General features: G+C 36.2%; 2 protein-coding genes and 1 long non-coding RNA gene across 6 annotated transcripts; 2 read left to right on the forward strand and 1 right to left on the reverse strand.

The window, feature by feature from the left end:
• The first annotated feature begins 4,296 nt into the window (after nucleotides 1-4,296).
• LOC106072247 (mediator of RNA polymerase II transcription subunit 6-like) lies at nucleotides 4,297-26,328 on the forward strand. 2 transcript variants are annotated; one of them, XR_008777026.1, is made up of 9 exons: nucleotides 4,297-4,844; nucleotides 14,357-14,516; nucleotides 16,355-16,446; nucleotides 17,079-17,161; nucleotides 20,800-20,839; nucleotides 20,948-21,016; nucleotides 21,219-21,365; nucleotides 21,795-21,870; nucleotides 25,741-26,328. XR_008777026.1 is itself a non-coding variant. In XM_013232591.2 (8 exons), the coding sequence occupies exons 1-8, from the start codon at nucleotides 4,829-4,831 to the stop codon at nucleotides 25,851-25,853; spliced, it is 720 nt and encodes a 239-aa protein (XP_013088045.2). In that variant the 5' UTR covers nucleotides 4,300-4,828; the 3' UTR covers nucleotides 25,854-26,328. The 2 variants fall into 2 exon arrangements, 1 of the variants encoding a protein (XP_013088045.2); XM_013232591.2 differs by lacking the exon at nucleotides 21,795-21,870 and having other exon boundaries at nucleotides 4,300-4,844.
• Nucleotides 26,329-26,336: 8 nt separating this feature from the next.
• LOC106052077 (dynein axonemal assembly factor 10-like) lies at nucleotides 26,337-53,516 on the reverse strand. 3 transcript variants are annotated; one of them, XM_056024445.1, is made up of 9 exons: nucleotides 53,397-53,516; nucleotides 51,731-51,960; nucleotides 44,591-44,691; nucleotides 43,090-43,220; nucleotides 42,275-42,376; nucleotides 36,624-36,739; nucleotides 28,500-28,634; nucleotides 26,797-26,894; nucleotides 26,337-26,637 (listed from the first exon to the last, which is right to left on the reverse strand). In XM_056024445.1, the coding sequence occupies exons 2-9, from the start codon at nucleotides 51,911-51,913 to the stop codon at nucleotides 26,430-26,432; spliced, it is 1,074 nt and encodes a 357-aa protein (XP_055880420.1). In that variant the 5' UTR covers nucleotides 51,914-51,960; nucleotides 53,397-53,516; the 3' UTR covers nucleotides 26,337-26,429. The 3 variants fall into 3 exon arrangements, with proteins under 3 accessions (XP_055880420.1, XP_055880421.1, XP_055880422.1); XM_056024446.1 differs by having other exon boundaries at nucleotides 53,314-53,397; XM_056024447.1 differs by lacking the exon at nucleotides 53,397-53,516 and adding an exon at nucleotides 52,634-52,736.
• A 4,917-nt stretch (nucleotides 53,517-58,433) lies between these two features.
• Nucleotides 58,434-60,283, forward strand: LOC129925314 (uncharacterized). The gene is made up of 2 exons (XR_008777115.1): nucleotides 58,434-58,706; nucleotides 60,013-60,283. It is a non-coding gene; the product is annotated as an uncharacterized LOC129925314 (long non-coding RNA).
• The last annotated feature ends 11,806 nt before the right edge of the window (nucleotides 60,284-72,089 follow it).

The raw sequence follows: 72,089 nt of genomic DNA on the forward strand, positions 1-72,089 counted from the left end.
TCTAGGTCTAGGGTAGTAGATGTAGAGATTTAGTTAGATAGTTGGTTTGGTTAGTTTGTTAGTGTTTGTAGTGGTGTAGATTTAGAGGGTTTTAGTTAGTTGATGGGTCCAGTAGTAGTGATTAGTCAAGTTAGTGTATATATTATATTTTATTATTGATTTATTTTTGTATGTAAATAAAGTTTCTTTTTGTTTTATTTATCGTAAACTAAAGTTTGTTATCTTGTTTTCATTTAGTTAAGTTAGTATAGTTAGTTGTCTGGTTACTTAGGTGACTCTAGCCCCTTGGTCACCATACCGAGGTGCACAGATTGAGCCCACCCAGTAGCGCTAACATCTGCCTACTTTTAGGTAAATTTTAATGTTGAGCAGCAGATAATAGGTCTCTCCCACTCGCGCCTGCCTGACCTGCTCACACTAAATCAATTTTTATACTATTAGATCTATAATTAACGGCAAACTTATGCTTAGTATGAAGTCATTAATGATGAAAATTATTACAATCATTACAATAATTTATATAGCGCTGTCACATCTGATATTTAATGAAAGGAGATTTATATTTTAAATAATGGGTCATGGTATATTCCTATACAAATCGCGTTTATGAGAATGTACTAGGAGGAAGCAAGAGCTTTTCACATTAAGTGTCTCTCTAACCGTTCTGCTTTCTCTTATCTTTTAATGGAATGTGTTGCCTGAGTCAGCCAGGAAAACCAATGATTTAGCAATGATGCACAGATCAACATGCATGACTAGATTGACACAAGAAATGCGTAAGACGTAACAATCTTATTTTTTGAAGAAACGTCTGTAATCTATAAATAATATCAAAAAGCTTCAAACTCATTAGGCTGCTATTGTATTGTTTATAGTTTTCAGACTACATACATGTATAAATAGAATACATTATGTAATCCTACGAATGCATACATCCAGTTTTCGATGCGTTATCAAACTTTATATATTTGTAGAGAATTAGGCTTACACCTATAATATAACACATGGGAGTAGCCGGGAGGGGAGGGTCTTCAAACCATCACTTGCCTCAGACCTCATTGTCTGAAAGGGAACCTTTACTTACTGCCCCAGTGCAGCTAACTTAAGCAAACTACAGTCACCAAATTTCAGGAGCGTAGCCAAAAGGAGTTTTGTGGTTTCCCTTCCCCCTCCAATACAAAATCTAGAGCATTTTACCTTTTTCTACAGGTCGCTGGACTCCAGTGAATAGCAGCTTTGGTTTTTGAATTTTTTTTTAAGCGGAAGAGTAGCAAGCTAATTGCACTGGTAGATACCTCAGAATATGCATTTTTAAAGCTTAAAATAACGGAAATAATGCTTGGCTTCGCCCCGGACCCCACAGGAGGGAGCTCACAGCGCTCCCCCGGACTCCATAGCTGCCCTTTGCTGGTGTGTACTGTCTTTCCACTAATTATAGGAAGAGAGTATTCTAGGGTAGAAAAAACGTTTGAAAGAATGAAAGATCAGAAAGTGATGAAGATTAATTACATATACACACACATATATATATATATTTATATATATAAATTGCGGAGTGGGGTAAAAATCCCCCCCCCCCCAATATATGACATGCCATTTGTGGGCCGGTTTTTTTTTTTATGGTAATGCCCGGGCCGATTTTGATACCCAGTCCGCCCCTGGGGACCATATTGAAAACATAAAAAGAAAATCTGATTACAGACCAACAGAGCTCAAGGAAATAGTGAACTGTTTTCTACATACCAATTATCCTAGCAATCAGTGGATCAGAGTTTACACGTATGGCTCATCCCATAAAGGCACCACAAATGGAGGAGCTGGAATATTTATCGAATGGCCAGATGCAGGAAAACTAGAAAAATCCATTGCTACTGGAGAGCTCTCTGACAGTCACAGAGCAGAAAGGGAAGCACTAGCACTAGCTGCTACCATGCTAGCAAATCATCCAAGTTCCCCACACAGTCAGATTGTTTTTCTAACCGATGCGAAAACAACCCTCCAAAGCTTGCAAAACTCTGATTCCTCTTATATTAAAAACCTCAGAACAGCACTTACAAAGCTCAACAACAACAGCAAAAAAACTGTTATTCAATGGATCCCAGCTCATATAGAACTAGAAGGAAATGAGAAGGCTGACACACTCGCCAAGAGTGGGAGAACTAACTCACTAATAAACTCTGCACTCTATCCAGAAGAATTGAAGAAATTAATTGTAAATAAAATAAATGAGAAATGGACGAGCTCCTATCCAAATCACAAGAAAGATGACGCTTACTATAAGCTATCCCGACCAAGGCCGGTCTTAGGCCACTGCAACCTATGCGGCCGCAGTGGGCCCCGCACTTTCATAGGCCCCACGCGATGCGAATTCTAGGTGTAAATTATTAAATTAAACCATTTTAACTGGAATTTTCCTGAAATTATAAAATATAAGAAAAAGCCATAAAAATATTAAAACACAATTGCATTTCGGGGTATCATTCAATATGGAAAACGGCAATCCTACCTGCGATAAAAAAAAAACGGCATTGTCAGCTTCCATTTAATAAAAATGTAATAAAATGCCGAATTTTAACCAAAACAAGAAGTTCAAATAGTTTATTTACTTTAGTAGTCACTGGCATACAAATATTGATCTAAATCAATCTAGACCTCTTAGAAAAAAAAAAAAAAAAGAAAAAAAAAGCAATATTTTGCTAGTCGAAAGTAGGCATAAATCTAAAAGGCAGATCGGAATGTTTATCTTCTTTTTGTTGGAAAACAACTATCTACTGTAGATGGCTCGTAAAGTTAATTTGACAGTGATTTTGTACTTAGAAAAGTATAAATAAAATGCAAAGACGAATTTATTTTCTAATACAAATTCACTTATTATCCTTATCACAACCCAAATTAGGCCCCGCGCAATCCGTTTCGCATAGGGCCCCGCAACCTTTAGGACCGGCCCTGATCCCGACAAGACCAATGTCTAATCTTTCGACTCAGGACCGGACACAACAGAATGCTACAACACATGTACCGGAAGCTCAAAATTGGAACCAGTGAAATCTGCCCATGTGGAGTATCACCAGAGAATGCCGACCACGTCCTCCAAAACTGCTCTCTTGACCAAGAGGCCCGTATAATACATTGGCCCCAAATCACCCCAATAGAAAGAAAACTATATGGAGAGCTCCCTGATTTGGAAACCACTGCGCAGTTCATCTCATGTATTGGTCTAGTCATCTGAACACTCCAACATAACAACGAGAACGAAGAAGAAGAAATTAATTACCAGTAGTCAATAGACTAATCTGTATTTTTTTATATTGATACACGTATTGTCAATACCAATGAATAGTTTGTGCAAAGTTTAACTTGATCCGAGAATGCCTGGGTGTGGGAGAAATTACATTTACAAACTTTTTACCAGACAGATAGATAGACAAATAGGCCTATAAGCTTTGTAAAAATAAAATAGATATAGATTTTGATTAATTTCCGAATTGAATAAATAATGTATCTTCTAACTGTGTTAATAAAACAATTTAGTGTTAAAGCAAACTTTTTCTCCTTTTTAGGCGTGAGGCTAGAAACCTGATCATTAAAAAAAATATATAAAAAAAATACAATGCTACAGAAATCGCAACAGCACAAAGTCAAATAAAAGACTTAAATTTAGTCATGGGGAATTCTCTTAAGAAGAGTTCAATACTCACACCATTGAAATCCCATGGGAAGCTGGTGTGCCGACTAATCTAAAACAAAAGCAGAAGGGACTTGGACTATAAGTTAAAACCCTATAGTGAAAGAAGAAAAGCCGCAAAGGAGATATAAGGTGCTTGGATGGTAGTGGACATATATCAGACTGGAGATGGCCGGGTTACAATTAATATATGATGGGCCCCTTCTTGTAAGTTGAGTGTGACATAAATCGAATCAAGTCATACAGTATGTTTCAATGCATGTTTCAATGCCATTACATTTACTTTACTTTTACAAATAATGGGTCCATTACAACATCTCGTGTTCATAACCAACACATTTGTAAACAAGCATTTTCGGCATTTTCTTAGTGCTCGAATTAAGCTTACATTTAAAAAATATGAGAACTGTTAAACATAAACAAAAATCTAAATCTAGTTATTTCTTTGCCCTTGCATGGTAGTAGACTCTAGTATTGTTGAAAGTAACTGTCATTATAAGATAGCTCAAGATCTTTTTTTTTTTTTTTTTTTAAATTCTTTCGTTTTGTTTTAAGTACACGTTTTTATAGATTTTTAACTGCTGTTTACTTCTTTATGTGCTTTTTTCACATTATTAGTGCAACTTCGTATAGATCTACCTAGATTGTACAATTGTAGATCTAGTCCTACTCGGTATAGATCTAGATCTATGATATAGACCTCTAGTAGTAGTATGATGTCTGTTAATTAGAGCTAGACCTAGATTAGGCTAGATATCTAAATCTATTTCTAGATAATTAGATCTAGTCTAGACATAGTGACAGTCATCTAGTCTAGATTGACTAGAATAGATTCTTGATAACAATCAGTGAAATGACATAAACTTTAATTAAATTTAAATAATTTAAAGTAATAGAATAGAATAGATCTAAATAATTATAACTTATTATAAAATTAAATGACTTAGATCTAAATAATTAATAATAATATTATATATAATAATATATAGACATAGAGTCAGAGGTCTATAAAGTATATTTACTAGACTAGTGACTAGATCTAGATCTAGAATAATCTCTAGAGATCTAAATAAAACTTATACTTAATTGAGTTGACTTAAGTGAATACTAGTCTACTCGTCAGTAGTCTAGCTTTTTTAGACGATGGATCACAAAACAGGTATGAATATGACTATGATTAAGTATGAATGAGTGTAATTGAGTCTAGATTTAGGACCAGACCACTAGAGTAGTTAATGCTATTCGAACACCTATGACCTAGTTATAGGCCAAAATTTTAAAGTTTGACTTTGATATCTCATTATATGACAATGGTTTGACATATAGTACTCACAACTTTGGGAATCAGTGTTTTAGATCTTAGATCTCTAGACTCTAGATCTAGTCTATTCTATAAAACCTTCGTTGTGATAATTTTAAATGATTTTTATAGACTAATTAATTTTTTTATTAGAATAGTTCATAGATGTACTCACTATGTAACTAATATAGACATAGATCTAGAGTCTCCAGATTAGAATCTTAGACTTACAGAATCTAGATTATTCTATATTACTTATAGTTATACTAGATCAGGGGTCGGCAACCTTTTGAGTCGGAAGAGTCAAAAATGACAATTTATAAAATTTCAAAGTTTTTAAAGAGCCACAAAGTTTTTTCTTGCCAACTATAAATAGTACTGACACACTTTTTTTTTTCGGAAAAACACTAAACTATTTATTCATATATGTCACAATCATCAATATTGTTAAGATAGATGTCACGTTGAAGGTTATCTTGATCTAAATAGCACAACCAATGATCGTGATCACCGAGGATTTAGAAATCGTCAGTTGATAAGATGATCATTTAGAAGTTGCCAGTTGATAAGAGGATCATCTAGAAGTTGCTAGTTGATAAGAGGATCATCTAGAAGTCGCTAGTCAATAAGACGATCTAAGTATGTTATTATTAAATTCAATGAAGAAACTTCTCTTCGTCTAAAACAAATACTTTAATTCAGAACTTGGAAAAGCTATTCACAAATAATTACAATGATATACTGTGATAGAATAAAACTCATATTAAATCTCTACAAGTTTAAACGATCTACACAATAATATAAACATGTCATCTTTCTTTGAGTTCCAACACAAGACTTTAGTACATCTTATCTCTAACATGTTTGGCACAACACTGCCAGCAATCTAGAATCTTCCCGGGCTCTAGAGCGTTACCACGTGACTAACATCTCTCCTTCGCATGGCCAACCATAAATGCAGCTCAATGTACAATAATTAATATTTATAACCAATCACATTCACTCCAAAACATAAGTTTGTTGCGTGATAGAAATTTCCCAAGGTAGTTGAAATTCTGCCGACAATCTTGGGCTAAATATAGATACAGTATACGTGACAATATATAAGTAGTGTTTTTCACAACAAATTAGATTATATATATTGCATCATTAGATAGTTATTTTTTTATTTTGGTAACAACTAAAGCAGTTAAACATTTAATTACAACACTTATTAAATGGGAGCTTTGGCTTTGCATGGTTTTAAAAAGTTTGGATACATTCGGCTCATAACTTATTTTAGTTTCAAACACGACTTTAAATTTTCAATTGCTAGTAGGCTTCTTACTTTACTTTTAATTATATTCATGCAAGAGAATGCCTTCTAGAACTAACATGTCAATCCAAAGATAATCAGCACTCTAAATGCCAACTTCTTCACCTCTCTGTAGCAATCTGAAAGATTATACCATGCACCGAATCAACTCGCGGCATTCCTTTTAAAGCTGTCCGCTTTTGTTGCGTTATGTACATACATTTCTGGACTTCCAACACTTATAACTTGATTTTTAACTTTGTAAATTATCCACTCCACAAAGCTTTACTTTTTAAATCGATCAATTTCATTTCTAGAGATCCGGTATCAATTCCAAATGGATCAATATGGATTTCGTTACTATTTGTGTTGAAAGGAATTACTAGGAATGCTGAATGTTTTTTAGGGGGGTTTTAAACTGCTCAACTCTGTCAAGAATTGTATCTTTGATTTTTTTTCTAACTGTGCTGAAGTAATTCGTGTCAAAAGTTGCACTGATTTTATGGTGATACTGCATTAAACATTCAAAACGAAGTAACTTACAGCTCTGAATATCTTCTGCTAAAAGAATTCATTTTTCTTCAAAACAAATTCTTCTACCAAACCATAGGATGGGTTTCCCTTTCCTTGCAGTTTTAGATTCAGCTCATTTAATTTCATTGTTATATCCACCATAAAGTAAAATGCTTGCAACCATTTGTCGTTCTCTAATTCAGAGTGATAAATGCATTTGTTTTTATTTAGGAATGTATTTATTTCTTTCAAGCACAAAGCAAAACGTTTCAACCTTTGGAAAGCCATCGCCTTTGTTGGGAAGAAGGAGGTCGGAATACTGAGTCTTCATTTCGTTTAAGAAGTCTTTAAACTGACGATGGTAGAGTACTTTTGACAAGATGATATTAAAAATCTTGATTACCAAATTTATGACCTCAACTATTTCGGTCTCGTTTTAGGCCTAAAGCACTTCCGATTTATCCAGGGAAACGTATTATGGTTTATTTAGCTCTGAAAAATCGTTGTTGCCCCTATATTTTTTCCTGTCATTTCTGGCACCACCAGTTGCTATTTAAACGATTTTATTTATTATTTAAATCAATCTTATTGTTTTCAAGGTATTTTTGCATGTCATTCGCTACATCTCCTCTAGTTTGTCACGTGACAAGTTCTTCTTTTGGACCCTGGGAAGACATTTACAGCATTTCACTGCATTGGGCGGCAAGCTGTCTCCACAAAGATCTGTCACTGACAATGTCTGAAACCTCTTCCCACCTGGTATTCACTGCTCCATGAATGTGTGGTGCTAAGTTATACCAGGATGTACCTGTTTACAAACCTCAAGGGACACTCAGTCACAAACTCATTAGGTGTTCGACTCCCAGTTTGGCATAGGATTTCTTTGTTTGAGACCTGATCTCCATAACTGACTCCTAAAATTCATCTTAACCATTTTTGTTAAGCCACGTTTATTCTTTTCTCAATTTTGACAGATGATTTCCATGTCTTGCATTCATAGGTTGCTGTTGGAATGATGATTGTGTTAAGTAGGTGTATTTTTGTCTCAAGTCCAATAGCTTGGCTTGTTCAAGTAGCCTTTAGAAAATTCTCCCTGCCTTTCCTTTTTGGCCAGCTATTTCCAGCTATATCCCTATTGTTTGATATGATGCTGCCTAATTATGTGAACTTGTCAAACTCTTTAAGCTCTCTCTGGTCAAGTCTGCCTTATATCCCACTAGCACAATTTGAGTCTAATCCCTGTCTCACTTCTGTCTTGATGCTAAAGAACTTGGTTGTTTCTTCTTTTGTTTTATTGCAGCTACAAGATTGACTCTATAGGTGTTGTAGTATCTGGAAGAATTTTACTGGGATGCCATATTCTTTAACTATTTGCCATTTTGATTCTTGAACACTCTCAAATGCTTTCTTTGAAACTGATTGTTAGCCGTTGTTGGTATTCGAGACTTTGTTCTATGATATTTCTTAGAACAAAGATCTGCTCCACACATGATCTGCCTCTTTGGAAACCTTCTTGCTCTTCTCTGAACTTCTTGTCAATAGACTGTTGAAGCCGTCTCAACAGATCAATGGCTGAAAATTTTTCCCGGGACAGAGAGGAGGATAATGTCCCTCCAGTTGTTGCCATCTGCCAAATAACCCCTTTTTAGGAAGCTTTACAACCACTCCTTTTTGCCAGTCCTCAGTCAACTTAGCTTAGTCATCTTGAAGTGCCTAATTTGGCATGCTTAAAAGTGATAGTAAATGCAAAATCCTTCTTACCTGTGACTTTATTGTAAATTACCTCAATAACACCACCATTGTTTGTTGACAATTTGTTATTATTTAAAAGTTTAGGAATCCTTCTTTAAGATTATCACAAGGGTTTTTAAAAAATAATAAGAATCAATCAACTAATATCATGAGTTTGGGAAGTCTAGCCATGCTGTTTCAAAACTGTTTGTACTGTATCAGAGTCACAGTATTCACAAAGTGGGGGCTCCTCTCTCGTCAGTACAAAGGAGTGCATGATGTAGGTGTGCCAATCCTAAGTCTGGACATGGTCTTGCTTCCACGGCTTGTCAGACCCTTAAATGTGGGACGCCACCTGACATCCGCCACAATCTGTCTGAGTTTGTTGCTTCCCACTAATCCTGCCACTCTCGATAGGTGGCAGAGACAATACTCTGTCTCAGGTCAGAGCAGGGAATTTGGGTTCCTGACACCGCTTGATTTAGGGCTCTCTTTGCTTCTCTGCCCACATGGGAGGGGATTCAGATGAAGGTGACATCCCTATGGTCAGCTGTTATTTGGTCCAAAACATTTAGGCTCTTATATACCAATGGAATGTCAGTCTTATCCGCCCCAAAGCTTGCAATGCAGATTGGGAGTCGGAGCATATAAATTTTCTGCTTTCTGATGCTTTGACGGCCATAAGTGCAAGCGCTATTGCATATAATTCGGCCGTTAAGATGGAGCATCTATCGGGAAGTCTACAGGAGATTGTTTTGTTCGGAAAGGAGCAGGCACACGCGACCTTTCCATCCATTTTGGATCTGTCAGTATAAATGGTGCCACAATCTCAGTAGCTCTCTTTCAGTTCCCTAGAGTGGACTTGTAGTATCCTTGGGTTTATATTTTCTTTTTTGAAATTAAGGAGGGATAAATTTAATTGGGGGTTTGTTTATCAACCAAGGAGGGTTCTGTGGGATTTCTATTTTAGAAATTTGGTCAATGGGTGGGGTTAAATCTTGGATGGATTCTCTCATTCGAAGGCCCAACGGCTATATGACGTTAGGCCTTTGATTGTATAGTTCTTCATCTGTAGGGTTAAGTATGGAGTCGAAAGCAGGGTTCGTGGGGTTGGATTTTAGCTTGACTATATACTTCATTGCGAGCTTTTTCATTCTTATGTCCATGGGAGTTCTCCAGCCTCCACGTGGAGACTTGGGATTCATGATGTACGAAACGCGCCGAGACAGAGACGCAGGGCAGCATTTTGTATGGGCTCCAGTATTTTTAGATAAGATTTCCTTGCTGCTCCATATATTATGGATCCATAGTCTAACTTGGATCGGATTAGACTCCGATATAGCAGCAGTAAGGTATCTCTGTCAGCTCCTCAGTCCGTATTGCTGGGTACTCTGAGTATGTTTAATGACTTTTGGCATTTCTTCTTAAGTTCCTTAATGTGGGGGAGAAAATAAAATTTGGAATCTAGGGTGAGGCCTAAAACTTTTGTAGTTTTCACAACAGGGATCTTGTTTTTGTGTATAAATAGTTCAGGGACTGGGTGGATTCCCCTTAAATTACAAAAATGCATGCTAACTGTTTTGGAGTCCGAAAATTTAAAACCACTATCGTTTGCTAAATTTTGAATTTTTTTTTAAACACAATTGTAATTTTCTTTCTAAATATTCATGTTTTTGCCATGTTTAAAAATTGCAAAATCATCAACATACAGAGAGTACCTTATGCCAGGGGACAGAGCCTTTATAATGCTGTTTATATTAATGATAAACATGTTAAACAGGGTTTCTGAGAGAATGCTGCCCTGGGGTACATTCATTTCCTGGTCATAAGTGTTAGAAGCAGAGTTGCCCACTCGAACCTGAAATTTCTGGTCCTTTAGGAATTCCCTCACAAAGCAGGGGTGTCCCTTAAGTCCCACAAGCTCCAGGTCATGTAGAATGCCATGTTTCCAGGTTGTATCATAGGCCTTTTCTATATCGAAAAATACAGCTACTAAATGTTCTCGTCTAAGAAGTGCATTTCTGATGAAAGCTTCCAGCCTTACCAGATGGTCAGTTGTTGTCCGCCCCTGCCAGAATCCGCAGTGGTAGTTTGTATTTTATTTCTCTTTATCATCCTTTCCATGGTTTTGCAGATGCAGCTTGTTAGTGCTATTGGTCGGTAGTTAGCTGGGTCAGACCCATACCTTCCCGGTTTAGGTATCAGTATAACTGTGGCTTTTCTCCAGCTGTTTGGGAAAGCACCTGTTTGCCATACACAGTTATAGGTTTTTAGCAGGGTTGCCAATAAGGGTTCGGGAAGATGCTTGAGGAACTGATAATGGATTTCATCTTCTCCTGGCGCTGTGACATGTGATTTGTCCAGCGAGTCCCTCACTTCTTTAAGCGAGAACGGTTTTTTATAATCTTCATTGTTCTCTGATCTGAAATCAATGGGGTGTCTTTCCTCCCTTATTTTGACTTTTTGGAATTCTGGTGTGTAGTGTGCAGTGGATGATTTATCTACTATTGAGGATTCAAGGCAGTCAACTATATACTTGGGGGATGTAACAGTTCGTCCTTGATTCTCTCCCTTTAATCCGCCTTACTGCCTTCCAAACCGCTCTAGCAGAAGTTTTGGCATCCAGACTGCTAACAAAATTTCTCCAGGAATTCCTTTTGGCTGACTGTATGGTTTGTCTAGCCTTCGCTCTATCTATCCCAAAGAGCTTTAGTTTTTCCTGGGAAGGATTCTTTATAAATACAACCAGCCGTTTTTTCCTATCGCCAATGGCACTTTTGCAAGTTGTATCAAACCATGGTTTGCTAGGTCATTTTGGGTTTGCGGAAGAACAACTTTCCAGGTATCAAGTAGCTTGCTAGCAAAGGTATCAGCTGGATTCTGTTCATTAAGGTTATTTTCTGTGATATCCTCGGAGCATCTTTTTTGGAATTGTTCCCAATTGGCTTTATTCAGCTTCCACCGTTGAGGTCGTCCCAATGAGGGGAGATTGTTAGCAATGATTGGGAAGTGATCACTTCCCCGTAGATCATTGCTAACTGACCATTTAAAGTCATCCAGAAGTCCGGGGACACATACGGTGTGGTCAATGCACGTGAGAGATCCAGTTCCTGGGTGCAAGTACGTCGGTGATGCATCAAGTATGCATAAATCATGTTGGAGGAAGATATCCTCCAGTATACGACCTCTTGTGTCAGTATTGTTGGATCCCCAAATAGTGTTATGGGCATTGAAATCCCCAAGAATTATATAGGGCAGAGGGAGTTATTTTATCAGTTTCTCCATGTCTGTTGGGTTCAATAGAGCGCCTGGAGGTAGATACAGGCTGCAGCAAGTGATAACCTTGCGTAAGGTTAGCCTAGCTGTGGTATGTAGCTCTACCCTCTCAATGGATGCTGTCCTTCACAAGGATACTCTCATTTTGTTATAAACCTGCTCCCTAAGTCAGTTTCCTCATTCATTGCAATAGCACAACCCTATTCAAATTGAACGATTCCTATGTTAACACTCTGATGTTTCTTTGGCTTGCTAAATGTTTTATGTTATTTTTATTTTGTTTAGATTTCGATTTCATCTCCTTTTTATTCTGATATAATGATTACATTAACATTTTGTATACAATACAGAAGACAACAAAACACTATTTCACAATGTAAACTTCTTCAGATTCAATAGCTTTTTTTTTTTTTTGTCAGACTAATTTTTCTTTGTCCGACTAATTTTTTTTTAATGTCAGACTAATTTTCTTTGTTTTTAATGATTTAACTGTATAGAATTTAGCCCTTGTTATGTAAAGGGAGAGGGATCCTTAAAGGATTATGGGCACGACATGGCCTAAATTGTGCCGATGTGCCTAAACTTAAAATTCAAACTCAAACTCTAATTTTCTTTATGTCAGACTAATTTTTGTTTGTTGTCAAACTAATTTTTTTTTTGGTCAGACTACCAGATTATACTTTCACTAACAATAACACACAAGACAAACAGGTTAACGCATCCACGTTGAGCAGTCAAGGTTATTGAGAAGTTGTATATAGTTCCTGATCATTTACACTGTTCAAACTAATATACCCACTGCAGTTCGTCAATGATAAAGTCATAGTCGCAGCTATAGGAGCATTAGCAAGTGGTCAAAACAAGATCAGAGTTTCATGTTCATTAATAAGAGCATCCAAAATTGTTCATAGTTAACGATTTTGTTGGTGCGTTTACCAGCTGACGAATCAGCCTGAACGCTATGATGGGCAAAAACAACAAAATTAATGAGAAAAAAATTGATATTACATATTTTAAGTATAAAACACCCCCAAGTTCTCAATAAGTCAAGAGTCATAGGCCCAAGCACAGTGGGCCCCTAATGGTTGTGGGCCCGGGTTCATTGAGCCCCTTCGGGCCATGGATGCTACGCCACTGGTTGGATTCATTAAAATGTATTCATATTTAAAAAGAAACTTATTCATATTTAAAAAGATATATGTTTTAATCCAGTGATGCCCAACCTAATTCGACCTGCGGGCCATTTTAATTTCTGACACTCGTGTTGCGGGCCACATGAACGAAAATGTACACATAAAAAAAAATGAAATTTAACTGAATTTGAAACTATTAGATTATAAAAACTGTGGATCTAGTACTTACATTAAGGAACTGGATATCTGAAGTGATTTTTTTTCACGCGTCAGAAAATGGCTTAATTTCTGTACTTAAAAAAAGAACAACATTGTAGCTTGCTTTGACGTCGACTCATTTTCTTGTCGCTTTTTGGTAAATATTTCCAACAATCCTCCAATATCTAGGCGTAGTCTAACAATCTTTTTATTCGCGGCTCAAACCAAGAATATTTCTTTCATAATGACGTTTATATTTTGTTCTTTTTGGAAACAGCCACCTTTTTTTCATAGATCACATATGTAGGCTAATTATCATGATCCACAAAAAAAAAGTAAGACTCGTTCTGTTTTTCTGGTAGATTCTCATTTCATAAACACACTAATGTTAAAGGTCATGGTACCAATCAATTAAAGAAAAATTAAGGGCCCTAACGTAGGTAAAGATACATAAGTCCGCTTTTTTTTTTCGATGGTGTTGTCTACACTTTGTGTCGACATTTCGGCGGGCCGGATGGAACCACGTCGCGGGCCAGGGCCGTATTTTGGGCATCACTGTTTTAATCTATAGCAGTAGAAAGTGTAATAGACACTAAAACAAGAGTCATTGATTTTATTAGTCTTCCATTCGTCTCCTTTACTCCAGCATCTTTTTATGAATCTGACCTACTTTTACCTACAGTCCTGACTTACACACTTTCTATGCTGTTCACTCAACCATGTACAATGAAGGTCAACTGGTCATTTCATACACAGGCACACACACTGCACTACCAGCCATTCAAAACACATACACTTACTATCACAGAAAGCAATATTTTTTCTTTTGAATCATTTGATTAATCAAAACGCTGCATGAGATAGAAATTTAAAGTGAAAATTAATTTTACTATAAACCAAAATAATTATGGACCTTGAGTTTTCCTGATGTGGCCAGTAACTTGAGAGGTTTTTTATTCTTATAAATATACATATATATATATATATATATATATATATATATACACACACACACACAATCCAAAAATTTCTCCTTTTAGAGTACTACTTGCTGCAGCCAACTTTGTTCATGTAATCGAAGAAACTACCATAAGGATGAATTACAAATACTATATAATTTCTTTGAATGTTTTTGAAGATGAGCATTAGACTTCTTTAACTTAATAGGTAAAATGTTATTCAAAGTAATACTTTGTTAATATTAGTCTAAAGTATGTTTTTCTCAGAAAATGCATTAGGGATATCCTGGCATGATACAGCATGGGTTCCTCATCTAAATCAGAGCAACATACTGGACTACTTCTCAGAAAGATCTAATCCTTTTTATGACAGGACTTGCAACAATGAGACTATTAAGATGCAGAGACTAAACCCAGATCAAATGTTGTGAGTTAAACATTTTAAAACATTTTTTTAGTAGCTACAGAAAGGAGAGAAATCATTATTAGTTTGGTTTGGTCTCTCCTTCTGTCATGTTTTGATCTAAAAAAACTAGAAAAGATCTTGAAAATGAAATTTCATGATATTTTGCAGCTTGCAGTTTTGATGCAATGGCTATTTTTGTATCTTCTGAACATAAACAGTTTTTCTTTATAAAATGAAATATGTATGGCATTTTGTCATAAAATGTTTAAACCATTTTTATTCTATTTAAACTACTAAAAAAACAACAACCAGGAGGTTATCTATTTATTTTGACAACATTTGTACAAACGGTTTTGTCCCAAAATAATGTTCTAAACAATATTTCTATTTCTAAATGATGTGTTTTCTCTTACACAAGCTAACAATGTATAGAATACTTTTAGTTTGTTTTAAAAAAAGAAGAAATGGGTTTTGTTTTTATGCTGAGTCCTTGCTTAATGACAGAAATAAGGACCAGAAAGTCTGTCGTTAACCTTGTTTCGTTAAATGTGACCCTAGATTTGTGTTGGGTATTAATAATTTTTGAGTTGTAGAGTACTTTTTTTCTTTTGATACAGAACATATCTTTGTGACTAGGTCATATCAGTGACACTTTTGACCCTCACACATCCATTTTCTAGTGTTTTGGTTGTTTATAATTGATAGCTTCTGATTTTCCTTTTGAAAATATTGACACCTGCCACAGGAGCTGCTTCTGAATTTTTGTTTTGTAATCTTGTTTTTACTTAATAATAGTCAAGTTCCCCTTTTTCAGACCTTGCAATCTATAGGGCAGATGATGTAAAGATAATCTGTTTCTGTGGCCCATGGTTAACAACAAACAACTGCCCTTACTTTACCCAAGTGGGAAGCGTGGTCGAAAGGCTAAATATACTTGACTTGGATTGGCTACCTATTAAGGGGGCTTGAGGTTCGACACCCAACTTGAGCAGAGTTGTGTTTACTGAGCGCCTAAAGGCAGCACGGACCGTAGTGCTCTGAATATGCTATAAGCATGAAAGTAGTGCTATATAAAAGCTATAATTATTATACTTTCCCCAACTGATGTCAGGTACCCATTAGAGCAGGGTGGATTCAGAGGCGCCCAAAGATCCCAAAATTAAAAATCCCAGTCTTCGCCAGGATTCCAACCAGTGAACTTCGGTTCAGAAGCCAAGTGCTTTACAAGTTTACAACTCACTCACTGGGCCTCCTTTAATAATCCTTTATTTAACTTTCTTTAACTTCCTGATGGATGTAAAAAAAAAAGTAAAAGTTCCCCCTTTCAGACCTTGCGATCTATAGAGCATATGATGTTAAGTTCATCTGTTTCCCCCACCTTTATTTTTCACCAACTAATGTCAGGTACCCAACAGAGTTAGATGAACTCAAGGGTGCCCTGAAAATCCAGAAATTCAAAATTCCAGTCTTTACTGGGATTAGGACCTAGGACTCTAGGTCCGGAAGCCAAGGGCTTAACGACTCAGCCCCCCCCCCCCCCCCCCCCTCCGATGGACAACTAATGGAAATATGCAGTGAATCGTACAACATCTTATGAATGGCCATTTGTGACAATGTATGTTCTAGTGCCATTTGATGGGCACTCTCTAGGTTTCAATTGTAAACTCGCCTTGTGGGGAAAAGGGATAAGGGGCAAGGGCGTCTGCCAGATGAAATGTTACCCATTCAGAAATTATCGACTGCTATAATATTAATATATTAATCATGTCATCACTAGGCATTCATAGCTAGAAAAGAAAAAGTTGATTTTGGGATACCTATGTAAGATATTATCATGCAAATATTGTTGATTTCAATAGAAACATGACAGGATTGGAATATTCACTTCTACATGCACAAGAGCCCATTCTTTATGTGATACGCAAACAACATCGCCATTCTCCTACCCAAGGTATGTATAAAACTATGATTATAGAAAAAAATACAGCAAATACAGTCTAGTTTTACTTGAGTGCCAATGCTTAAAAACAATTTTCACTTTGTGTTTTATATGCAGACATTTTGGTGGTTTATAAAATTTATTAAAAATGTGTATTGTATTGAAAAATCTGACAGTTAGAGCTCTTGATTATATATATATATATATATATATATATATATATATATATATATATATATATATATATATATATATATATATATATATATATATATATATATATTAGGGGTGCACCGGATAGTCGCTATGGCTTCTGACGAATATTCAGCATTTTTTCACTATTCAGCGTCTCCGGCCGAATATCACTACCGGATAGTAAAAAGTACACATATTTAATCGGCTGTTGCCCTTGTAACACATGGACTGCAGAAGTTACCTAATCTAGTAGATAGGCTGTTCCCAGTCAGGCATGAAATTTCTCTATGCTTTTCTTAACACTGAAATTGGTGATATTTAAATTTATATCCATAAAGATTTAAAAAAAAAAATGGAAATAATGTTTGAATAAAGTTTGAAATTGATGCTCTTTTATATCATTAGTTTTAGAATCACAATTTGATTCCCATGACTTCTATTTCTGCTAGTAACTCCCCTGGCTGATTACTATATTATTGCTGGAACAGTTTATCAAAGTCCTGATCTATGTTCTGTTGTCAATTCAAGACTGGTAAGAGGATCTTACATTTTTTGATGGATATTTTAAATGAGTATTAAAGATTTCAGTACCATTTACCCTAAGCTTATTTTAATTCACCCAAATTTTATAGATATTGTAAATTTGAGTGACCTTATTAAGACTAGATATGACAAAATAGCAAACACATTTAATCTCTTCATTCGTGATGTGGTCTATCTAAGTGACACCTAAGATTTAACTATATCTTCATAACTATCAGTTCATTGAATACATATGAATATTAACAACATAATAACAATCAATAAATCTCCATATTCTGTGATATCAAGTTGTTAGTTGAACTAATACAACAGTATCAGGAACATTTTTGACTCGAGCATGTTTCTTCTTTTTATATTGGTGGAGATAGGGTTTTAGTTGTTGATAGTGTGTAGTTCATAGTTTCTGATATTTTTTCTGAAAATATTGAAACCTGCCTTTTTACCTTCCTGAACAAACCACTTTTGGGGCTGATTTTAAGTTTGTGTTTCCACACAAACTGTCTTTATAATCCTGTTAATTTTTTTTTATGTGGATAATAGATTATCAAAAATGGCTGTTTCTGATATTATGTCCAACATTAGTATTGTTATGACTTTTGTGTTGTTGTTTTTTGTAGTTTGGATTCCAGATAATTTAAACTGACATAAATCAAACTCTGCTTAATTTGAAAAAGCTTCATTGTTTGAGTTTTCTCTTTCTTTGTCCTTGTTGAAAAAAAAAAAGGCTAATTCATAGTCAGTTGTGTCTGGTTCCTCATAAAAACAACAACCCATAAATGTTAACTGTACACTTTTATCACCTGTGATATGCACCATTTTTCAACATAGTGCTTCATTGATTTCTAGCATTTAATTGTGTGTTTGTACTTCATATGTAGAAGCTAGTGGTCTGGTCTGTGTGCTTAGTGAAGAATACCTCTCTCATACTCTTACTCTTTCCATCAAGCACACAAGACAATTGGCTATCACTATCAATTGCTACATGACTAACTTCTTAAAAGAATGCCATCATCAAGTTCTTTGAAGAGAAAATACATATCTCTTAACAATTGAAACTGAAATTGAAAATAACATTGCAGAAGGACATTGACCAAAAAAATATGCTGCCTGAGAAAGCTGTTGAATCGTCCCGAGACATGACGATAAATTGCACTCCTCTTTCCTTAACACTTTTGGAGCTCAAAAGTGCCCTACTTCTTTTCTGTCATTGTGTCTGCCTCCTCTTTCTCTCAGTCTGCCCTTATTACCCATCACTCTGTCTCCTTATCTTTAAAATCTCCCTATGTCTTAGACCAGTCCGTTTGCCGTGGACTGCGACGGGTAAGGGGGGATAAAGAGATCCTGGTGTTTGAGTAGGTGTCTATCCGAGGATAAACTACCACAATACAGTACTTTGGTGCTAAGTTCCCCTAGACCTGAGGCCCAGATTGCCCGCTCTGGGTCAACCATCTGGTCACGCTGAGCTACCAGCATAGATCGTCGATCTTCAGCTAGGCAAAGTCGGCTGTATTGGCCCTACCCAAGGGCCAATTTAGCTTGACAAAGACCTACGCCCAGGCTGTGGTTAAGATAGGAAAATCCATAGCCACACCAGACGGACACATTGACCCCCCCCCCCCTTTCACCTCCAACTCAGAAGAAAACACCACTAAAGAATACACCTCCAACGAGACAAGAAAGCCCTGTTGTCATGCTAAAGAACAGATTTTCTGTGCTCGCTGACGAGAGTGTGGAGACTAAGTAGCATGTAAAAACTAACACTCCAGGAGAAAACAGAGACATTATGTCTGACTCAGGTTCTCCTCAGAGAACTTAGCCAGACATCCCAAGCTCTACTGAGTTAGAGGTTAACCAACTCCCTAAGGGGAGAAATCAAATCAAAGAAGATACCCAAAGTGAGGGAGGAGGAAACAGCCTCCGCTCTAACCAGAGGGACCTCCCCTCTCCAGAAAGAAGGACTTCCCCCCAAAAGGGGGTGTCCTTCTCTCCTTCCAAACCAAAGTCTAAAAATACAAAAGTGACTGGAATAAAGGGAAATCTCTCTGGGGGCCTCCCAAGGCCTAATAGCTCCAAGTAGGTTATTTAGAATAAGCCATGGATTTCAGGATTGTGCAGTGGAACTGTAGAGGCCTCAAGCACAATTATCAGGAAATGCAGCTACTGATGGACTCGGAGACTCCTGTAGCTGTCTGCTTACAGGAAACTTTACTGAAAGATAACAGTTTCTGAAGCTACAGCACTTACAGCAGGACTATTGAGTATGCAGGGAGAGCATCAGGTGGAGTCTGTATCCTTGTGAAGGACAGCATCCCCCATGAGAGGGTAGAGCTGCAGACCACACTACAGGCCATAGCAGCTAGGATAATCCTACACAAGGTTATCACTTGCTGCAGCCTGTATCTACCACCAGGCGCTCCATTTTAAATGGTCAGTAAGCAATGATCTATGAGGAAGTGATCACTTCCCAATCATCATTGCTAACAAGACTCCCTGATGGATGCTCCATCTTTATGGCCAAATTACATACAATATTGCTTGCACTTATGGCCGTCAAAGCATCATAAAGAAGAAAATGTATCATATGCTCCGATCCAAATCTGCACTGCAAGCTTTGGGGTGGAAGAAGACTGACATTCCATTTGTTCTTAAGAGCCTAAAGCTTTTGGACTAAATAACAGCTGACCATAGGGATGTCACTTTTATCTGGATCCCCTCCCATGTGGGCATAGACGGAAACGAAATGGCAGACAAAGAAGCAAAGAGACCCCTAAATCAAGCAGTGTCAGGAACCCAAATTCCCTGCTCAGACCTGAGACAGAGTATTGCCTCTGCCACCTATTGAAAATGGCAAGATCAGTGGGAAGCTGAGACCCACAAAAAACTCAAGACAGATTGTGACAGATGTCAGGTGGAGACCCACATCTAAGGGTCTGACAAGGCGTGGAGGCACGACCATGTCCAGACTTATGATTGGCCACACCTACATCACGCACTCCTTTGTGCTGAAGAGAGAGGAGCCCCCTTTTTGTAAGTACTGTGACTCTCGTCTCACTGTGGAACATATCCTCATTGATTGCCCCAGATACCAGGATATTAGGGAAAAATTTTTAGAGCGCACAACTTAAAAACACTGTTCAATAGTGTCGACCCTGGAAAGGTACTGGGCTTTGTCCGGGAAGTGGGTTTGTCTACAAAGATTTGATTTGTGAAATTGTGAACATATAATATTTACAAAAGATTTTTACTAAATTATTAAATTTTCACTATCTTTACTATTTTAACTGTGATTAATTACTTAACTAAATAAAATTTTAACTGTTTTTAATAACTTAACTAAATAAAATTTAGCTCTTGTGGTATGAAGGGAGAGTAACCTTTTAGGGATTACCGGCCTAAAGTGTGCCGATGTGCCAGAAAAACTCAAAACTCAAGAAAGCTGGTGAAGAGAAAATTGGTATTCCAGCAATCACTTTACCAACAATATTGAGAAGGAGTTATGGACCCCATATTATTCAGTTGTTTTCCTTGTTGAGCTTAATTTAAATTCTTTTAATTTTATTTGAAATAAAGAGATTCCGCTGTAGTCTAAATCATCAAGGATTTTTATTTCATTTTTTCTTCTTTCAGTTAAATACATTACATAATTTACAGTCAGCATTTGATGAAGGTAAGTTACTTTACAAAAAAAAATTTACTTTATAATTGCAACTCTTTCATGTTTGTTTTCATTCATTGTTTTGTTGGCACTCAGTTGAAAATTGTATTTTCTCTACAGCTTTAGGCTATGCAAGATTTCACCCATCTCGCGGTTACTCATGGGAGTTTAAAGTCAAAGAAGAAAAGGGTAAGTAAATTGTAAACTGCTTTAAAGAGACAACTTTGAGAGTTTTGGTTAATATGACTTGTAAAGTACTTTTTGGGAGTTAAATGTCAGACTTGATAACTATAAATTTCCAAACAAAAAATAAATTCTGTTGATATGTACCTTGTACTAATTGATAACCTTGCTGACTTTTAATTAAATAATTGAGGGATTGTTTTCGCAGAACCTGCTGTTAAAGATAAAAAAATAAAAAAAAAAGAAGAAGCTAGTTCTGCATTCCAAAGACAGAGAGTTGACTTGTTACTGGGAGAACTGGCTAAGAAACATCCTCCACTTTTTATGCCACCTCCTCCACAGCCTCCAGTAAAAGGTAAATGAAAATCTGATATCTTATATTATACAGACGTTACTTCAAAAGAGAAGATGATTACGTCCTACGCGTCATGCATTTAGTCATCATATTAACCAATGACTTAAATTTTGCCAAGTCACTGGTTTTCCTGGCTAGCTCAGGCAACCCATTCCATGCTCTAATAGGACTAGGGAAGAAGGAGTATTTGTACAAATTTGTCCTAGCATATGGGACGAGGAATGTGCCTTTATCTTTGTGTCTTTCAGAGTATTTTATTAAATTTTGTTTTTGTATTTGAAGATTTTGGTTCAGTGTTTTATGTATAATTGCTACTTTACTTTTGAGTCTTCTGTCCTGAAAGCATTCTAAATTTAATGGTGTTACTCTAGTCAAATGTGAATATTCGTTTGTTATGAATCTCACTGCTCTATTTTGTGTTTGTTCCAGTTTCTTAATGTTTTCTTGAGTTGAGGGGTCCCTCAATATATTTGTTACATGTGGCTAGATGTTCCCAAAAAAAAAGGTAATTAGGTGGGCCTTTTTTTTAGAAGTTTTAAGAACTACTTTTGTTTTTTTTCAATACATTATTTTTTCAGGTTTGGGTTTACCAGCCTTTTATGTCTAGTCAAGTTTACTTATTCCTTCAGAAATACAAAAGGGAATCCAAAATTTTTGAACGCAATTAAATTTTTTTTTAAAACCTAGATTCATCAAAATTCAAGAAACAGCATTGCTCAAGCGTGACTTAAAACAAAATATTTAAAAATATTAGAGTATGACATGGTACACTCAGGGCAACAATGGAAAAGTATCTTGTACTTTCAAAGAAGAAATTGAAAAGAGTTGGTGAAACTAGGTAGCCTTGTCTTACTCCAACTGTGGTTTTAAACCAGTCGCCAATGTTTTTGTTCACGTACACCTTTACTAGTTGCCCGCTTGTAGAGGTTCTGAATTACTTTTATTTATTGTTTTGATTTACATTGTACTTTTCCATTGTTGCTGAGAGTGCCCCATGCCATACTTTGTTGAAAGCTTTCTAAAATCAATAAAGGCATCAAAAAGGTTTTGTTGGTGCTTACAGTATTTCTTGCAGAGTATCGTGAGGATTATGGGCACAACAAGGCCTAAATTGTGCCGATGTGCCAAAACTCAAACTCAAGAGTATCCTGAGGTTTAGGACTTGTTCTTTGTCTAAGATTACTAGATTAGAAAATTTAGACTAGATCTTTATTTTGGATCTAGAGCAATTTTTTTTTCTTGTGTCTTTTTTTCCACTTAAGATTGTTTTTTACAAAAAGTTTGTACACACCCAATCTCAATCAAGCTGCAATTTGGCAAAATTATTTCTCTTACCTGAGAACACATGAATCAATAAATAAAAAAAATAACCAATCAGTTAATTAACAATTTTGTTTGATTTCTCAAACAAGGAAAAGAAATAATACTTGATTAAAGTGGTGGTATAAGCTGAATTAGACCCTTTTCCAAGGGAAAGAAATAGTACTAGACTGAAGTGGTGGTATAAGCTGAATTAGTCCCCTTTATATTAGGATATTGTCTGAGGCTTAATGAACACAAACATGAAATAGAAACAATCTTCCATGTTCATTAACTCTTCACTAGCAGAGTGTTTACCACATTGGCTTGAAAAGCCTGAGAAGGCTTTAGCCCACCAGTTTGAATTCAGGTTGTTCCCTTTTTTTTTTTTTTTTTGTTGTAAATACATTTAAAAAGCGATGACCTAGATACCCTGTTCCCTTCTCCCCCTACCCTTTTCCAACTGATCCAGACTAGTGATGGGGTTATAGCGTAGTGAGATTGCTAAAAGCATGAAATTGCACTAAAGAAAACAATTGGTAAAAGATATTTCTAATCGCGCAGGATTATTATTATTAGCCTAGATCTATTACAAATTTAATTACATAACTGATCTATACTAATTGATTCACTTAATATAAGCTTTGTTGTTGTTTTTTTAAGTATTTTTTAAAATTGTTTTGTTGTTTTTGCTTTCTTTACATGGCCCTCTAACATTCTCTCTTAAAGTTAAGATCCATTACAAAACATTAACGCCTTGCAATAAGTTATTCTACTATCACTGTCTTTACACTGGCTGCAACAACGTAAAATGTACTATTTCCTTTTGGTTTCATACAAAACATTAAAATATATTGACAGTAAAATAGTGGCTGTGATAGCATTAGCAACATGAAAGTTACTCATATTTAAGACTCATGAAAAAGTAACTTTTTAAAAATCTGGTAAATATCATTTCTACAGACCACTGATATTTGAAATATCTTATGATAGATGCACTTGTTCATTGGTGGAAAAGTACTTTTAGTAGAATTGATAACATTATAGAAAATGAATCATGGGGGGGGGGGGGGGGGGGTTGTCTACATGCATTAGGGAAATGTTCATTCAAGCAATGCATGTAGTTAAGAGTAATTGTGTCATTTATTTATTAGTATTAACTAAATTGTTGCAACTATCAGGGTTTATAAAGTTTGGTCATATTGGTCTTATAAAAATAAAGAAAGTTTATTTCAGGATTTGCTTATATATTAGAATTAATTTATATCCATGGGCCTGCCTATAATACAATCTACTTTCTTTCTATTTGAATATGTTTTCCCTGCTTGCTTGTTTACTACAACAGTAAAACAAAGTAGTTTATAAAACTGAATTGTTTGATATTTATAAAACTGAATTGTTTGATATTTATAAAACTGAATTGTTTGATATTTATAAAACTGAATTGTTTGATATTTATAAAACTGAATTGTTTGATATTTATCCCCACCCATTGACCAAATCTCTAAAATAGAAACCCCTCAGAATCCTCCTTGGCTAATGAATAAATCCAAATTAAATTTATCCCTCCTTAATTTCAAAAAAGAAAATACAGACCCAAGCATACTACAAGTCCACTTTAGGGAACTGCAGGAGAGCTACGGAGATTGTGGCACCATCTACACAGACGGATCCAAAATGGATGGAAAGGTCGCGTGTGCCTGCTCCTTTCGGAACAAAACAATCTCCCGTAGACTCCCCGATGGCTGCTCCATCTTTACGGCCGAATTGCATGCAATATCGCTTGCACCTATGGCCGTTAAAGCATCAGAAAGGAGGAAATTTATAATCTGCTCCGACTCCAAATCTGCATTGCAAGCTTTGGGGCGGATGAAGACTGACATCCCATTGGTACATAAGAGCCTGAAGCTGTTGGACCAAATAACAGCCGACCGTATGGATGTCACCTTCATCTGGGTCCCCTCCCATGTTGGCATTGAGGGAAACAAAGCCGCAGACAGAGAAGCAAAGAGAGCCCTAAATCATGCGGTGTCAAAACCCAAATTCCCTGCTCGGACCTGAGACAAAGTATTGCCTCTGCCACCTATCGAGAGTGGCAGAACCGATGGGAGGCTGAGACTCACAGCAAACTCAGGCAGATTGTGGCGGATGTCAGGTGGTGGCCCACATCTAAGGGTCTGACAAGGCGTGGTAGCACGACCATGTCCAGACTTAGGATTGGCCACACCTACATCACGCACTCTTTTGTGCTGAAGAAAGAGGAAGCCCCACTTTGTGAGTACTGTGACTCTCGCCTCAACGTGGAACATATCCTCGTTGATTTCCCCAGATACCAGGATGTCAGGGAGAAATATTTTAGAGCCACTAACTTAAAAACACTATTTGATAATGTCGACCTTGGGAAGGTACTGGGCTTTATCCGGGAAGTGGGGCTATCTACGAAGATTTGATTTATGAATTGTGAACATGTACTATTTACATTAGATTTTTACCAAATAATTAAATTTTTACTACCTTTACTATTTTAACTGTGAATAGACCTTGATTTTAATGATATGACTGTATAGAATCTGGCCCTTGTTGTTTAGAGAGAGAGTAGTCCTTAAGGGACTGCAGGCACGACATGGCCTAAATTGTGCCGATGTGCCTAAAATCAAAATCAAATCAAATGTCAAGGGTCTGACAAGGCGTGGTAGCACGACTATGTCCAGACTTAGGATTGGCCACACCTACATCACGCACTCTTTTGTGCTGAAGAGAGAGGAGTCCCCACTTTGTGAGTACTGTGACTCTCGCCTCACCGTGGAACATATCCTCGTTGATTGCCCCAGATACCAGGATGTCAGGGAGAAATATTTTAGAGCCACTAACATAAAAACACTATTTGATAATGTCGACCTTGGGAAGGTACTGGGCTTTATCCGGGAAGTGGGGCTATCTACCAAGATATTTATAAAACTTAATTGTTTGATATTTATAAAACTGAATTGTTTGATATTTATAAAACTGAATTGTTTGATATTTATAAAACTGAATTGTCTGATATTTATAAAACTGAATTGTCTGATATTTGCAGTAATTCCTCCTGAAGAAGTCAAACCTGAAATAAAAACAGAAAAGCTTGATGAGAAGTCAGCAGGCAATGGTATTATGAGACCTCCACCAGAAAAAAGACCAAAATTAAGATGATAGTTTGAAGTGCCATGTTTTAAGATTATGGTGCTCTACTCTCAGTACAATTATTCCAATATGAACTGTTCCACTTGATTTATTGAAAAAGTGTCTGGAGATATCAGATGGGCTCAAGCACAAACATTAATTGTGCACAAAACTTGACAATGGTCGTTTAATTAAATAGACATAAAACTTACTAGTTTAAAATTTTTAGTAGAAAAAAAAAAAAAATTTGAATAAAAATCATGGAGGAATTAAACTGCTCATTCAACAAAAGAAAGTGCAATTTACTGTCTCCAGTGATATGTTAGAGAGAGTAACTTACATAAAATAAAAGTTGACAATGTTTCTAAGGGATAAATGTATGAGTGTTCTGAATCACAGAGATTGTCGTACGAGTATTCTAAAGCAATATTTCAGTTGATCATGGTTATTTGTAAACAAAAACAAATGTAAATAGTTTAATAAAGATTACACACAAAAATGTAAACCTTGCTGTTTTTGTTTTTCAATAATAGTTTAATGTCATTTTAAAACAAAGACAAATTTGTTCATGAATGAAATGTACATTGCTGCTTAAAAAACAAGATGCTACAAAGTATTGAGTTTTGTGCATATTATTACACGAATAGTCTGGTCAAAGGCTGTGCATACTGATAAGCCCATTTTATCTGGACTCCAGTCGTAACTGCTAATAGGCTGAGTAGATAATGTGACATTCTGTAAGAGGTCAACAGTTCCTGCCACTCCTATTTCTTGTCCATCAGTGTCTTTTCTTGATCGAGATGATGGGTATGAGCTAGTAAACAATTTAAAATATTAATTGTTTTGTCTACCAAAGAAATCATAACAATTTTAGAGTGTTTCTCAAATGAATATGGTTTAAAACAAATTGTTGTAACATGAAGAAATTGCTTAAAATCTGGTTTAATCCTTGCATGTTACTAGTTCTACTTACTATTTCCATAAATGTAGTGAACCATTTCCACCTAAAGTCATAAAAACATCTCTATTCTGTGGTAAGTGACGTGCCAACCAAACAGTAGACTTGTGAGCCTGTTAAGTGAAATAAATGTGACATAATTTTGCTAAAGCTGCATTAAAAGACAACTTAAAATGGGGTTGAATTAAAAAGAATAACACTTTTCTCTAAGTACTTGCATCACACATCACTACACAAACACTGCATTACATCATTAAATAATCATTGCATAACACATCACTACACTAACGTTGCATTAAATGGCATTCTTCTGTTTACCCTTGTCTTATTAAGATATTTTTAAGTTATGGTTTTTAATTATGTGTATGTACTATTATAAAAAGTAAGTAAAGTTCCCCTTTCAGACCTTGTGGTCTATAGGGCAGATGATGTAAAGGTCATCTGTTTTTGTGGCCTACGTTTTACGAGGGTGTCATGTGGCCAACACAATGACCAACCGCCTTTACTTTTCCCCAACTAATGTCAGGTACCCATTAGAGCTGGGTGGACTCAGAGGCACTCAAAGATCCCGAAATAAAGATCACAGGATTCGAACTCGGGACCCCCTGCTTTACCACACAGCCACCGCGCTTTCCATGTACTATTATGTCAGTATTTATTGCCATTTCTTGAAACCACTTGTCAGGAACTGAGATAATAAAAGAGAGTTTTGGCTTCTACTCTACAAATATACTGTCGACTTATTTATTTAATAATGTGTTTTTTTTTTGTCTACATTATTTTATTTCTCTGTTGATATAGAACATGTGTCAGATAATGCTGTCTAAGCTTGAAGAGCATTTAGATCATTGGTTTTTAATCAGGTTAGTTAAATAAATATTAGAATTATTCGATCCTTCTTTGTCACTAAACAGTAATCTGTCTGAAAGATGGATATGTTTTCATAGGTTCTGTCATAGGTTCATGATAGCCAAACGAAAAGAAAACAAAGCTAGAGTCTGTCTACCGGTAAAAAAACACATTGTAAACAAACTTCAGTTTCTTTTATTCAAATAATTAAATAATATACCGGTAATTTTTTTCTTATTCTTCCCTACATGTTCTTCAAATCAATCTTAGTGATTCTATTTCCTACAAAATCACAATATCAGTGCACTTGAAGTATTAGAACTATTGAATTACACTGATGGTTGATAGTTGAGTGATGAAGGTATATTGAACAAAACTGTTGACTTGAGATGTTATAAGCAAGATTTTTCATACAACTCATCCAAAGAAGAAACAATAGAGACTCCAGCCTTTTCAACACCAAACTTAATTACAGAAATAAGGGCACAGTCGAAGCCAAGATTCACTACAAGCAATCTCTTTGTCTTTCGTTCATTATTCATCCCTAACCTATTTCTGTTCTAACTTTTAAATGTTCTGTTGTGACACTAAGGAAATATCCAATTAAACCCAACTTCTATGCATCTTACTATTGAGTCATTACAACACTCTCTGCTAAGGTCTCTTGAAATATTTTAACTATTGTATTACACTCTCTGCTAAGGTCTCTTGAAATATTACCAAATAGATTAGAATTTGAAGCCAAAGCTGTAACGTCCTATAATCAATATTACTATTTTTTTAAAATCTATAAATCAGCATTGCTGATTTTCCTGTAGATTTTCACTTATGTTTTTGACCTGAAGATTATCTATGTCAATGTCTTTTACCTTTTCAGTTAAACTAGTAAATCCTTTACTTGGATGTTGTGTTCTCATGTCAAAGACATGAAATTTAGATTCCAGTGTTGTAGCTACCAATTTATTCATAGCAATATCTTTACGGTCAAACTCTAAGCAACAAACCTGTCAGTAGGAGCAAAAGATAGATGGTTTAAAAAATTATTAAAAATAGGCCTAACAGTAGAGAAGCAAAGAATTACTGTTACTTTATTAGCTTAGTATAGGCTTTTTTTCAGCCTGCTGTTTATTGTGTCTAGACGTCTAGGCTCCTCTTCAACTCACTAAGTCTAGATACCATTTGTGACTTGGCTCCTCTTCAACACTATGTCTAGACCAGGGGTCAGCAACCTTTTGAGTCGGAAGAGCCAAAAATTACAATTTACAAAATTTTAAAGTTTTTTTAAGAGCCACAAAAGTTTTTTCTTGCCAATTATAAATAGTACTGACACAATTATTTTTTTTTAATGAAAAAAAAAATCGAATACATATATAAGTAGTGTTTTTCACAACAAATCAAATACCCCGGTAATGTATATATGGCATTATTAGATGGTTATTTTTTATTTTGGTAACAACAAAAGCAGTCAAACATTTACTTAGAACACTAACTTGTACTTCAATAACAAGCAATTGAGCAAACAAATTCAATGGGAGCATTTAATTGACATGGTTTTAGAAAGTTTTGATAAATTTGGCTCATATGGTAACTTGTTTTTTTTAGTTTCAAACAGAACTCTAAATTTTCAATTGTGGTTGGCTTTCTTCTTTACTTTTAATTATAATCATGCAAGAAAACGCACTAATATGTCAATCCAAAAATAGCACTCCAAATGTCAACTTCTTCACCTCACAGTAGCAATCTGGAAGATTATTCCATGCGCTGAATCAACTTGTCCACTTTTGTTGCGTTACATACATTTCTGGACCTCCAACACTTCTAACTTGCTTTTCAACTCTGTACATTTTCCACCCCACAAAGCTTTACTTTTTAAATCGATCAATTGCAATTCTAGAGATTTAGTATCAATTCCAAATGGATCAATGTGGATTTCATTACTATTTGTGTTGAGATGGTGTACTAGGAATGCTAGAATGGTTTTGTTGGTTTTAACTGCTCAAATCTGTCAAGAAATTCATCTTTGATTTGTTTCTAACTGTGCTGAAGTATTTTGTGTCAAAAGTTGCATTGCTTTAGACATTTAAAATGAAGTAATTTTTGTCGTTCGGTGTGATTAATGCCTTTTTCATTTAGGAATATATTTATTTCATTAAAGCAAAACGTTTCATCACCTTACCTTTGGAGAGTCATAGCACTTGTTTGGGAAGGAGGTCGGAATACTGAGTCTCCATTTTGTTAAAGAATTCTTTAAACTGATAATGGTAGAGTGCTTTTGACAAGATGCTGTTAATAATTTTGATTACCAAAGTCATGACCTCATCTATTTCGGTCAGAATCATTTTGGGCACAAAGCGCTTCTTGGTGCATTTTTCAGTGAAACAGAAGAATTTCTTGGTTTATTTTGCTCCGACAAATCGTTGTTGCCCTTTTATGTTTTCCAGACATTTCTTCTTCTTCTTCTTCTTCTAGCCAGCTTTATTGCTGCTAAGCTGTGAGCTCTTTTGCAGACTGTGCCAAGGAAAAAAAGTGTGCTGTTTTCTTCAGTTGTTCAGCACTGCTGTACAGGGTGTTGGTTATGTTGGGCTGTAGTGGAAGTAGGGTCTGCCTAAGGTGGATTAGGGAGGGGCATTCAAAGAGGATATGGTTTATGGTTTCAAAGGGGTGGGCACAGTGTCTGCAAAGGGGTCGTTGTGTGGAGTTTATTTTGTTCAGGTGGTAATTTAATAGTGGTGTGTGTCCTGTTGGAAGATTGTAGATTGGGGAGGAAGTTAATACTGTCCAGTTTGTTAGGCATAGTCATTTCTTTGTACATGGCTCTGCCTGTGTTTCCTGATGCCCATTGGTTGAGCCACTCCTCTTTGTGACTGCTGACTAACATTGACCTTCGGGTGAGGTAGTTAACAGGTCTATCTGGTTGTTCCATAGATGAACCTGCCTTTGATAGCTTATCTGCCTTTTCATTTCCCATGATGCCAATGTGTCCAGGGATCCACTGTAGTGTAATATTTAATCCACCAGATGATATCAAAATTAAATATTATCACAATGAGTGTTGTCAACTTTCTTGGGCTGTTTGAGGTGCTGCTGTTAAGTGCTTGCAGAGTAGATTGGGAGTCTGTAAAGACAACAATATCTGATGGTGATTGCACTCCTTCATATAATTTGTTTTCCACTGTCTGAAGTGCTATGGTAATTGCCTCAATTTCGGCTTGGAATTTTGAGCAGTAATAACCACAGGGTGCGCTTATCTCAAAGTGTTTATTTTTAGGGAAGACCAGGAAGGCATCAAGACCAGCATTGATGGTAGCTTTGAAAGCCGATCCGTCTGTATAAATATGGATAGCTGTTTTTTTATAGCTTTCGATTGTTTCAAGCGTGCCTACTTTGAGCTCCAGTGGATTTGATTCTTTTGTTAAGGTGTTATTTAGTAAATGTGTTTTGATGGTTGGTTGTTTGTAGTTTAGTCCGGGTGTAATGTTTGAAAACCTGGTAATTTTTTCTCTGTTATTGGGTAGGTGGTGTTTTAGGGCTAGTTCGTCAGTAAGTTGGATCAGAGTTCTTTGCTTTTTTTGGTTGTTTTTCCTATTTCTCTGTGTTAGTAATTTATTTGGATGATCGTCCTCCAACCTTCTGTATCTCTCAATAGCTTCTAATGCTGCTCTGTTGCGCCTTAACCTAAGAGGTTCAATATTGGAGTCTATTTCACAGGCTGCTGTAGGAGTAGTTCTCATACCTCCACTAATTAGCCGCAAGGCTTGGTTTTGGATTGTATCTAATGACGATTGATAGGTTTTGTTGGCAGCTACTTGTATGGAGAGACACTTATCCATTACAGATCTGACATATCCAGTGTATAACTTTACAGATCTGACATATCCAGTGTATAACTGTCTTAAGGTTTTCTTTTCAGCTCCCCAGGATGTTCCTGCTAGGTGTTTTATTATGTTTAATCTTTGTGATGCCTTTTCTTTTAAATCTGCCATAAAGTGTTTTAGAGACAGTCTTTGGTCTAGTTTTACACCAAGATATGTTGGATTTTCTTCTTTATTTATTGGCTGAGAGTCTATTTTTAGGATGTAGTTTCTTTTTGCTGTTTTGATGCTGTGGCTAAAGATTGAATAAACTGACTTTTCTTTGTTTATTTCCATTTTCCATAATTTTGAATATGTGGAGATAGTTGTGAGGGCTCTATTTAGTTTGGATCTAGTCAGCACTGGATATTTCTCTGTAGTTCAAATTTAAAAGGTCGTCTGCATAAAGTGCCTTATTGACCGAAATGAGGTCCGGGAGGTCATTTATGAAGATTAGAAAGAGAGTGCAGCTAAGGGCTGAACCTTGTGGTAGTCCTTCTTCCAAACTTTTTTTTACTAGAGATGGCACCTTCGAATCGGGTTTGGATGGTTCTGTTTTTTAAGAATGCCCTGATCCAGCTGTACATTTTTCCATGGATGCCCATTTTTTTCATCTTCAAAAATAGACCTTTTCTCCACACTCTATCATAGGCTTTCTGCAAATCTATAAATACTGCTGTAGTGTGCTTGTTTTCATGAAACCCTTCTACTGTGTCCTGGATAAAACGAAAGAGGTGGTCTTCTGTTCTACTTGCTTTCCTGAAGCCAGCTTGTGCATTGTGGAGTGAGCAAGTACTTTCTAGCCACCAATAAAGTCAGTTATTGATCATTTTTTCTGCCATTTTGCCAATGTTGGATGTGCAGAAGGGTCCAGGCCTTTCGACCATTCTTGTTTAGATCTAGTTGTTCGCATGTTGTGGTCCACTTTTTCTTTTTTTCTGTTTTAATTTTGTATCTTATAAGCCTGTCAATTTGTTGTACATTGTCTTGTTCTCTCTAGTAGGTTTTTTTTCTATAGTCTTCTTGGCCATGTTTCTTTCTTTTACTAATTTATCTAATTCAGGTGTCCAAAAAGATTTGTATTTCTTAACTTGGCCTCGAGGGATGTGTTTTTTTGCTGCTTGTAAGATGTTGGAGACTATAGTTGTGTAGGTTGAATTGACGTCTGTCTCAATTATCCTTGATAGTCTTGTGTCTGTTTCTTGTGAAAAAGCTGCCCAGTTAGCTTTTTTATAGTTCCATCTAGTTGTTTTGCTGGATTGGTATCTACCTGGCGTTCCAATATTGAGGAGTATAGGCCTGTGGTCACTACCTATGTCTTCAAGTACTGTTATTTTAGAGATAAAAGTTAGGTCAGGTCTGCTAGTTGTGTTGTGTGCTCTGTGGAGGAAAGTTGGAGGTGTAGTTTTGTTTTGCAGAAGGTGTAGGTTAGAGGCATTTGTTACATCCTCTATTTCTTTGCCACGCTTGTTGTAGTGTGGGTAGCCTAGGGAAGGTGTCTGTGCATTGAAGTCGCCAGCTATTATTGTTCTTGTGTAGTGTGGTAGTTGTATGTCTATTTCTGCTGTTGATGATGGTGGGCAATAGTAGTTTTTGATGGTGTACTTTGTTCCTCCTCTCCAAAGAAGTATTTCCTGCATGTCGATGTCTGTATTGTTCTGTATTTGTTTTACTGTGGCTTGTGTGTCATTTCTTCTTCATATTTCCCTGGCATTTGGTGCAAAGGCATCTGTACTGTCTGTAGCCTGTGATGTTTATTTTTTTCTTGGGCAGTAGTGTTTCTTGCAATAGCGCTATGTGTATATCATGCTTCTTGAGTATGTGTTGGAGTTCTGTTGTCTTGTTTTGTAGGCCTAAGATGTTGAGTTGCAAAAGGTTTAGGTCTTTGCTGCTAGTCTGTTGTTTATTTCCAGTAGCTGACTTATCACAGGCAGTCCTGGAAGAAACTGCCATGCGCAGACCTTTTACGAGGCGACGTCTGAGCTCGTATGGATTTTTCGTTAAATTCCTTGGCATTTAGTGTAGGCTGGGTGTTTCCTCAGGCTTTTTTAAAATATATAAATATATAGTCCCCGCATTTTAAGAGAGTTTTCGGTCTTGGCAATTTTCTCCAATACAGACATAAAAGGAAACATCTAGGTCTGAAGACTGTAACCGGAATATCTATGGGACAAGGAGGGTTGGCCAATGGTCCATTCTCCGCCATCCATAGAGCTCTCCAAATGGAACTATTCTGCAGTAGAAAGCTTAAAGTGGACTGTGCCCTAGGTATGCTCTGTGGAATCGTCACATCCTGGATCCAGGCCCCTTCACGATATCACATTCACCAGATCCAGAAAAAAAAACACTTCATGATGGATTTATATCTAGTATTAGAATGTAGTGAGACAAGGACCTCCGTCTGGTGTAGTGCAATCCAGACCTCCATCAAAAATCACCTAGAGGGGGGGGAAGGTCCACTATTATTCACTTAGTGAAATGCAAGTGGAAAGGCAGTGGGGTTATTTATTTCTCTTGGTCATTTCCAAGCCCCGATACCCACACAGGGGAGTATCGCCACAGAGTGGAGGTTTGGAGTCAGAGTTTTCCTTCTCCTAGATGGGTTGCGTTATTTAGGCTGACGTGCCCCATCAACACGAAGCTAAATTGGTTTTGCGGCGCCAGTGTTCCGCCTTTCATCCCTTCTCCTGTCAGTTTGTAAGAACAGGTTCCGCCGGATTTTTTAGAAAATCACACTTGAAGGCCAGGAGCTAGATTTGACTGTCAGAGGCATTTAGAGACGCAAGCCATGGGAGCATTTCTTGGAAAGTGGGTGCTTATCCCCACTTTCACCCCCAGCATTGACAGTCCTTTGGAACCCTTCCAGACATACTTCTGGCTCCATCAGTTGCTTTTGAAATGATTTCATTTAAATCGTTTTTATTGTTTTCAAGGTATTTTTGCACGAAATTCGCTCAATCGGTAGCAATCATAAAAGTTGTTCTTTTGGACTTATGGGAGGACATATACCTGACAAAATGGGCAACTTGTTCCGTGTCTTTATGTCGCAAGACTCATCTATAGCAAGTGATAAGGCAGAAAAAAATGTTGCATATCTTCCACCTGCAAATATGTCTTGTACTGTTTTAGCTGATAATGGCAAATCTTTGATTCTTTTCAAGATTTCTGGTTTGCTATTGAATTCACGAAACAGTTCTTCAGATGCACGTTGGAAGCAGTCTTTGACATACTCATCATCTGTAAATGGTTTGCCTTTTTGTGCAATTTCTAAAGCTTGCCAGAATAGCATTATTTGTAGATTGCTTCTAACTTTGAGAAGATAATTTGCTTTTAACTCATTTACTTGAAACAACAAACTACATGGCACTACAACAACAAACTATACGCCACAGCTAAAGAGAGTGGTGAAGATGCCAATTCTTCTTGAGTCAAAGAGAATTAAAACCTACATAGAAACATCTGACGACGGCGTCATTTGAGAGCTTCCAACGGACTGACAACAGTGATGACGCATGTAATGGGGGAGGGGTGTGGTGAAAAGCGTGTACAAGTGGCTGAAAGATAGAATCGGTGCCTAATCCCCGTTAAACGATTCAGTACTATTTCAAAAAAATGTTTCGATAAAATAAATAGTATTTGTGTATGGAACTCAAGAGCCGCAGCTTCACATCCAAAGAGCCACATGTGTCTCGCGATCCGCAGGTTGCCGACCCCGGGTCTAGACACCATTTATGACTTGGCTCCTCTTCAACTCAATAGGACTAGACACCATTTGTGACTAGGCTCCAGCCCACAGTGCTCAGGTTTCAGTCAAGCACATTGAATATACTCTATACAATAAATAATATTCCCAAATTTTGCAACAGCCAAGAGTATTTAACTCATTAGCTACTAAGCCATACCTAAGCAGCATCTCTCTAAATACTAAGCAAAGGGAGGTAACTCCAAAACATCAATAGACTGACTTTACAAAATATATTTAAAAAAACATAAAACAACATCTATCAATAACAAAAAAAACTTCTAAAAAAAGAGAAATGGATGACCTTTAAAATGATGTATAACTTGAATAGGTTTTACAAGATTAAAACAATAAAAACAACAGGTAAAGACGAAAATTTGTTCGAGTGCCTGATTTTTTGAAGACTGGTGGACCCCCCCCCCCCCCAATCAGATCTGTAATTTTTGGTAATATTTAAATTTTACCCAAAGACCAGTAATGATTTAAGTAGGAATTTAGTAGGCCTATACAATAAACATTATGCTTATATATAAAATCTTTATATGTCTTGAGTATTTACTGACTTTCACTGGGTACGCGTGAGGCCCTTAGTTGCCTGAAACATGGCATCATGCTGATGTGGTTCTGCATGTGTCTCATTTCATGACTTCTAGCATAACAAAGTAAAAGTAATCAAACCATTGTCCAAACCAACGTTGTGAACACCCCCCAACTAGATCTATTTCATCTAAAGTTTTCATGTGGTAAATAAAAACTGTTCAAAATATCAGTCAAAGATGTTGAAGATTCATTGACGCTAGATCCAGAATAGTCTAGATCTAGGCTAGATGATCGATCTAATGTTTCCTTCACTCTATCTCTGAATCGGACTAGATCTAAGTCTAAATGTAGCGCTAAATTCTAATGATCAATGTCTTGATCAATATCAAGTTCATTATTAGCTGTATTTAGTGTATTATTTGCGATAAGGGGTCTAAAAATTGAAAGGTCATTGAGAAAATGGCCTGTGCAGCTAAGAAAAATCAAAAAAAAAAATCAACAAACTTCGAAGGCCCATAGAAACTGAAGCGAAAGACGTAAAAACATCCGGTTTTTTTTAACGAAACGATCTATATTTCTACTTTTTAAAAAACCCAGCCAGCTCAAAATAACACCATGCGTCGCGCAGGAAAACGAGAGCTACGCAAGTCACGCTGTATGTGTGCTGTGGCGGGCGCATTTGGGCGCATTAGTAGCTAATGAGTTAAGCTGGTTTGTGAAGTGACTTCAATAAAAGTACAATGAATACAGCATGTTTAGAAGTGTATCATGTAGCCAGCACAATGATTTTATTCACATGGTGCATAGACCTTAATCAATCATACATATTAATAAAAGATAAAAAGAACTTGTTCTATTACCCCATTTTTTACATTTGTTTCCCATTTTAAACTCATGTTCCTTAGATCAAATAATTTGATGTCTCCATTGTCATAACCAGCAGCAACACAACGTTCTTGAGCATTGTAAGAATCACCTGGATAGAAGAAAAAGAATCACCTGAAGAAGCAATAAAAAAAATTACAAAATACAAATGTATGGTGATAGAATAGTTTTAAACACATATAATTTCCAGATTTGAAAGAAGCTCTATTTTTCTATAGAAAAGGACAACAAACCCCTGAAAGGCCTAGAAGCAGCAAATGAATTCATTAAGTTTTTCCAAAGCGTAGGACAAATACAAATTAATGAAAGTAGAAATAAAGATGTAAACTCAGAAATCCAAGATAAAATTAAAGAAAACAATCCAGCTTACTCCTTGGGAATGACCACTAATCTTAAAATGAAGGAACTAGATGAATCCCTAAAAGTCCTCAAACCAAAACAAGCCCCGGGCCCAGACAAAATATCAAATGACATGCTTCTTCACTTGGGTCCTCAAGCCAAAAGAAAACTGCTACAATTATTCAATGCTAGCTGGAAATCTGGCAGAATTCCAAACATCTGGAAAAAAGCCATTATGATCCCTATACTAAAGCATGGCAAACCAAGAAATAAACTGGATAGCTACCGTCTCATCAGCCTCACTAGCTGTACTTGCAAACTGATGGAAAGAGTGATAAATAGAAGGCTGATATGGATCCTTGAGTCAAATAACCTACTCACTGAAGCCCAGGCTGGCTTTAGAAAAGGCAGATCAACAGAAGATCAAATTGCCTTCATCACACAAGAAATAGAAGACGGCTTTCAAGAAAAGAAACCAACAACAATTGTGTGGGTTGACTTAGAAAAAGCATTTGACAAAGTCTGGGAACAAGGTCTCTTGCTCAAGCTAATCCAGCATCACATATCCCACAGAATGTACAACTGGATAAAGGAATACCTTAGACTTAGACTTAGGTCCTCCCGCGCCGTTCGGCGCATTGGGCGGCAAGCTGTCTCGATAATGATCTGTCACTGGCAATGTCTGAAGCCTCTTCCCATCTGGTGTCCACTGTTCTGAGGTCCTCCATGAAGGTGTGTCGCCAGGTAATACGAGGACATCCCTGTTTGCGCTTTCCTCGTTTTGGCTTCCATGTTATCGCAACTCTTGGTGTGCGTAATTCATTTTGACGTAGAACATGTCCCGCAAACCTCATGCGACGCTCAGTCACAACCTCACTAAGTGTTCGACTCCCAGTTCGGCAAAGGATTTCCTTGTTTGAGATCCGGTCTGTGTAACTGACTCCCAAAATCCGTCTCAGCCATCTCTGTTGAGCCACATTTAGTCTTTTCTCAATTTTGACAGATGACTTCCACGTCTCACATGCATATGTAGCAGTTGGAATGACGATTGTGTTGAGAAGGTGTATTTTTGTCTCGAGTCCAATGGCTTGGCTAGTCCAAATAGGCTGCAGCCTTTGGAAAATGCTCCCTGCCTTTCCTATTCGGCACGCTACATCATGGTAAGCATCTCCATCATTTGTTATGATGCTGCCAAGGTACGTGAACTTGTCCAGCTCTTCAAGCTTTGACTCGCCAAGTCTGACGGGGACACCCTTTGCCTTATATCCCACTCGCATAATTTTAGTCTTATCCAAGTTTATGCGGAGGCCAATTTTGGGTGCCTCTCTATCTAGGCTCTCCGTCATTTCTTGAATGCATTTATTTGTAGCCCCGAGTAGTGCAACATCATCAGCAAAGTCCAAGTCCGTCAATCGGAGTTGTTCATGCCATGGAATACCAAAGGCAGTCTGGTTCATTGCTCTCCTCATTATGTAGTCGATGGCTAGGAGGAAAAGGAAGGGAGATAAGATGCACCCCTGTCTCACACCTGTCTCGATTGTAAAAAACTCTGTTGTTCCCTCTTCTGTTTTAATGCAGCAACTAGACTGACTGTAAAGGTGTCGTAGGATCTGGACGAATTTTTCTGGTATACCGTATTCTCTAACTATTTTCCATAGTGATTCTCGGTGGACACTATCAAACGCTTTTTTGAAGTCCACGAAACTGATCGTTAGCCGTTGTTGGTACTCAAAACTTTGTTCTATGATATTTCGTAAAACGAAAATCTGCTCTGTACATGATCTGCCTCTTCGGAAACCTGCTTGTTCTTCTCTGAGCCTTTCATCTACAGACTGTTGAAGCCGTCTCAACAAAACAGTGCTGAAAACTTTGCCTGGGACAGAGAGGAGAGTAATGCCCCTCCAGTTGTTACAGTCTGCCAAGTTGCCCTTTTTTGGAAGCTTTACAATCACTCCCTTTTGCCAGTCCTCTGGGACTTTTGAAGTTCGCCAACAGAGATTTAAGAGATCAGTCATTCTGTTAACAATGCACTGTCCCCCATATTTTAGCATTTCTGCTGATATCATGTCCAGTCCTGGTGCTTTGTTATTCTTTAGCACTGCAATGGCCATGGTAACCTCCTCAGCAGTTATTGGGTCTGTCTTGACCTTGAGATCATTGTCTGGAGAGGGGTCCTTGAATATGTAAGTTATGTCTGGCGACAGTTGGTTAAGGGTCTCTTTAAAGTGCTCTACCCATCTTGCTTCCTGTTCTTCTTTCGTTAACAAAGTTTTGCCTTGCTTGTCTTTTATTGGTGCCCCATGTCCACTCTTTGCTCCAGTGAGATCTCGGACAATACGATGGAGGGTTTTTGTGTCATTTCTGCTTGCAGCTGCTTGTGCCTCTTGTCCCTTCTGCTCAATCCAGTCCCGTTTATCTTGCCGACAGCTTCTCTTTACTTTCAGATCTGCTTCCCTATAGGCTTCTTCCGCTAGGCTGCGATCCTGTGTTTCATTTTTCTGATCTCGTCTACGTTTGGCCTCTTTCCTCTCATCTATCAATTTCCATGTTCTGTCTTGTATCCACCGTTCCTTGTATGAACCTCGCCTCCTTCCGATAACTTCTTCTGCGCACCCAATAGTGGTATCTTTGAAGTTGGCCCACTCTTCTTCAAGGGTCAATATATCTGCAAGAGCCTCAAAGCGGTTCGTTAGTTTCAATTGGAACTGTGCTGCAGTATTGCCGTCTTTAAGCTTCTCTACATTAAATGGGCGGGGTCGTGTGGCTCGTTTTGGTTGGCGTTTCAATCGGAGCTTACATTTGCCACTGACAAGGTAGTGGTCTGAGCCGATATCAGCTCCTCTGCGGGTCCGAACGTCTAACAGAGATGACCTCCATCGTTTGGAGATGCAAATGTAATCTATCTCGTTGAAGGTTTCCCCATTTGGTGATCGCAAAGGAAAGGAATACCTAAATAATAGAAAAGCCTTAGTTTGCATGCAAGGACAAAGAAGCCACACAGTGGGTATAAAAATGGCGTCCCTCGAGGAGGAGTCCTATCCCCAACACTTTTCCTAATATTCATAAACGATCTAAATCAAAACCTACCAAAAAAAGTTAAAAGCAGCATGTATGCAGATGACCTGGCCTTAATTAGCACAGAAGAATATGTAGGAACATCGAAATTTCGATTACAAGATGCTCTTGATAAACTCAATAATTGGTCTAAAGACTGGGGCATGTCAATTAACACAAAAAAGACAACATATACCATATTCTCAGTCAACAAAACAACAAACAATAAAATTAACATTAGATAAGGAAGCTTTAGAAAAAAATGACAGCCCTACTTATCTTGGAGTCACCTATGACCCAAGACTAACCTGGAAAACCCAAATAGATAAAACACAGAGTAAAGGCATCCAGAGACTATCCCTCTTGGAAAAATTAGCTGGCACAGATTGGGGAGCTAATCACAACATCCTGAAAAAGACCTATACCAGTTATGTAAGACCTGTACTAGAATATGGTGCCACAGCATGGGGCTCAGCTGCCCAAACCAACCTAAGAAAAATAGACAAGGTTCAAAATATTGGTCTAAGGATAATGACAGGAGCAATCAAAACAACACCCATAAGAGCTATGGAGGAAACCGCTGCCCTGATCTCTCTGGATGAAAGAAGAGAAATAAAAATCCTTTCCCAATTCACTAAATTGGAAACCTTGGAGAGGCACCCACTCAGAACAAAAATCCACAAAACTGGCACAAAAAAACGTCTCAAAAGGACCAATTTCATAGAGGAATCTCTAAACCTAAAAAAGAAACATCAACTTGAAAAAATTACTCTGGAATCCTCGATAGACTATAATGAATCTCCACCCTGGGACGAAAGCCCTCTTCCTACTATAAGGGACCATATTGAAAACATAAAAAGAAAATCTGATTACAGACCAACAGAGCTCAAGGAAATAGTAAACTGTTTTCTACATACCAATTACCCTAGCAATCAGTGGATCAGAGTTTACACGGATGGCTCATCCCATAAAGCCACCACAAATAGAGGAGCTGGAATACTTATCGAATGGCCAGATGGAGGAAAACTAGAAAAATCCATTGCAACTGGAGAGCTCTCTGACAGTTACAGAGCAGAAAGGGAAGCACTAGCACTAGCTGCTACCATGCTAGCAAATCATCCAAGTTCCCCTCACAGTCAGATTGTCTTTCTAACAGACGCGAAAACAACCCTCCAAAGCTTGCAAAACTCTGATTCCCCTTATATTAAAAACCTCAGAACAGCACTTACAAAGCTCAACAACAACAGCAAAAAAACTGTTATTCAATGGATACCAGCTCACATACAACTAGCAGGAAATGAGAATGCTGACACACTCGTCAAGAGTGGGAGAACAAACTCACAAGTAAACTCTGCACTCTATCCAGAAGAAATGAAGAAATTAATTGTAGATAAAATAAATGAGAAATGGACGAACTCCCATCCAAATCACAAGAAAGATGACGCTTACTATAAGCTATCCCGACAAGACCAACGTCTAATCTTTCGACTCAGGACCGGACACAACAGAATGCGACAACACATGTTCCGGAAGCTCAAAATTGGAACCAGTGAAATCTGCCCATGTGGAGTATCACCAGAAAATGCCGACCACGTCCTCCAAAACTGCTCTCTCTACCAAGAGGCCTGTATAAGACATTGGCCCCAAATCACCCCAATAGAAAGAAAACTATATGGAGAGCTCCCTGATTTGGAAACCACTGCGCAGTTCATCTCATGTATTGGTCTAGTCATATGAACACTCCAACATAACAATGAGAACGATGAAGAAGAAGAAGAAGAAAGAAGCTCTCATAAAATTCTATATTAAATCAGTTTTGAAAATATCCTTTCACTTGAGATCACAAGTACACAGATGGTAAGTAACAGTTTCAAGGTTCAAGTTTTGCTGGAGATTCAAGTCCCTTTGACAGAAATTGTTTAAAATCCCAACAGTCTGAACTTTTCCCTTATTTTGTTCAATGTTTTACAGATGCTATTTGAAAAGACTTTCAGCTAAATTATTTGTAGTGACAATAAGCATAATATCTATTTACTGACAATTCTTTAAAAATAATGAACAAAATAAAAAAAAGCTTAATTTTTAAAAACCTTTTTTTATAAGGATTTTCAATATTATTTATTGTTTTTCACATTATAACAATCTAGAAGAATAAAAAATATCAGCAGTAAGTTTTGTTTTTTTTAACATAAAAACACAATAATACAAAATTTAGCTTAACAATTATACTCACCAAATGCAACAGTCCAGCAATCTCGATGAGTCTCTCCTTCCCCAGGTTCCATAGTGGCCACAGGCTCATTTTTTTGTCTTGGATCCCATACTTTGACAGTACCTTAAATTTTGCATCAAATTATTTAGCAAAATATCTAATGACTATGCTTCAAGTAATATCTATTAGCAATATGAGTATCAAGCTAAATCAAGTGGAAACAAATACTGATGTTGTGATACTTGGCAGTGTTGTTACAAACATTTTATTTTGTTTATTTGAATTTGAGACTTATGCAAGCTGTAGCTGTGTCACATATATTTGGAAGATTTATAGGAAGACACTGCAATGTTGAAATTGATTTGATTAGAATATAATATCCTCAAGTTTTCCAAAAAGACTTTTCTAGACATTCTTGACTGTTCATTCAAACTTTCTTCAGAATATTTGTTTCTAGTTGCCCTGTGCACTTGTTTACAAAACAGGATTTGAAAATCTTTCCAACACCTACCCAACTTAACTTGACACTTACAGACTTGATGTTGGCACATCAAGTCTGTTAAAAGTTTGGTTTCTTTGATGCATGATTAGTTAAAAATAAATAGTCTTAGAAATGAAACAATTAATGGCCATTTATTCAATAACATTGCAAACTACCACCAAATAATGAGCTTTTTGCAGCATTTCTGTATAAAAAATATCAAATAAACAATATTTTCCAGTGTACTAAATTTTAAAGTGAGTCAGAGTGTATCAAGTTACATGTGTCACATGACTAAATTATAAGCATTGTGTTATTACATGGCAAGACTAAAATATTGTTATACTATGCATACCATCTCGACTTCCAGTTACTAATTCAGGCGCCCCTTCACCAACACCAAGTCCTCCAACTCCATCAATACAATTTATAATTTCTTTATGAGCTTGGGCAGAATAGAGTGGTAGATCCAGTGTTTCTAAGTCCCTTTGATAAATACCAAGAATAAATTCAAGTGAGTGGCAGACCTAATGTTTCTAAAATGTATATCAAATACTAAGAATATGAGGCAGAATTTCTAAACTATGTAATAAATAAGACAAATAGGCTCAACAGAAAGTGTCATATTCAGGTACAGCTAACAAAACAATATCTTGAATTGTACAACTGACTAGCATTAAATGAAGGGTTCTAAACCTATCCAATTCACCACTAAAATCACTTGCAATATTTTTTGTTATGATGTTGAATCAACAACAATACAGGTTTCTAAAATGGTTATGCCCACCAAGAAGATGGCTCTAGATTACTGATAATAGGCTGAGTATCCCTTTGTTAGATATTTAAAAATTAACTAATGGAATAAAAGTGATCTTCTAAAAAGCATTGCATAGATTTGGGGATTGAATTTTTTAAAATTAAAATATTTTTGCATTGATGGTCCATTGCATCAGTGGATTCAGGATTTCCTGATTTCTTGAACAAACTGTAACAATAAATGGTTCTAAATCAACACCAATAACAGTAAATTCAGGTGTACCTCAAGGAACAGTCTTTGGTCCACTACTATTTTTTTTCATAAATGATTTACCAAACTGCATTAGTTCAAGAACAAAAGTGGGATTATTTGTAGATGATTGCATAATAATATAGAACAATAAAAAACAACAAATAACAGAAATTTTAAAAAGAGAATAAGATGAATTACAGAAATAAGAATCAAATTTAGAGTAACACCTTTATCAAAATCACTAAATTTAGAAAGCCTTCAGGATAGAAGACTTAAAAGTAAAGTAGCAATCATATATAAAACACTGAACCATACCATAATCTTCAAATACAAGATAAAGGTACATTCCTTATTCCACATGCTAGGACAAATGTGTACAAATGCCCCTTCTTTCCTAGTGCAATTAGGGTTGCCTGAGCAAGCCAGGAAAACCAATGACTTGGCAGAATTTAAGTCATTGGTTAAAATGCATGACTAGATTGACCTAGTAACACATGTAGGACGCAATCATCTTCTTTTTTGTAGTAATGCCTGTATTTTATAAATAGCATTTATCACTTGCTAACAATTATTTACAAATGTCTAGAAAATGCAAAACACAAATAGAAATACTCAAGTATGTCTTTACATGGCTATTAACTGAAACACACAAACAGAAATAAGCATAGGTATATTTTTATGGCTAGCACACTTAAATGCTCTCTCTAGATAAGGGTTAAGAAAATATGGTTAAAATTATGGTAGTGCTAACATTACCTGTTGTGCTGCATGTTGTAAGACAAAAAAAAAGTCCTTTCAAAATATTTCTTATTATTTTATTGAAATTAATTTCAAAGACATAAATTACCATATTTGTAATTTCCCTGAGAAATCTCCTGTGGCTAAATATCTGTTTTGTAAGCTTGATGCACCAAATGTACCACACTTAAATGCTTTTGATTTTTCCACCTTTGATTGAAAAAAAAAAGAGGTTGCACATAATTAGTATACTCATTAATTAAAATTAGAAAAATGCATAGAAAGTGTTTAAATATTCACTTCTATTAAAAATTCTTAAACCTTTGAAAGTACTATAAACAGCTCTACTTATCCATTATAGAACTACTAAATAATTGACCATACATAATATATTTTTGTGCATAATTGTATATATTTATAATTATTAGCTGTAACTTTTGTTTCACAATGTGAAAATGGAATGTTTATTTTATAAGGATCTCCTTTGCTAATAATACATGTTTTGTTGAAACTATTTTTGCACTATCCAAGGATGAGCCCACTTTATAAAGCTTCCGACTCCCAACCACAGAATTTGGCTAGTGAATTCTAGTAGCCCTTAATAATAGAACACCTTTGCTTTACACATGGAAAAGTCTGAAAGGGATGCCAAATATCCACATTTTAGTCCACATGTTTTTATTGGACTGGCCCTATTTTTACTATTTAAACCCCCCTGTGTAACTTTACAAAGTCCCACCCCACAGTTCCCCTTTCTACACAAATTCACAAGCATTTTTGGGATCTCACTTCTAGTACTTTTACTTTTCTTTATCTAATTGAAAATATAGAGAGGAAATCCCATTCCATAAAAATTCCTAACATACAAATTGTTGTACTGACATTTTATTTTTTTTATTAGTCAGTTTTAGAGAATCTTATCTTATATAATACAGACGTTACTTCAAAAAAGAAGATGATTACGTCCTACGCGTCATGCATTTAGTCATGCATATTAACCAATGACTTAAATTCTGCCAAGTCACTGGTTTTCCTGGCTAGCTCAGGCAACCCATTCCATGCTCTAATAGCACTAGGGAAGAAGGAGTATTTGTACGAATTTGTCCTAGCATATGGGACGAGGAATGTGCCTTTATCTTTGTGTCTTTCAGAGTATTTTATTAAATTTTGTTTTTGTATTTGAAGATTATGGTTCAGTGTTTTATGTATGATTGCTACTTTACTTTTGAGCCTTCTGTCCTGAAGGCTTTCTAAATTTAGTGATTTTACTAAAGGTGTTACTCTAGTCAAATGTGAATATTCGTTTGTTATGAATCTCACTGCTCTATTTTGTGTCTGTTCCAGTTTCTTAATGTTTTCTTGAGTTGAGGGGTCCCAAACGGAGGATGCATATTCTATTATTGGCCTAACCAAGGTTAAATAACATTTTAGTTTTATGTTCTTATTTGATTTATAGAAATTTCTTTTAATAAATCCTAATGCTTTGTTTGATTTTTTTGTAGTTTCATCAATATGTGGATTCCATGATAGTTTTTCATTTATTATAACACCTAGGTATTTTGTCTGTGTTACTGGTTTGCCATGAATAAGATAAGTGGAATTAATTTGTTTTAGTTTTTTTGTTACTCTTAACAACTGACATTTTTCTGGGTGGAAAGACATGCTCCAATTTGATTCCCATTTCTGTAATTCATCTAATTCTCTTTGTAAAATATCTGTGTCTTGTGTTGTTTTTATTGTTCTATATATTATGCAATCGTCTGCAAATAATCTGACTTTTGTTCCTGAAGTAATGCAATTTGGTAAATCATTTATGTAAATTAAAAATAGTAAAGGACCCAAGACTGTTCCTTGAGGTACACCTGAGTTTACTGTTATTGGTGTTGATTTAGAGCCATTTATTATTACAGTTTGTTCTCTCCCTATCAGAAAATCTTTAATCCACTGATGCAGTGGACCATTAATGCCGAAATATTTTAATTTTTTAAGCAAACTATGGTGGTGAACTTTGTCAAAAGCCTTAGAAAAATCTAGTAAGATAGCATCTATTTGTTCACTATTATCTAAACCTTTTGAAAAATCATCAATTTTAGTCCTATTAGTTCTGTTTCACATGATCTATATTTCCTAAAGCCATGTTGGTATGGTGTGAGGACATTATGTTTGTCTAAGTGGTTTATGATGTTGTTACATATTATGTGTTCTAGGATTTTACATGTGATGCTGGTAAGTGATACTGGTCTGTAGTTTCCTGGGTCAGATTTTTCTCCTTTTTTAAATATGGGTGTGACATTAGCTTCTTTCCAGTCCTTTGGTACTCTGCCCTGGTTAAGTGAAGCCTGAAAGAGTATTTTGAACACTGGGGCTAGCTCATTGCTTAGTTCTTTGAGTAATACCATCAGGTCCAGACGCTTTATTTGGTTTGGTGTTGGCTAATAGTTTTTTAATTCCATTTTCTTGTACTACCATATCTTCTATGTTGTCTACTTGGTTCAAATTCAGTAATATGTCTTTGTCTCCTGGGGCTGAGAATGCTGATGCAAAGTATTTGTTTAGGATGTTTGCTTTAGTTTCATTATCATTATGTATTATGTTATGTTCATCTTTTAATGGCGCTATGCCCGTTGTTTCCATTTTCTTAGACTTAATGTATGACCATAGGTTTTTGTTGTTATCGTTAGATATTACATTGTTTATGTATTCACTCTGCAGCTGTCTGCTTACTTTTTGGGTTAAGTGTTTAATTTTTATATACTTTTTGTAAACCCTTTCTGCATTAGTTTCTTTAAATTTTCTATATAGGTTTTCCTTCTGTTTACAAAGCTTCTTTAGTCTATTATTAAACCAGCATTTATTTATTTTGTTTGATGTGTATTTAGTTGGTATATGATTTTCTATAATGCTTTTAAGATGGTTTTTAATGAAATTCCAGAGGTCATCGACTGGTTGGTTAATGTCTTTTTCTAATAAGAATGTTTGTTGAAAGTTTAATGCAGCTTGGTGTAGTTGTGTTAGGTTACATTTATTCCAGAGTAAGATTCATCTTTTGGGTTTTGTATTGGCTACTGCTTTTATCTGACTGTGTATTTTTATGATCTCATGGTCTGATAGACCAGGGATAATATCATAATCAACTACTAATCCAGGTCTGTTAGTTGAGAAGAGATCTAATGTGTTGTTTAATCTTGTTGGCTTTTTAATGATTTGATCTAAACTTAGGTTGTGTAAAGTTTCTATGAAAAGCTCATTTATGTCCTTAAGGTTTTGGTGTTGATCTATGGTTAGTGTTTTCCAATTAATATCAGGTAGGTTGAAATCACCCATAATCCAAAAAACTGCATTTTTATTTGTCTCTTTAAGTGTAGTAATCTGATTACATAGTTCCTGCATGTATTCTAAACTAGAATTTGGTGGTCTGTAAATGCTGCCTATTATTAGGGATGTTGAGGTGGTATTAATTTTACAAAATGTTGATTCTATATTTTTTGAGTTAGGTAAGGTAATTTCTTCTGCTATAAGAGTGTTTTTTATTGCTAAAAGAACTCCTCCATGATTATCAGCCCTATCTTTTCTAAAAATTTCATAATTACTATTGAAAATTTCTGCATTATAAATTTCAGGATGTAGCCAAGTTTCTGTTCCTGCAATTATGTCTGGTTTCTCACATTCTAATAAAATTTCTAAGTCTGCTGTTTTGTTCCTAATGCTTTGAAAATTTATTACTAAGGTTTTAAGGTATTTTGGTGTTACTTCTTTAATAGGTTTGTTTAGTGAGGCTGTTGTATTAATTTTAGTAGATTTAGGTTTAACAGGAGTGGATCTGGCTAGTGGTTGGTGAGTTTGGTTTGGGATGGTGTTTAGGATGTTGTATGGGTTAGAAGTGTCTGCATCAAAGGAATCAAACAGTCCTGATGTAAACTGAGGTAACCCACATGGTACACAGTGCCATGATGCATCTTTGTTGCCTAAGGCATAATACACAGGTGTATTCATATGGAGACATGATGCATGGTACCATTCATCGCAGGTGTCACATTGAATGGCTTTCTGTTTCATGGTGCATACTTTTTTGCAGATGTTGCATCTATCTTTAGATCTAGGCCCTGGATTTGACTCTACATCTCCTGCTATTAATATTAACAGTGATAGGTATTTATTTCTGCTGTGTCTGATTGAGAACTTCCATTTGTGATGGGTAATCTTCTTTAGTGTTATGGATGTGTATGTTAGGTTATTTTTGAAGTTGCATTGATCTAAAGTGTGATGATTGATTATGACTGTTGTTTCCTTTTTAAGTTTGGTGTTGACTTAGGTAGATCTAGTTCTGTGTTCAGCTAGTGTGTATTTAGTAATTATTAGGATAAATAGCCAGAGCAATTTCATGATGACTGTTGTTGATTTTAGTTTTTAAAGGGGTCTAGTCTAAATCTAGTTTAAGGTTTACAATGCCTAAGTTATGTCTAAATCTAAAGTGAAATCTAAAGAGAAACATAAACTTACACTTATAAGTCCTCATACATACCCAGGTGTTTTAATTTGTCCGTTTTGAGTTAAGATTTTAGATCTTTATCAGTGCCCCTTAAACACTTTTTTGAGCCATAAAAAAAAAATTAATCTCTTTCCTTTTACTCCTCTATAGCCTCTCCCCAACACCATACTATATATAAGCACAAAAGCACTCATGCAATGCAAATACACTTTTTAAAATCTAAATCATATAAAATACATGCATATGCTTTTTTAAAAATTACTTTATATAGCACAGTGATGGGCAAAATATGGCCCGCAGACCAACTACAGCAAACAAAGAAGTTTCATCCAGCCACATGTTTCATTAAAAACAACAATTGCATACACCCAGGGTTGTATTTAAGGCAGGGCAGGTGGGGCTGCAGCCTCAGGGCTTCCACAAAAAGGATTTTAAAAGTCTCAAAATTTAAATACTTTATCCACTTTTTTGTTTAATTTCATCAGATTCTAACTAACTCAAGAAGAAACCAAAACTAGTGATTCATAAAGGAGCATGAGGCATGATGCCTATCCGTTGTCTTTAGAAACAGATGAAGCCATTTTACAGATGGCAACTTTGTCATGGTTAAGATGTGTCCACTTGTAGCGTGCTCATAGTATATAAATGCAGTTTCGGGTTGACGACAGTGGATCACCCACAAACTTAAAAACATACAAAATATTTATTTTTTTACTAAAATTGCATATTAAATAATTGTTACTTTTTTTTAAAGTTGTCAAATTAGATCAAATGAACAAGTACTCTATTTCTTTCTTTTCAAATATGGCACGCTATTAGATATCAGTAGGATTATTTATTAGATATCAGTATGATTATTTATTAGATATCAGTAGGATTATTTATTAGATATCAGTATGATTATTTATTAGATATCAGTAGGATTATTTATTAGATATCAGTAGGATTATTTATTAGATATCAGTAGGATTATTTATTAGATATCAGTAGGATTATTTATTAGATAGCAGTAGGATTATTTATTAGATAGCAGTAGGATTATTTATTAGATAGCAGTAGGATTATTTATTAGATAGCAGTAGGATTATTTATTAGATAGCAGTAGGATTATTTATTAGATAGCAGTAGGATTATTTATAAGTGTTAATAAGTGGATTTTTATTAAAGCTTTTGAAAAAATGTAGGAGCCTCTACAAAAGCTATGATGAGGGGCCTCCGCATACTTCAATCTGGGCCCTACATACACAATGAAAACATTTAAGTTTTAAGTATGAGTTGAAACACTGAAGTTATATTGCAGCTTACAAGTCTGTCTCATTTGCAATGAGACCATATCATTCATAAGTACAAGAACTATATCCTAACTATATCCTCTATATCTTAACAACACTATTTATGCATACATGGCTGATGATGAAGAAAAAAAAATTTTGAAGACCTCCAAAAAACTTTTTTTAGGCCAGCAAAGGGATTTATAAAATGTGTACAGCGCTAAGTAAATTTATTGTAAGTTATATTGTGTTTTGATAAAAATATTAAACATGTTCTAATGGCAACTTTGTTAAAAAGTTTGCCAAATTTTATGTATTTTTAAGAAAAATGAATTTTTGACAAGAAGTTCATCTAAAAAGAAAACTATAACACCTAGAGCTAATTCAATACATAAAATTTTCCATCAAAGATTAGTTCTGCTCCATAGGCCACTAATGATGAATGTACTGATATGAATAATGGTGTGCAACTGTTGAAGAGTAAGCTTGCAAGCATTACATAAAGGGGAACAATAAAAAGGCAAGATATTTTTTTAAAAATTTGTGGAAGGTCTAAGAATTTGAAAGTGCCTACATTAAGAGTATGAAATATTACAACAAATGGCGCTCCACATATGATCGGGAAAATTTCTGGATTTGTTGGGATTTTCTATCCCAGAGAACAATGTTGTTTTTCTAAAATGCACCACACATCCTTAGCAAAACTGCCTTAAATATACAATAGTGTGATAGTTAAGCTTGTAAATACTATCCACTCAAGTGTTCCTTAATTCTATGCAAACTACCGGTACTCTGATATACGTTACAACATAAATGTTTTCAAAGCACATGCAGCTTGATTTCAAATATAGCAATAGCTAAACTTTGATAGCCTTAGATTTAATTAAAAATTTCTGCATTTTCTTTTCTTTTTTTTTTAATATTGTGGCCTGACAAATTTTTTCCTCTAAGTTTTTGGCCCGCTCCTATAAAGTTCGCCCATCACTGTTATAGCTCATCTTTCATGCTTTATAGTATGCTCAGTGTACTCATGTCCAATCACTTTTCTGGACCTACGGGGAAGGTGGTATCTAGGAGAAGGTTTCCATGCTGCCTTTGGCACTCAGCTAACAAATATCAAGACAGGGTTTGAACTCAAGGCCCCTTGATAGATAGTCAAGTGGTTTATGCCCTTTAGCCACACATTATTTGCTAGTCAAATAAATGTAGACACAAAAACTCTCAATTGCGATTTTATGTACCTAAGAGTGATAGTCAGTGTTTTCAAAAAAAAAAAAAAAAAAAAAAAAAAGGAAACATCATTTTATTTTATTAACATTTGTATTGATCTTCTGAAACCTGGAAAGAAACAACAATTAAGGAAAGTAGGCAAAAGTGGTCATCTCGAGTAAATGAATGCGTCATAAAGGAATAACTAGGTAAATATTTTTACATAGTCTAAGAGGGAGGAATTGTAGCCTCCAGTATTCTCTACAAAATGCATACTTACATCTCGAACAATTTGAACGTCTCCTTGAGAGATTTCATAAATTTGAATAGCACCAGTTCCACGGGAATAGTTTCCAAGTGCAACAAATTTAGCACTGCATGGAATCCACTTAGTGTCATACAATGTATAGTTGACGCTCTTCTGAACATGAAGAATAATCTGAGGCTTGTCCATGTTGAGCATGCAAGTTCTCAATGTAACAGATTTATTTTTCTTCTAACAATCTCTCTCTAAGGAATAACATAGATAGATAAATGTATATTATATATGAGGATGGCTTGTAGACTTATCTTATAAAATAAAAATGTTACTTTAAAAAAGAAGATGCTTGCTTCCTATGCATATCCCTAGGTCAATCTAGTCATGCTATGCTAATCAATGACTTAAACTCTCAAGTCATTGGTTTTCCTGGTTGTCTCAAGCAACTCATTCCATGCTCTACTAGTACCGTACTATGACAATGTATTAGGCAAAAAGCTGATTTCTAGCTAGAATTTATTTAGCACATGGAAATTCTAAGCTTCTAATGAGAGGCAGTAAAAAAAATAAATTACAAACATCTCTAATACTTTTATGAACATCCAAATAAATGAGCTGGTGGGTCTGCATAGCCAAATGAAATACATACTCTACTCTATTTTAATTATTTTTAATCTTGAGACTCAAAAGATAAGCCATTTTTATATTATTATTATTCTAGATCTATATATAGTATACTATTATATACTAAGTGCAATCACATATTTTTCAATTTTCATCAATAGATCTATAATGATATATATTATATAATAATGACGTGAATACATAATTTACGCTATAAGTATAAGTTATAAGTCAAGACTTATAAATCTATAGTCTATAGATATTTATCTATTCTAGATCTATATAGTATAGCTACTTTACTTTTTATTCTTCTGTCCTGAAGTGTCTCTAGATTTAATCATCTAATAGGTCTGAGTATAAGTCTATAAGTATATTTATAATTAGGTAATTTCCACTTCACTGGCAATAAATAAAATATTTATTTATATTTTAAGTTTAAGACTTTAGAACTAGATCTAAATTATTCTAGATCTATACTAATTTTTATTATATATACATTTACTTATAGAATCTAAGAATCTATACTAACTATAGATATAGAATATAATAGAGTATAGACAGAGTCAGAGCTACTACTCAGTTAGATCATAGAATGACAGAATCATACATAGTCTAGATCTATTCATAGATCATTAATTTGATTAAATTATAATGATTGGACTAGACTACTAGACAAGAGGTGACAAGACTATATTTATTTTATTTAGAATCTACTAGAGTCTATTCTAGATTTAACCAGATTAGAAATAGATCTAAGTATAAATTAATAATCAATATTCTATTATTTAGTTTTAGATTTTAATTTTAGATGAGGACTGTAACTGGTGACTGTTCAATCTGTTGTCGTTGAACTTGATTGAAGTTGAAGTGGGTTTTTTTTTTAATTATCATAATTGTAATAAACATTTTTAAAATGCAGAAATAATCACTTAATATTAGTATATAGTCTACACTACAGGACAGAGTTAGATCATTAATACCGATTCTAGATTTAGATAGATCTAGACCAGATCTAGACTAGTCACTAGATCTAGATCTACTAATCTACTGAGAATCTACTCACTGTATCTCCCTATCAAGTCACTAGGCAACCTGGCTTGTTAGACTAGATATCTAGATTTTAACATGTTTAGACTGTACTAGGGCTATTAGACTGTCAAAATCACAGCCCTATATATATCATATAATATATATATATATATATATATATATATATAGGTCTGTAATCAAAATATATTTTGGAGTGACACTCCCGTCCACATATATTGCATGTCAAGGTGGCTTTCGCTTTGGTGGTAGAGGAGCTGGCCATTTTCCTGTGGCACGCTTTTCTTCAAGCATCGAGGCCCATGTTTTCTCGCTGTCTATAGCTTTCTTTACCACCGCCTCTCTCCAACTAGTGCGGTCTAAGGCTATGTCTTCCCAATGGTCAACATCAATGTTTACTGATTTTAAATCCCTTTTTATCACATCAACGTAACGGAGGTGGTGGCGACCATTTTTTCTTGAGCCAGACGCAAGATGCCCGTACAGAATGATTTTCGATATGCGATTGGCCTCCATCAGGCAAACATGTCCGAGCCAGCGCAGGCGGCGTTGCCTGAGGACCATAAAGATGCTGGGAAGGCCCTTTCTCGCGAGGACCTCAGTATTACACACTCTTTCTTTCCATGTTGTTTTTAAGATCCTTCGAAGGCAGCGCAAGTGGAATGAGCTTAGTTTTCTCTCTTGTTTTGTGTAGGTTGTCCACGACTCACTGCTGTACAGTAGCGTGATAAGAACGCATGCCTTGTAGACCTCCATTTTGGTCGCTGTGGTGAGCTTCTGGTTTTTCCAAACTCTTGGTCGGAGTCTAGCGAATGTTGATGCGGCCTTCCCTATGCGTTTTTTTATTACCTCTTCTAGTGACAGGTCACCTTGGATTGTAGATCCAAGGTAGCAGAATTTGTTTACGGCATCTAGCTTGTTATCGTTAATGAGGATGGATGGTGGTGCTTTATAGCAGGTGGTCCCATAACATTAGTTTTCTTTGTGCTAATGGTTAGGCCATACTCTTTGCAAGCCTTAGAGAAGCAGGACATTAGTGATTGAAGCTCCTCTTGTGAGTGTGCCACTACCGCTGTGACGTCCGTGAAGAGCATATCTCTTATGAGGGTGGTTCTGGTTTTAGTTTTGGCCCTCAGTCTAGCAATATTTAGAAGTTTGCCATCGAATCTGGAATGAAGATATATGCCTTCGGTGGATTTGTCAAACACGTGGTGGATAAGCAATGAAAAGAGTATATTCCAAAGAGGGTTGGGGCTAGGAAATATTCTTGTTTGACTGTTTATGCTGAAACTTTCGGAGCAAGCGCCGTTGAGCTGCACTGTACCCATCATATTTTGGTGGAAAGAGACAATAATATTTAGCAGCTTGGGTGGACAGCCTATTAACTGTAAGATTTTAAAGAGGCCTTCTCTGCTGACTAGATCAAAGGCCTTTGTCAGGTCGATGAATGCAATGTACAAAGGCATTCTTTGCTCTCTGCAAAGAGAGAAATTCCCTTGTAGTTGTTGCAGTTGCTTCTGTCACCTTTGTTCTTGTACAGGGTGATGATCTTTGCATCTCGCAGATCCTGTGGCACAGCACCTTCTTGCTAACATTTGCAGAGCAGTTCATGTAGAGATTGGCTTAGTGTAGTTTTGCATTGTTTCAGAAGATCTGGGTGGATACCTTCAAATCCAGGTGCTTTGCCGGCTTTGTTGAGTTCTAATAGGGTTTTGTCAAGTCAAAAGCTTGCTGTCAGAGTCACTCAATTTTATCACAGCATTACTTATTATTATTTATTTATTTTATTTATTTCCCCGTTCTATCCCCAATTTCATCACCCGCCCCACCTTTTCCTCTTCTCACTAGACTGAGTCCACCACCTTGGCGACAACTAGGCCGCGTCTTTTCACTTATCTCCCCTTGACCGGGGGAAAACTAAACACTCAGTCTCGTACTTTGGTATTAGGCGCCAGATGTCCGGCTTCCAAGTCGAAGCCACCTTTGATGGAACACGCTTCATTATTTGTTCTACCTCACCCACGTCTCTCTTTGATCAAGGAGATTGTTCGTGTCACCACGCCTCTTGGTCCTTCCAATGGGCAAAACACAATGGATATGGTGCTACCGCTTCTCCAGGCAGGAACGCTCACCCCTAAGAATAAAATCGAACAGGCTGGACAAAGACGTAGGCCCTACTCGTTTAGGTCCCCATTCATACGGCGAGCGATGAATATAATCAATAAATCTGATCTGACGGCTGATATCCTTTGGTATGTAGATTAATGTGGGAAAACCTATTAACTTTCTTGCCCACCCTTTCAACAAAAAAACTAATTAACTCAGTTCTATCTATATAAAGAGAGACCAAAAAAAACAACAACAACATTTTACAATTCGCTCGCTTAATTTCATACACAATCAGTCTTCTCCGACTGAGTGAGGTTTTATTAGAGACAAACGGCGTGATGTGATTATATATAGGCCTATATAGTTCGTCCATCGTGTTCGATGATGACCACTTTTGTCATCCAGGGGGCTAAGGGTCTGCACAGCGGTTTTGTACCTCCTCATGTGGATGGTGAAAGCAATGTGAGCTCGGAATGTTCGGCTGGGCAGGTTATTCCAGATGGATTGCCATTGTCCTTGCTTTTTTTTTCTTTGGCGCTTTGGCAGGGTCAATGCTGAAGGCTTTCAGAGAAACTTTGAGGTGTCCCTGAAGCGTTTTCTTTGTTCACCTTGTAGTGAACGTTTCCCTTTCCCTTAATTGGCCATAAAGGAAATCATTGAAGGATGCGGCGCTGGTCTTCCATTCTGCAGATGTGACCTACCCATCGCGGCTGGGACTGCATCAGGATTGTGTGGATGCTTTGCAGGCCCGCTCTTCGAAGGACTTCAGTATCAGAAATTTTTCTCGCAATTTAACATTCAGTATTTTTCTAAGACAGATCATGTGGAAGTGGTTCAGTTGTTTTGCATGTGATGACAACAACAAACGTAGACTGCAGTACGAAATTTCTCTACTCCTAGACGGGCAGCGGCCTAGCCCATGTGAGCAGGTCAGGCAGGCGCGAGTGGGAGGACCTATTCTCTTCTGCTCATAATTAACAAGTACCTAACAGTAGGCAGATGTTTGCGCTACTGGGTGGGCTCAATCTGTGCACATCGGTATGGTGACCAAGGGGCTAGAGTCACCTAAGTAACCAGACAACTAACTATACTAACTTAACTAAATGAAAACAAGATAACAAACTTTAGTTTACGATAAATAAAACAAAAAGAAACTTTATTTACATACAAAAATAAATCAATAATAAAATATAATATATACACTAACTTGACTAACCACTACTTCTGAACCCATCAACTAACCAAAACCCTCTAAATCTACACCACTACAAACACTAACAAACTAACCAAACCAACTATTTAACTAAATCACTACATCTACTACCCTAGACCTAGATCTACACTACAAAAACCAAATAACACTAGCTTCCCTAGAATTAGATCTAGAATAGATCTACAGAAACAATAACAAAACTATCAATAGCAGAAACAAAGTAACACTAGCTTCCCTAGAATTAGATCTAGACTCTAGAATAGATCTACAGAAACAATAACAAAACTTTAAAACTAGATCTATCAATACGACAAAAATACATTTAAAAAATAGCTAAAATTGCATATAAAACTAGCTCTGGGAGCGCAAGCTCACACCCATATGCCAGATTTGCCTGCAGCATAGTAGACATCCTGAGCCGACGCCATAAGACATTCATCCTTCTAAGTGGCAGTCCTTCAACCACCAAAAAAAGAGGCTAGCAGCTAAGAAAATAAGTAGACCAGACAATAGGAACACTCTATCATCCAGTTTTGCAATCCATGATGAAAGTTTGCTTCATCCATTTAACACCTTTAATTGATATCTTTGTATTCTTTCTCAAATATTCTTGTAAACTATTCATTAAATCATTTTAATTTACAAATTTAATCTACTAGTCTGTTTTAACTGTTTATTGCGGTGTGCCTGTTATATATGTAGGCTATATATGAGCGGTAAAAATAAATTAAATATACCGTAGACTTTAACAAACGCTCCAATAACAACTAATTAAACGTCTCTTCACAACAGTATGCCTACCTACGTAAGGTTCTATGTTTTATTACAATATCATACAGCAGTGTGATGTGGTACGTTTTATATAGTCTACGCTTACGGCTCACGGGCTCTCGTATGACACACGCTCTGGGCCACGCGTACTGCTAAGGCCGCCAATGATGTAAGGTATAAGTATGTATGTAATATGTATATATGACATGGGCGTAGCCGAGGGGGGTTGGTACTGTTTATTTTCTTTTTTTTTTTTTTTACTGTAGGCAGAAGTTAATGTTAAACTATTACTTGCCCCAGCGTTGCCGAGAGGCATTTGAGGTTAAAAATCTTCAATAAAAAGTTAAAGCAAACTACAGCCAACTAATTCCATGAGCACACCCAATGTTGTTTTTTTTTAGTTTAACCCCCACGCTCCAAAGGGTTTGGGGTTTAAAACACCACCTTTATAAAGTTCTTACGTTACCCCCCCCCCTCTTAAAAAAAAAAAAACCGACAATCGCCAAATTCCATGAGCGTGGCAAAGAGTAGTGTTGTGTTGAAACCCTCCATCCAGAGGGTTTTGAGGTTAAAACCTCATTGTTGATTAAGATCTAGGTTCATCGTCAGCAATAAGAAAACAACTACCATTAGTGTCATGGCGGAGAACACTACTTTATTATCTTGAACGATCGCACCTTTGCGCACCATATCAACATCCTTCTTCAATTTAACACCAAAGCAGTCACCAATTTATAGATCTTTGAGCTTTGCCATGGAGGAGGGGTTGCGTTTACCCGCCAAAAAAAATCAAAAGGAAAACTACAGTCTCTACATTGTAGCCAATAGTATTTTGAGGTTAAAACCGCCTTCCAAAAAAAAAGAATAGCAAGGCTACGGCTACGTAAGAGTAGCTAAAAGTTTTTTTTTAGTTTAAACACATAGACATAAATAAAATATAGACTGGCCGATTAAAGAGTTTTATTAAACGAACATTTGTGACTTGCAATTTTGTGTACTTTATTATACAGCATTTATGAGCAGTATAAAAGTTAAGTATTCATATCTATTTCAGCCATAACCTATATAAGTATTACAATATTTTCACTAGTGTTTTGTTTAATCTCTAAGAATGAAGATCATGCAATTTTTCATAATTCGGAAATCCGAATACAATAGATATACATGTTTTCAAGTTACACGAAGTTACTTCCTTTGGCCAGTCTATATTTATTTATGTCTATGTTTAAACACGTATGTTTTTAATTCTCAAAACTAAAGATCATGCGACATTCCACTTATCTTATTCATGGTAAACCAGTAACACAGACTAAAAACGCAAAAATACCTAGGTGCTATAATAAATGAAAAAAATGTCATATTGATGAAACTAAAAAAATCATACAAAGCCTTAGGGTTTAATACAAGAAATTTCTATACATCAAATAAGAACATAAAACTAAAATGTTATTTAACCTTGGTTAGGTCAATAATAGAATATGCATCCTCTGTTCGGAACCCCTCAACTCAATAAAATATTAAGAAACTGGAACAGACACAAAATAGAGCAGTGAGATTCATAACGAATATTCACATTTGACCAGAGTAACACCTTTAGTAAAATCACTACATTTAGAAAGCCTTCAGGAGAGAAGACTCAAAAGTAAAGTAGCAATCATACATAAAACAATGAACCATTATCTTCAAATACAAAAACAAAAATACCCAGAAAGACACAAAGATAAAGGCACATTCCTCGTTCAATATGCTAGGACAAATTTGTACAAATGCTCCTTCTTCCCTAGTGCTATGGAATAGTTTGCCTGAGCCAGCCAAGAAAACCAGTGGCTTGACAGAATTTATGTCATTGGTTAACATGCATGACGCTAGGACGTAATCATCTTCTTTTTTGAAGTAACGTCTGTATCATAAGATAAGAACACTCCCCTCCACATGCTACATGGGGGGAGAGACACGGAATTTAGTGACTAGTTTTTGGCTTTGATTCTGTTTATTTTAGGTGAGATTTTAATACTAAACCATCATTTGCCGCAGCGCAGCTGGGGGGGGGGATTAGCAGTGAAATTCCCCTCTTCTATAAAACAAAACAAACAATAAATAATGTGTGAGCAGGTCAGGGTGGCGCTACTGAGTGAGGCCTTTTTGTTATTATCTGCTGCTCAACATTTATTCAATATTTTTACAGTAGGTAGGTAGTAGCTCTACTGGGTGGGCCCAATCTGTGCACCTCGGTCTGCGACCAAGGGGCTAGAGTCGCCTAAGCAACCAGACAGCACAATTTAAGTGATGAACATTGTAGGATCCAATATAATTCTAAACTGATAAATCTAGATGTCTACTACATTTTATCTACATTATAGATTTAGTTTAAATTAGAAATATATTCAGAGGCAGTGCAAGAGGTATGCGAAGTGGGCATAATCTACAACCTGTGCGTGGGGGGTTTATAAAATTAGTCTACACCTATTAATTTTAAAACATTTAATGCATTAATATATGTATTTATTAATTTAAAAAAAAAAAATATTTATTCTTTCAGGTCATTGAAGGAGAGTGTCAGTGTGCAGGGGGTTGCAAGCCCGCCTGTTGTAAACATCTTTTTGGTCTTCTGTCTGCTCTAGAAGACTATAGCAGAAAAGAAATGTATGCAGCACCAACAGACAAAATTCAGACATGGCATCAACCCGCCTCAGAAAACGAAGGATAGTTTTAGCTGTGATAAGACTGGTCTACAAAATTTTGATACCAGTGTTTCAATGTCTGCTTTGGCTGCCTTACCTCAGAACACTCCTATATTTTCAGTTTTACAAGCGGATCCTAAAAGATTAACCTCTGACATTGTCTTCTATGACAGAACTATACCATTACCATCTATATTTTTTTAGCTTTTTGATGTTTGCAATTCATTATGTAGTTCATTTAAATAGATATGATACATTGTCATAGCAAAATAAAGTCTTTGTTTCTTTATAAGTGTATTATTTTATTGAATGATGTGAAAAGTATATTGTACACAAGGAAGCTGATATTATTACTAAAAATATATACATATATACAAATTTTAAACATGAAATAAACAAGCTTATATTAATAAAATGTGCACACCAATTATTTCAAGTTGTCAGAGAAAAATTGATAAGTCAAAACAAACCAAAGTAACAACATTGTAAGAGGAAAACTATATAAATAAGGAAGTAATATTTAATATTTTTGGGCACTGATCTGTAGAAGTACATAATAAAAAAGTTTATATTAATAAATATTAATAAAATATATACACACCAATTTTAAATTTAAATGTTGCTAAAATTCATAATTCATAACAATAATTTGTCTTCTAAACAGCTACTTAAACAAAAAAAGTTATCTCCTTTTAGTTTCAAAGAGTCATAACACAATTTCAACTGAGCAACTTCTTCCAGAAGGCTAGCATTGCCTGGTTCCAAAGTATTTACCCTCATTAGAAGATTTGTAATAAAGTCTTCATTAGTTTGCGCAGTGACATCTCTAGTCTTCTCAATGGTGGTGTCCTGGGGTAAAAGAGGTTATCTAAAAGGAAACAAAATATATTTAAGTGTACAGTCAAACATGATCATCATAAAAATATTTACAATTAAGATAAAAAAATGTAAAACATAATTACTTAGATATTTCAAAACATTTACCTAAATTCATATTTGGTCTTTTTTCGGCTTGGTGTACTTTTGGAAAAAGAAAACTTGGTCGGCACAGCACCAGGCTTTAGAAGTCTGCGATCTAAATGGAATATATAATAATATAATGTATATTAGTTATAAAACAAAATTTATTTTTTTTCAAAATAATCTACATGTTTGTTTGTAAAATGTTTTACTTAATTCGGATGTTCCTTCAGAGTTGAAGATAATTACTTCCTAGTCCAAACCTCCCGCAGGACGACGGGGGATGGGAGCGGGCAGGGTTTGAACCCTGGACCATCGATAAGTCCGAACGATAGTCCAGCGCTCAAACCGCACGACCAGGCAGCCATCCTAGACCTATAGATCTATATACCATCTGAAAATAAGCCATATAAACCTAATAATACATATGAATAGGGAGGCCTACTGATTAAATATTAACATTAGATCCACTATTTTTTTCCTACTTGTAGGAATCTAAGTTGATATTAAATATACTACTACCGTACTAGATTGTAACTAGATCAGAATTTAGCAAATATTAATAGTAATAATAATAGGCTGTTTAGTATTATTTAAAGTCGAATCAACGCTAATAGAATTCTATAGTCTATATCTTAAAATAATTCTATAGATTGACTAGATCCATCTAGTTACTAGTAGATCTACTTCTACTAATTTCTAGTCGTCACTAATGACACTACATCTAGTCTAATCTAGAAATATGAAATATTCTATCTAGACTAGTTGTTTTATTATTTACATGCTCTTTAAATTTAATTTATAAACTTTGAATAATAATCAGATTTAAAAATCTAGGTCTAGATCTAATTCTGATTGTAAATTTAATAGAATTAGAATATAAAAAATATAGATCTAGAGTTCTAGAGTATTCTAGAAGAGTCTAGAATAGTAGAATAGGTCTACAGATTCAGATTATAGTTTTATACAGTATAGATTTGAGTAGATCTAGAATAATGTAGATTACTAGATCTAATTAATATTTTAAACTATTTTGTCTAGATCTAGATTCTCTAGACTTATCTAGATCTAGTCAATCTAGATTCTTATCATGTAGATCTAGATCTAGGCCATTTTTTTCTAGGCCTACTTGTCAAAGACTTAAATATCATCGTATTACTACTACTACTATTATATTAGTATAATACTTCTAGATCTAGAATATAAATATAGATTAGATCTAGATTCTATAGATTATAGATCTATTCTATCTACTTACTTGTAAAAGGCTGGTAAATAAAACAGTCCTCCTCAAAATGCTCTGAACATATTACAGAGTGTACACTTGCAGTGAAGTTTTTTCGTTTCAGTTTGACAACCCATTCTTTACATAGCTTTGGATTGTTCACAGGAAAACGATGAAAACCTTTTTTTTTTTTCCTTTCTTTTTTATGTTTATAATTATTAGTCAAATGCAACGCATTGCTTCCCCATCTTTCCAGTACTAATCTATACTATTCTATACACACAAGTGAATAGTTGATGGTTGTCACGTGACCGTACGTTTCGGTGAATGAGGCCCATTAAATAACTATAATGGCACCACTGTCAGCACTGACCACTGGTCAAGACAAAAGAGAGCTCAACGTGGTTCCGGAGCTAGCTATAACTGGTCAGCGCGAACATATCGGAGAGCATGACGTCACGCTAATTACCTAAAACTAAACTGGACTACTGATTTCCCTAATTTGTACCTAGGCGTACGCTATAATAAATCTAGCAAATTACTAAAGACACGGACTACACAACATTATATACCAAATTAAACAGCATTAAAAAGAGAGTCTTAAAAATTTAATTTTACAAAAATACAAAAAGGAAGATAAAAAGTTATTTCTATTCTAAACTCATATGGGGGCTCTATTATCTATACCGTTTACAGACCTGCACATAAACTGAAATTAAAAAATAACAACCAATCCAACACTAATGTCAAAGACATAAGCAGAACTAAACAGGGACAAAAAATAGGAAAGAACATCCACAGCTCTAAGACTAGTAAACTATTTTAAAAACTACTTTTCCTCTACGAGTAAAACACAAATAATAGAAAAAGACTAAAACTAGCAGAAAGTTATAAATAGCGGAAACTACAAAATACTCAGCAATGAACTATATAAACTAAAAAGACACTAAATTACAAACACCATAGCCCTGGCCTATATAAATTACAAATTAAAAAAAAGATAAAAATAGATAAAAATTAGATGTAGGAGCGCCAGCTCACAAATGCAAACGACAATCTTCAAATTCTAAGAGCATAGCTAAGGAAGATTTTGCTATAAAACCCCCTCTTCAATAAAAAAAAAAAAGCAAATTACACACTGAAAATGTTATGAGCGTAGCCAAAGGGGTTTTGAGTTTAAACCCCCCTCCAGTGGGGGTTGAAGCTAAAAAAAATACCACTTCAATATAAAAAAAAAAGTAACTTAAGCACTCAAAAATCTTTTAACGTAACAAAAGGGGTTTTAAGTTTAAACCCCCCTTCAGTGGGGTTTGAAGCTAAAAAATACCTCTTCTATAAAAAAAAAAAAGCAAATTACACACTAAAAATTCTATAAGTGTAGCCAAAGGTGGATTTGAGTTTAAACCCCCCTCCAGTGGGGTTTGAAGCTAAAAAAAATATCTCTTCAATATAAAAAAAAGTAAATTACACACTAAAATTCTTTGAGCTTAGCAAAGCCAAAATGGGGGGGGGGGTTGAGTTTAAACCCCCTCCTCCAGATGGCTTTTTTTTTAAAGTTTAAAACTCTTCCAGATGGATTTGAGTTTAAAATCCCCCTAAAGAGAGTTTTGAGACTTAAAACCCCCTCTTCAATATTATTCTAAAGCAAATTATACTCACCAAATTCTATGAGCGTAGCTAAATGGGGTTTTGAATTTGTTAAAAAAAAACAAAAAAAAACTCCAGATATTTTTTAGTTTAAAACCCCCCAACAGATAACTTTGACGATAAGACTTCCCTTTTCGATATAAAATCTAAAGCACCTAATTCCAAGAGCGTAGCCAAGAGAGGTTACACATTTCTACCAGAGGCTGGGCTGCATTAATAAAATGCAGTGGATAGTAATCTGCCGAAATTGAAAAAGGATAAATGTGGCTCAATTAAAATGGCTAAAATGGATTTTAGGAGTCAATTATAGAGATCGGGTCTCAATCAAGGAAATCCTAAACCATACTGGGAGTCGACCTCTTAGTAAGGTTGTGACAGAGCGTCGTATGAAGTTTGAGGGACATGTTCTCCGACAAAATGAATTACACATATTAAGAGTTGCGATGACATGGAGGCCATTACGAGGAGATAGCACACAGAAACATCCTAGTACAACTTCACACCACACTTTCATAGAGGTCCTCAGAGCAGGTGGGAAGAGGCTTCAAACAATGCTAGTGACAGGTTTTTGTGGAAGCAGATTGCCGCACAATGAGCCGAACGGCGCGGGAGGATCTAAGTCAGTAAGAATAGTACATAAGGTGTTTGAAATAAAACTTTTTAATAGCATAATAATGCATAATATGCACTTTTTGGCTTTCAATACCGGAAATAGTGCTTGGCGACGGGGTTTCGCCCCGCGATGGGGGAGCTCACAACGCTCCCCCAGACCCTATTGCTGGCAAGGGCATGGAGTCTAAAATTTTTCCACTAACTCTAGGAAGAACCTAATCTAGAGTGCAATAAATGTCTTCCGAAAGAATGAAAAGTCAGAATGTAATAAAGATTAATTATAATATCAGGTGACCGAGCCTCGCTCGGATGAATAATTTGTTAAGGATATATACCCGAAGTCATTTTGGTAATATTGTTCTAATTACGAAAATAAACGATCGGGTAAAGACTATCGATCCGAAGAGTTGCTTTTTTGTTCTGTCAGTTCTCAATGTAATTGTACATGGCGATTAGAATAGAAAGTCTCCCCAACAGTAGGCCTGTAGAAAACCACAGCTCACGTCTTAACGTTTTACATTGCTTCTTTCACGTAAAACTATTGGGCTATTATAGGCTTGGAAGAAAGTCTTTGCAGTGTAACTTCTAAAGTGGTTACTTTATGACATGTAATATTGCAATTAATATATTCATTATGGCTCTAAGACATGGACACTTTACAGAAAACAACTAAGACTTCTTGAGTGCTTTCACCAAAGATGCTTGCGCTCCATCATGGACATACGGTGGCAGAACCGCACTACAAACAGCGATGTCCTTGCCAACGCCGGTATGGACAGTATAAAGGGACTTCTTATGGTCCGATAGTTGCACTGGGTAGGGCACGTATCCCGTATGGGAAACGAACGTATGCCAAAGGGAGTATTTTTTGGTGAGCTAAAAGGTGGTTGACGTAACAGAGGCGCCCCATGGAAACACTTCAAAGAGCAGCTTAGGCGTCAACTTTCCTTGGCTGACATAGTAGAAAGCACCTGGTTGTATGCGACCTCCGAACTAGACAGCTGGATGTCACTCCCGAAGGCCGCGGGATACACATTTGAGACCAAAAGAAAATCTGCTGCCGAGGACAAATGCAGACGGCGAAAAGAAAATCTAAATTGACCACCTGCTGACAATGGTTATGCTTGCCCTGGATGTAGCAAAATATTTAGGTCACAGCTGGGGCTGCGCAGCCACGGGAAATACTGCATTCCTCACTAATCTTCGGACTCGAAGACAAGCCTTATTATTATGGCTTTAGTAAGAACCATCAAGTGTTGCAAAAATCTCTACGCTATAGTGTAAAACGTGCACCTAGTAACAAAGTAAAATCCCGCATTTTTTTCTAAGAGACTTAAAAATATCGCGTTAGTATTCTAAAGAAGCGTTATTGTGAGGCATCTCTGTTACTCCGACAACCTTTCAGCTTACTAAAAAAAAATGATTGCCAAAATATGTTCGTCCCCCATACGGAATAAGTGCCCTGCAAAATGTGACTGTCGGATTATAAGAAGTTCATAACATTTTGCTAGAATATGGCTGTTTGTATTGCGGTCTTTGGTGAAGTCGTTCAAGAAGTCTTAGTTGCTTTCTATGAAGTACTCACGTCTCAGATAAATATAGAGGAGCTGAGAGAATCACTGGTTGACACTGATTTTTGTAGACAGGCGGAGCGATTTATTTCGCCACACTCTCGCTTGGAGGCGTCCAAAAGCACGACTATCCCTGATCACATATCAACCTCTCTTTAAAGCAATGCGACATTTGATACTATGCTTCCCCGATAATGTGAAGTTATCTACCACTTTAAGGGATGTCTATGCGCGGTGATCTTTGGGCTGAGTAGTTTTTTTGGGGGTGACTTCTGGAACATGACTTCTATTTTACCGTGGTTTATAGGTTAACCAAAAAAAAAAAAAGCAGCAGCGTGATGAAAGTTCGTTGAACGCGAGCTGGATATCATCAGGGCCAGCATTAGGCCTATGCTGCCGCAGTGGACCCCGAAGGTTCAAAAGCCACGCGCTAATTCTAGGTGTAAATTATTGAATTAAACCATTATAATTTATAATAGGGTTCCCTTGTTTTCAAGGAGCACCTGGCACTAGCGGATCCAGAACTTTGGAGTGGGGGGGGGCGATTTTTTTCCAAACCCTAACCCTAACGCCCAGGAAACCCTAACCCTATACATAAACGTACGTACAGCATATATATATATATATATATATATATATATATATAATAATAATAAGCAGTATTTCTCAGTATTTTCTTGCATTCTTCACTGCAGAAACGCATTCTCCTGACATCTACAGCTCTTCATCCATCATTGGAGTTTGGGGCGAAGCCCCGACGCCAAAAGCGTTTTCTTGCATTTTTCACTGCAGAAATGCCTGCTCCTGACATCTACAGCTCACTATTCATCAGTGAATTTCGGGGCGAAGCCCCGACGCTTAAAGCGTTTTCATGCATTTTTCACTGAAGAAACGCATTCTCCTGACATCTACAGCTCATTATTAACCAGTGGAGTTCGGGGCCGCGACGCTAAAAGCGTTTTCTTGCATTTTCATTTTTTTTTTACATTTTGTAATTTCTTAACTATAATACAAAAAGAAAAATTATTGCTTTGTCCGATAAGGGAAAGGAGATGGCATGTATCGCCCCTCCCACCTTTTTCCTTTTATATTTACTAATCATAAAATTTGAGATTAGAGTGTGGTGCGACATAATATACAAATGGTTTCACATATCAATTATATAGATATTCAACTATTTTTGTTCACAAACTATGACTCCTTCATAAAAATAGGACCACTCCCCACTCAGAGGGCTAGAGCGGGGAGGGCAGTACCTGCAATCGCCACCCCCCCCCCTTTACCCCACGGAATCGGCCAAGATACCAGAAGGGGAGCGACATAATATCAAATTTATATATTAATTCAACTAATCTTGCTCACAAACTATGATTTCTCCTTAAAAGTAGGACCGCCCCCCCCCCACTCAAAGGGTTTAGGTGGGAAGGGCAGTAGAGGTTTCGCCCCCCCCCCACACACACCAATCGGACAACAGGGGAACGACATAATATAGAGATCGGTTAAAATATCAATAAGTTTTAATCATATAGATATTTAATTGATTCTTTTAGCAAGCTGTGATTTCTACAAATAAATTGGACCGCCCCCCCCCCACTCAAAAGTTTATGGTTGGGGGGGGGGCGGATTGATGCTATCGCCCCCTCCCGACCCCACCAAATCGGCCAACATACTAGAGGGGGGGGGGGGCGAAATAATCTAAAAATAGTTTGAAATAATTAGTATATATTATTAACATAAGTAAAATTCGTATACAAATTGTGTGACTTCTATACTAAAATTCGTTCGCCCCCCCCTTCGGGGGGGGGGTCGGTCGAGTGGGGGGGGGCGATCGCCCCTACCGCCCCCCCCCTGGATCCGCCAGTGGCTCCTGGAAATCTCCTGAAACTCATAAAAATGTCCTTAAATAGACACAATTGTCATTTTGGAGTGTCAATCAATATGGTAAACGCCAGTCCTAAGCGTGATATAAAAAACGGCATCGTCAGCTTTCATTTAATAAAAATGTAGGCCTAATGCAAATACGAATTTATTTTCTAATACAAAATCTTTTTTTTTCACTTATTATCCTTATCCCTACCCTTACTGGTCCGCGCGCAATCCATTTCACATAGGGCCCTGCAAATGCTAGGGCCGGCCCCGGTTGTGCAAGTAAGGCATAGATAAGCTGTGTTATTACCATTTCCTATGTTTTGGTATGGGGCAGTAGACTTCGAAGCTAAACACATTGCAATAATTCACCAGCAAAATAATAACAAAGTAAAAGCTACCTACGGGTGTAAGCAATTAAAGTGTAAACAATTTATAAAGTCTTTAAAACACATTAACTAATCATACATAAAGATATTTAATTTCATTATTTTTCTTCCATAATTTAATAATGGATCAATGTACAATAAGATGGTGCCCGAATGTTTAATTACGCCAATTGAATCATTAAAACTTTTTCTTGTTTGCGAAGAAATGTCTTCGTGTACTGCTGTGAGCCTAGTGACGTAAGCGGTGTCAAGTTTTTTTTTCCCATTGACGTCAAATAGAAAATTTCCATAAAAAATTCTAGCCAAAATTACTTTTTCGATAATGAGCCATTTTCAAACCGATATAACGGTCAACTTTGAGTATTCCCGATGTGGCCAATGAATTGAGAATTTTTTTTTTCTCACTATTATGCACATACCGTGAAGTTTTAAAGATATATACAAGAATTGCTCGCTTAAGAGTATAGGATACACACTCAAACATATATATATATATATATATATATATATATATATATATATATATATATATATATATACATATATATATATATATCATGGGCGTAGCCAGGGGGGGGGGGTTCTTGGTGTTCAAACCCCCTCCCCGAAATGAAATCTCCCCCCCCCCCTTCAGAGGTGGGGGGGAGGGAATTGGAATTTAGTAATTGATCTTTTGCTTTGATTTTGTTTATTTTGGGTGACATTTTAATACTATACCATCACTTGCCCCAGCGCAGCCAATGGGTTTTGAGTTTAAAACCCCCTACCAGAGGGGTTTGAGTTCAAAATCCCTACCAGCGGGTTTTGAGTTTAAAACCCCTTACCAGGTTTTTTTTGCAGTTAAATCCCTCTCTTCTAATAACAAAACAAAAAAAAAAAAAAAAGGAAACGACTATCCCCAAATTCCAAGAGCACATTTAAGGAAGATTTTGATTTTATAACCCCCTATTCAATATAAAAAAAAAAAGCAAATTACACACTCAAAATGAGTGTTTTGAATTGAACCCCCACCCTATCCTCTTCAGTTGGGTTTGAAGCTAAAAAAAATACCTCTTCAATATAAAAAAAAAAGCAAATTACGCACTCAAAATGTTATGAGCGTAGGTAAATGGGTTTCAACTCAGTTTTGAGTTTAAACCCCTTTTAGCGGGGTTTGAAGGTAAAAAATACTTCTTTAATATTAAAAACAAAGCAAATTATACACTCAAAATTCTATGAGTGTAGTCAAAGGGGTTTTGAGTTTAAACTCCCCTCCAGTGGAGTTTGAAGTTAAAAAAATTACTCTTCAATATAAAAAACGTACTCAAAATGCTATGAGAGTTGCCAAAAGGGGTTTTGAGTTTAAACCCCCTTTCAGCGGGGTTCGATGCTAAAAAAATACCTCTTTAATATAAAAAAAAAGCAAATTACACACAAAAATTATTTGAGCGTAGCCAAGCCAAGCCAATTGGGGGTTTTGAGTTTAAACCCCTCTCCTACAGTTTGCTTTTCTTAAAAGTTTAAAACCCCTTCAGATGGTTTTGAGTTACAAAAAAATTCTAAAGCAAACTACAGTTACCAAATACTATGACCGTAGCTAAATTGGATTTTGAATTAAAAAAAAACAACTCCAGAGATTTTTTAGTTTAAAATCCACAACCGATGATTTTGACGATAAAACTTCCCTTTTCGATATAAAATCTAAGCAAACTACAGTCACCTAATTCCAAGAGCGCATTTAAGAGAGGTTACACATTTCTACCAGTGGCGGGGCTCCATTAATAAAGTGCTTTGAAAAGTCATCTGTCGTAATTGAAAAACACTACATGTGGCTCAACAAAGATGGAAAAGATAGATTTTAGGAGTCAGTTATAGAGATCGGGTCTAAATCAAGGAAATCCTATGCTGAATTGGGAGTCGACCCCTTAGTAAGGTTTTGACAGAGCGTCGCATGAGGTTTGCGGCACATGTTCTCCGACAAAATCAATTACGCATACTTAAGGGTTGCGATGACATCTTAGTACAACATAGTGCCAGTAAGGCAGCGAGAATAGCATTTGAGGTTTTTGAAATAAAACTTTTTAATAGCAGGAAAATTTACTGTTGATACCTCAGAACATTCATTTTGTTGGCTTTCAATACCAGAAATAGTGCTTGGCGTTGGGGCTTCGCCCCGCGCTGGGGGAGCTCCAAACACTATTTCTGGTATTGAAAGACAACAAAATGCATATTCTGAGGTATATATATATATGCCTTTTCCTGCTATTAAAAAGTTATATTTCAAAACCTAATGTGCTAATACCTCAGAACATTCATTTTGTTGGCTTTCAATACCAGAAATAGTGCTTGGCGTTGGGGCTTCGCCCCGCGCTGGGGGAGCTCCAAACACTATTTCTGGTATTGAAAGACAACAAAATGCATATTCTGAGGTATATATATATATGCCTTTTCCTGCTATTAAAAAGTTATATTTCAAAACCTAATGTGCTATTCTTACTGACTTAGACCCTCCCGCGCCGTTTGTCGTCAAGCTGTTTCCACAAAAATCTGTCATTGGTAGGCCTAATGTCCGAAGCATCTTCCCACCTGCTCTGAGGACCTCCATGAATGTATAGCGCCAAGATGTACTAGGATGTCATTATGCGTAATTCATTTTGTCGAACCTGTCCCGCAAACCTCATGCGACGCTCTGTCACAATCTTACTAAGGGGTCGACTCCCAGTTCGGCATAGGATTTCCTTGATTTAGAACCGATCTCTATAAACTGACTCCTGAAATCTGTCTTAGCCATCTTTGTTGAGCCACATTTAGTGTTTTTTTTTTTAATTTCGGCAGATGAATTTTCACTGCACTTTAATAATGGAGCCCCGCCACTGGTCGAAATGTGTAACCTCTCTTGAATACGCTCTTGGAATTAGGTGACTGTAGTTTGCTTTATATCGAAAAGGGAAGTTTTACCGTCAAAATCATCTGTTGGGGGTTTTAAACTAAAAAATCTCTGGAGTTGTTTTTTTTTAATCGAAACTCCATTTAGATACGGTCATAGAATTTGGTGACTGTAGTTTGCTTTAGAATAATATTGACGATAGAGGTTTTTCGCCTCAAAACGCTCCGTAGGGGGATTTTAAACTCAAATCCACCTGGAGGGGTTTTAAACTTAAAAAAAAAAAGCCATCTGTAGGAGAGGGGTTTAAACTCAAAACCCCCAGTTGGCTTGGCTACGCACAAATAATTTTAGTGTGTAATTTACTTTTTTTTATATTGAAGAGGTATTTTTTAGAATCAAACCCCTCAGAACCAAAACTTCTTTTGGCAACGCTCATAGCATTTTGAGTGCGTAATTTGCTTTTTTATTTACATTGAAGATGTATTTTTTAGCTTCAAAACCCGCTGGCGGGGGGTTTAAACTCAAAACCCCTTTGGCTAAGCTCAAAGATTTTAGAGTGTGTAATTTGATTTTTTTATATTGAAGAGGTATTTTTTAGTTTCAAACTTCACTGGAGGGGGGTTTAAACTCAAAACCCCTTTGACTACACTCATAGAATTTTGAGTATAATTTGCTTTGCTTTTAATAGTAAAGAGGTATTTTTTATCTTCAAACCCCGCTGAAGGGGGGGGGGTTAAACTCAAAACTGAGTCATTTAGCTACGCTCATAATGCGTAATTTGCTTTTTTTTTAATATTTA

Source organism: Biomphalaria glabrata, chromosome 3, assembly GCF_947242115.1.
Source record: "Biomphalaria glabrata chromosome 3, xgBioGlab47.1, whole genome shotgun sequence".
Lineage (NCBI taxonomy): Eukaryota > Metazoa > Mollusca > Gastropoda > Planorbidae > Biomphalaria > Biomphalaria glabrata.

Coding starts and splice junctions, on each gene's coding strand:
- LOC106072247 (XM_013232591.2), top strand. Junction 20,840..20,947: donor ACAGTCAGCATTTGATGAAG/GTAAGTTACTTT, acceptor TTTTCTCTACAG/CTTTAGGCTATGCAAGATTT. Junction 21,017..21,218: donor TAAAGTCAAAGAAGAAAAGG/GTAAGTAAATTG, acceptor TTGTTTTCGCAG/AACCTGCTGTTAAAGATAAA.
- LOC106052077 (XM_056024445.1), bottom strand. CDS start 51,913: ATGCTCAACATGGACAAGCCTCAGATTATTCTTCATGTTCAGAAGAGC. Junction 44,692..51,730: donor ACGTTCAAATTGTTCGAGAT/GTAAGTATGCAT, acceptor TTTCAATCAAAG/GTGGAAAAATCAAAAGCATT. Junction 42,377..43,089: donor AGTAACTGGAAGTCGAGATG/GTATGCATAGTA, acceptor GCAAAATTTAAG/GTACTGTCAAAGTATGGGAT.